The following is a 72,089-nucleotide window of genomic DNA, read 5'->3' as shown; positions in this document are numbered from 1 at the left end:
TAATTGGAGTCCTTTTCAGGACTAGGTTACATGAGTTCCTATCAGTTTTTGCCAGGCAGGTCTGTGCCAGTGCTGTGCAAGTTTTTTTCACAGCATTTGGCTGAATCTAGCAAAGCTAATCCTTTTTGGCCTATTGCAGAGTGTGTTAGTCAGTGGAGTAGCCTATCTGTGTTGCAAGATATAACACCTGTGTATAGAATACCAATTTTTTTACTGCTCCTAGTGAAGTAAAATCTTTTGGGCATAGCATCATTCTATTAGTCCATCTATACTGACCTCCATCAGGTTGCAAACTGAATATAATTTTTTTCTGCATCTAGCTCTGAAAAAATATTTGGGCTTCCAGCAGTGTGTGGGACTTGGTCTATTAGTCCATCTATACTGACCTCCATCAGGTTGCAAATTAAAAATAATTTTTTTCTTCATTTAGCTCTGAAAAAATATTTGGGCTTCTAGCAGTGTGTGGGACTTGTTCTATTAGTCCTTCTATACTGACCTCCAGCAGGTTGCAAATTGAATATAAATTTTTTCTGCATCTAGCTCTGAAAAAATAGTTGGGCTTCTAGCGGTGTGTGGGACTTGGTCTATTAGTCCATCTATACTGACCTCCATCAGGTTGCAAATTAAAAATAATTTTTTTCTGCATCTAGCTCGGAAAAAATATTTGGGCTTCTAGCAGTGTGTGGGACTTGGTCTATTAGTCCATCTATACTGACCTCCATCAGGTTGCAAATTAAAAATAATTTTTTTCTGCATCTAGCTCTGAAAAAATATTTGGGCTTCTAGCGGTGTGTGGGACTTGGTCTACTTGTCCATCTATACTGACCTCCATCAGGTTGCAAATTAAAAATATTTTTTTTCTGCATCTAGCTCTGAAAAAATATTTGGGCTTCTAGCAGTGTGTGGGACTTGGTCTATTAGTCCATCTATACTGACCTCCATCAGGTTGCAAATTAAAAATATTTTTTTTCTGCATCTAGCTCTGAAAAAATATTTGGGCTTCTAGCAGTGTGTGGGACTTGGTCTATTAGTCCATCTATACTGACCTCCATCAGGTTGCAAATTAAAAATAATTTTTTTCTTCATTTAGCTCTGAAAAAATATTTGGGCTTCTAGCAGTGTGTGGGACTTGTTCTATTAGTCCTTCTATACTGACCTCCAGCAGGTTGCAAATTGAATATAATTTTTTTCTGCATCTAGCTCTGAAAAAATAGTTGGGCTTCTAGCGGTGTGTGGGACTTGGTCTATTAGTCCATCTATACTGACCTCCATCAGGTTGCAAATTAAAAATAATTTTTTTCTGCATCTAGCTCTGAAAAAATATTTGGGCTTCTAGCAGTGTGTGGGACTTGGTCTATTAGTCCATCTATACTGACCTCCATCAGGTTGCAAATTAAAAATAATTTTTTTCTGCATCTAGCTCTGAAAAAATATTTGGGCTTCTAGCAGTGTGTGGGACTTGGTCTATTAGTCCATCTATACTGACCTCCATCAGGTTGCAAATTAAAAATAATTTTTTTCTTCATTTAGCTCTGAAAAAATATTTGGGCTTCTAGCGGTGTGTGGGACTTGGTCTATTAGTCCATCTATACTGACCTCCATCAGGTTGCAAATTAAAAATATTTTTTTTCTGCATCTAGCTCTGAAAAAATATTTGGGCTTCTAGCAGTGTGTGGGACTTGGTCTATTAGTCCATCTATACTGACCTCCATCAGGTTGCAAATTAAAAATAATTTTTTTCTGCATCTAGCTCTGAAAAAATATTTGGGCTTCTAGCGGTGTGTGGGACTTGGTCTATAAGTCCATCTATACTGACCTCCATCAGGTTGCAAATTAAAAATAATTTTTTTCTGCATCTAGCTCTGAAAAAATATTTGGGCTTCTAGCAGTGTGTGGGACTTGGTCTATTAGTCCATCTATACTGACCTCCATCAGGTTGCAAATTAAAAATAATTTTTTTCTTCATTTAGCTCTGAAAAAATATTTGGGCTTCTAGCAGTGTGTGGGACTTGTTCTATTAGTCCTTCTATACTGACCTCCAGCAGGGTGCAAATTGAATATAATTTTTTTCTGCATCTAGCTCTGAAAAAATAGTTGGGCTTCTAGCGGTGTGTGGGACTTGGTCTATTAGTCCATCTATACTGACCTCCATCAGGTTGCAAATTAAAAATAATTTTTTTCTGCATCTAGCTCTGAAAAAATATTTGGGCTTCTAGCAGTGTGTGGGACTTGGTCTATTAGTCCATCTATACTGACCTCCATCAGGTTGCAAATTAAAAATAATTTTTTTCTGCATCTAGCTCTGAAAAAATATTTGGGCTTCTAGTGGTGTGTGGGACTTGGTCTATTAGTCCATCTATACTGACCTCCATCAGGTTGCAAATTAAAAATAATTTTTTTCTGCATCTAGCTCTGAAAAAATATTTGGGCTTCTAGCAGTGTGTGGGACTTGGTCTATTAGTCCATCTATACTGACCTCCATCACCTTGCAATTTAAAAATAATTTTTTTTGCATCTAGCTCTGAAAAAATATTTGGGCTTCTAGCAGTGTGTGGGACTTGGTCTATTAGTCCATCTATACTGACCTCCATCAGGTTGCAAATTAAAAATAATTTTTTTCTTCATTTAGCTCTGAAAAAATATTTGGGCTTCTAGCAGTGTGTGGGACTTGTTCTATTAGTCCTTCTATACTGACCTCCAGCAGGGTGCAAATTGAATATAATTTTTTTCTGCATCTAGCTCTGAAAAAATAGTTGGGCTTCTAGCGGTGTGTGGGACTTGGTCTATTAGTCCATCTATACTGACCTCCATCAGGTTGCAAATTAAAAATAATTTTTTTCTGCATCTAGCTCTGAAAAAATATTTGGGCTTCTAGCAGTGTGTGGGACTTGGTCTATTAGTCCATCTATACTGACCTCCATCAGGTTGCAAATTAAAAATAATTTTTTTCTGCATCTAGCTCTGAAAAAATATTTGGGCTTCTAGCGGTGTGTGGGACTTGGTCTATTAGTCCATCTATACTGACCTCCATCAGGTTGCAAATTAAAAATAATTTTTTTCTGCATCTAGCTCTGAAAAAATATTTGGGCTTCTAGCAGTGTGTGGGACTTGTTCTATTAGTCCTTCTATACTGACCTCCATCAGGTTGCAAATTAAAAATAATTTTTTTCTTCATTTAGCTCTGAAAAAATATTTGGGCTTCTAGCAGTGTGTGGGACTTGTTCTATTAGTCCTTCTATACTGACCTCCAGCAGGTTGCAAATTGAATATAATTTTTTTCTGCATCTAGCTCTGAAAAAATAGTTGGGCTTCTAGCGGTGTGTGGGACTTGGTCTATTAGTCCATCTATACTGACCTCCATCAGGTTGCAAATTAAAAATAATTTTTTTCTGCATCTAGCTCTGAAAAAATAGTTGGGCTTCTAGCAGTGTGTGGGACTTGGTCTATTAGTACATCTATACTGACCTCCATCAGGTTGCAAATTAAAAATAATTTTTTTCTGCATCTAGCTCTGAAAAAATATTTGGGCTTCTAGCGGTGTGTGGGACTTGGTCTATTAGTCCATCTATACTGACCTCCATCAGGTTGCAAATTAAAAATAATTTTTTTCTGCATCTAGCTCTGAAAAAATATTTGGGCTTCTAGCGGTGTGTGGGACTTGGTCTATTAGTCCATCTATACTGACCTCCATCAGGTTGCAAATTAAAAATAATTTTTTTCTGCATCTAGCTCTGAAAAAATATTTGGGCTTCTAGCAGTGTGTGGGACTTGGTCTATTAGTCCATCTATACTGACCTCCATCAGGTTGCAAATTAAAAATAATTTTTTTCTGCATCTAGCTCTGAAAAAATATTTGGGCTTCTAGCGGTGTGTGGGACTTGGTCTATTAGTCCATCTATACTGACCTCCATCAGGTTGCAAATTAAAAATATTTTTTTTCTGCATCTAGCTCTGAAAAATTATTTGGGCTTCTAGCAGTGTGTGGGACTTGGTCTATTAGTCCATCTATACTGACCTCCATCAGGTTGCAAATTAAAAATAATTTTTTTCTTCATTTAGCTCTGAAAAAATATTTGGGCTTCTAGCAGTGTGTGGGACTTGTTCTATTAGTCCTTCTATACTGACCTCCAGCAGGTTGCAAATTGAATATCATTTTTTCTGCATCTAGCTCTGAAAAAATAGTTGGGCTTCTAGCGGTGTGTGGGACTTGGTCTATTAGTCCATCTATACTGACCTCCATCAGGTTGCAAATTAAAAATAATTTTTTTCTGCATCTAGCTCTGAAAAAATATTTGGGCTTCTAGCAGTGTGTGGGACTTGGTCTATTAGTCCATCTATACTGACCTCCATCAGGTTGCAAATTAAAAATAATTTTTATCTGCATCTACAGTACCTCTGAAAAAATATTTGGGCTTCTAGCAGTGTGTGCGACTATTTGTATTAGTCCATCTATACTGACCTCCATCAGGTTGCAAATTCAAAATAATTTTTTTCTGCATCTAACCCAGCCAATAGTTTTGGCCTAATACCACAGTTTGGCCACTCAGCTCTGCTCGGTTACCATCCATTGTTTTTTTGTGCAAACAACTCCAGAGTTGTGAATTAGTTAACCACCAAAATGAGTGGAAAAAGGCCTGCTGCTGGTGGAAAGGGGAATAGGCGTGTTGGGAAGGGGAAAAAAGGTTGTGTCCGTGGGGTAGGTGTTAAAGCAACAGTAACATCTGCAGAAGAAAGACCATCTTCCAGCCAAACTAAAATGTCTACTTCTTTTAGCGGACAATGTGATAAGATCACTTTCTTACGGCCACGCCAATCGCTACAAATTCCAGATGAGGCACAAAAACAGCAGGTGCTTCAACGGATATCAAGTGCTCCTTTAAGTGGGCTCTCCTCCACATAAACTTCAACATCACAAATACTCCAGTCCTCAAAGGTGTCACCCAAATCGCACTTGCTTCCTCACAGCTCCCAAATCTCCAGCTGCCCGTCTGAGTATGAGGTAGAACAGATGGTTGAGTCTGCAGAGCTGTTTACTCATACTATAGCCTGGGAATCAGAGGTCGACTCCAGCGCTTCTGTGAATCCAGACGAGGAAATGATCTGCACTGATGCCCAGAATCTTTATGAGTCGGATCCAGGATCAGACGCAGAAGGTTCTGACCATAATGTAGACCCTCATTCACAAACTGTAACTCCTGTTGGTGGAGACAATGAGGAAGACGATGATAAGACTCAAATACCTGATTGGAGCGACAACTTTAGTTTTTTGTCAGGGCAGGAACAGGTTGGCTCTGAGGACGACGGGTGTGATAAAGCACAGGGTGATGATGATGAGGTCGGAGATCCCACTTACTGTCAACCCACAGTCAGCCAAGAGATGAGGTCAGCAGAGGAGGTGGAGGAAGATGCTAGTGACGACGAGGTCAGGTTGCGCCTTCCTGGACAGAGACGTAGTACTGGAAGCACGTCAACAACTGCATCCTCAAACACAACTCTGCCTCTCACCACAAGTCATGGTGGCTCTTCAGGTCGCATGGGTGCTAAGCCTTGCATAGCCTGGGCATTTTTTCAGATCGATAAAGATGACCCAACTTGTGTTATCTGTAACATTTGTCAGCAAAAGCTAAGTAGAGGCCAAAAAATACATAGTTTGAGTACTTCATGCATGAACCGGCACATGGACATGAAGCATAAGTTGCAGTGGGAAGCTCAGTGTGCTACAATGCGGCCTAGCCGGCCGGGCCAATCACCGTCTGCCATATCTTGTGCATCCGCGGCCTCTTCATCCTCTGTGACTGGGGGGACAGCAGTCACACCTGTTTTGGGGCGCAGACCTGCCACCTCTTTACCCGCAACAGCCAGCGTGATTGGCAGGTCATCATTTTCTTTGGAGGTGGTAACACCAGCTGGTGTTGAGCGCTGTCCGACATCGATAGCACCACCTTTGGATCAAGGCAACCTAACATGTCCGCCTGCATCTTCCTCACAGACCGGCAGTTTGCCGGGGACACCCTTATCAACCCCGTCTAAGCACAATAGCCAGCCCTCGGTCCCTCAGATGTGGACAAGTAAAAGACCATTTCCTCCTAGCCATGAGAAAGCTAAGAGGTTGAATTTCACCATCTGCAAGCTCTTGGCTACAGAAATGCTGTCTTTCCGCCTGGTGGACACAGAGGATTTTCGAGACCTTATGTCCGTCGCAGTGCCCCAGTACCAGATGCCCAGTCGGCACTACTTCTCAAAGAAAGGTGTGCCTGCGCTCCACCAGCATGTCGCACACAACATCACCGCTTCTTTGAGAAACTCTGTGTGTGACAGGGTGCATTTCACCACAGACACTTGGACGAGTAGGCATGGACAGGGGCGTTACATGTCGCTGACTGGGCACTGGGTAACTATGGTGACAGCAGGACAAGGGGCTGCTGTCCAAGTCTTGCCGTCCCCACGAGTTGTGCGTCAATCCTCTTTATGTCAAAGTTCCTCCACTGCTTCTGCCTCCTCAACCTCCTCTCGGTCTTCCACCTGCACCCAAAGCCTGTCTGGTCATGCCACAAGCTTTCTAACTGCGCAGAAGGGATCCTGCACACCTCCTTACTATGCTGGCAGTAGGGCTCAACGTCATCAGGCGGTTTTTACATTGAAATGTCTGGGAAATGTGAGTCACACAGCTGAGGAGTTGTGGTCAGCTCTGGAGAACCAATTTCATGAATGGTTGTCTCCACTGGACCTGAAACCAGGGAAGGCCGTGTGCGACAATGCTGCAAACCTGGGTGCGGCCCTTCGCCGGGGCAATGTCACACACGTGCCTTGTATGGCTCACGTGTTGAACCTGGTTGTCCAGCAATTTTTAGCCCACTATCCCAGACTAGATGGCCTTCTGCAGAGGGCACGGTCGCTGTGTGCTCACTTCCGCCGTTCGCATCCCGCAGCTCAGCGACTTACATCTCTACAGAAGTCGTTGGGCCTGCCACTTCACCGGCTAAAATGCGATGTGCCTACCCGGTGGAATTCAACTCTGCACATGTTGCAGCGACTGTGGCAGCACCGACAAGCCCTGGTGCAATACGTTCGGACGTATAGCCTGGGCCAACGAGATTCAGAGGTGGGGCAAATCACGCTGGAGGAGTGGTCTCAGATCAGGGACCTATGCACCCTTCTGCACAGTTTTGAAATGGCGACGAAGATGTTTAGTGCTGACGATGCCATTATCAGCATGACTATTCCGGTGATTTACATGCTGGAGCACATGTTAAACAGAATTCGGAGTCAGGTGGTGGCACAAGAGGAGGTGGAGGAAGTAGAGGAGGAGGAGTTGTATGCGGAAGGGCTAACATCTGCAAGGTCCAGACGGTCGGCAGCACCAAGGCGGCAGGCATGTGAGGGTGGGGGAGATGGTTTTACCAGGGCGCATGGTAGCAGCCAAACTAGTGAGGAAGGTGCAGGAGCCCAGGAAGAAGTGGAGGACGAACTGATGGAAGACTCATCAGATGAGGGAGACCTTGATCACATTTCTGTTGTGCGAGGTTGGGGGGAGAGGACAGAGGAAGGAAGCATGATTGTTACCTCGCCACCAACACAACAGGGACTTGGTGCTCCTGGATGCGCAACACACATGAGTGCCTTCTTGCTGCACTACCTGCAACATGACCCTCGAATTGTGAGAATTAGAAATAATCCTGACTACTGGGTTGCCACACTGTTAGATCCCCGGTACAAAAGTAAATTTGCAGAAATTATTCCTGCCATAGAAAGGGATGCACGCATGCAGGAGTATCAGCAGAGACTGTTGCAGAATCTTACATGTGCTTTTCCACAAAATACCAGTGGTGCACGTAGTGAATCTCACAGTTCCAACTTGCCAACCGTGGGACCGTCAAGTGTTCAGCACTCAAACCGTAACAGAACCACAGTATCTGCTGGTAACATCAATTTTGCGGAATCATTTCACCACTTTTTTAGCCCATCCTTTGCAAGGCCACAGGAGACAAGAAGTCTGACACATAGTCAACGCCTAGAGACGATGGTACAGGAGTATCTCCAAGTAAACATTGAAGCCATGACTGTGTCACTGGACCCTTGCTCTTTTTGGGCTTCCAATCTGGATAAATGGCCGGAGCTAGCCACTTACGCCTTGGAGATCTTGTCATGCCCCGCAGCCAGCGTTCTGTCTGAACGTGTGTTCAGCGCTGCTGGTGGTGTGCTGACAGATAAGCGCACGCGGCTCTCCACTGATAATGTAGACAGACTCACGTTCATAAAGATGAACAAATCATGGATCCGAAACGACTTTTCTACCCCTGTGTCATCCTGGGGAGAGTAAAAGCTTGATGATTGGTTAAAATCACCCTACCAACCGTTTTAAGCTTTCAAATTACTAATCATGTTTATCTGTATCTTGACTGGAAAATAATTTGGGCTTTGTAGCAGTGTGCAGCACTGATCCTATTAGGCCATCTATACTAAAGCTTCACCAGATTTAAAATGAAAAATAATTTTTAGCTGCATCTAGCCCGGAAAATAATTTTGGGGCTCCGAGATGCGCAAGGCACATAAGTGCCTTCTTGCTGCACTACCTGCAGCATGACCCTCATATTGTCAGAATTCGAAGTAATCATGACTACTGGGTTGCCACACTCTTAGATCCCCCAAACATTTCGATCAACCTTTACTTTTAATAAAGACCAAAAAAATGGTCATTTTTGAAATTATAAGCATTAGCAGGTTGTTAGAAACTGAAATCAAACAGTTTTCAACTCAAAACTTTATTCTAGGTGATGTTACATTTTCACATAGGACCCCTTGTTCGAAAGGAGCTTCTGAACTCTCTCGTCCATTGAATTTGTCAGGTTTTGGGTGGTTTCTGCTTCAATTGTTTTGCATGAGGACAGAATACCCTCCCAGAGCTGTTGCTTAGATGTGAACTGCCTCCCGCCATCATAGACACTCCTTTTAATGATGCTCCAAAGGTTCTGAATGGGGTAGAGGTCAGGGGAGCATGGGGGTCACACCATAAGTTTGTCCCCTTTTATGCCCATATCAGCCAGAGATGCAGATGTTTTATGTGCAGCATGAGATGGTGCATTATCATGCAGAAAAATGATCTTGCTGTGAAATACACGGTTCTTCTTCTTGAACCATGGCAGGAAGTGCTGTTTGAGAAAATCCACATACATTATGGAGTTCATCTTTAGCGCCTTCAGGGATCCTAAAGGGGCCGACAATCTCTCTCCCCATGATTCCAGCCCAAAACATTACTCCACCTCCTCCTTTTTGGCGCTGTAGCCGTGTTTGCGTGGGGTGTCCATCAACCAGCCATCCTCCACTCCATCCATCTGGACCATCGAGCGCTGCACGGCACTCATCCGTGAACAAAACAGTTTTGAAATCAGTCTTCATGTAATGTTTGGCCCACTGGAGCCGTTTCTGCTTGTGTGAAGTGGATAGAGGAGGTCGACAGGATGGCGCATGCACAGCTGCAAACCTCTGAAGGACCCTGCATCTTGTTGTTCGGGGGACGTTGGAGGCACAAGCAGCTTCAAAAACTTGTCTGCTGCTATGACAAGGCTTTTTTGCCGCTGCTCTTTCAACCTGACGTAATTGCCTGTAGGAAAGAGTCCTCAATTTTCCCTTATCAGCACGCACACGTGTGTACTGTGAATCAGCTACATACTTCTTGATTGCCAAGACACTTCATCCTGATCATTGCACAATGTTGATTGTAGTCATGCCTTGACCTAAACACTCCACAATTTGTTGCTTCTCAGCAGCCGACACATCCTTTTTCTTTCCTATTTTGGCAGAAAATGTAGGCTGCTTAATAATGTGAGAGAGCCTTCTTAAGTAGTCTTGCCTTTCATTGGACACACCTGCCAAACTAATTAGCACAGGTGTCTGCAATTGCTTACAGTGATATAAAGAGCCCTGACACACATCACCATCAATGAGTTTAACTGACAAACAAACAAATTCTTCCCTTATCACTCCTAAACACTTTTTGTATAATAATTTGGAACGCAGTGTACATGTGCTTTTCCACAAAACACCAGTGGTTCACGTAGTGAATCTTACAGTTCTAACTTGCCAACCGTGGTCTGTATGGAGTTGTTCAATAAAGGGCCCAAAATTAAGATAACATAGATGGGAGAGGTCTCTATGAATAGGAATTCCTAAGTATTTGATACCCTGTGAGGGCCAGGCAAAGGGAAAGTTGGACTGGATGGAATCCTATATGGATTTGGGGAGGAAGACATTCATTCCTCGTTCCTGGAGCTTTCTCCGCTCCTCTTCCTTCCTTCTCCCTCTTCCAGGCCTGGGCCTCTGTTACTAGGCCCGCCTCCGGAGCAGAGCTCATGCAGAGCCCCTGCTCCCTGCCACTTCTGCTCAGACTTCTCTGCACTGAACTAAGATGGTGCCCACCTTTTATACTCCCTTCTCAATGCACCCAGGAACTGCTTCCTCCCTGCTCCTGCATTACAGGGTTCCCCTTCCTCAGTGTTCCCTCCCCCCACTCCAGCCAGGGACAGGGACTGTCGTGCCCATCTCAGGGGCATATTGGTCGCCCTGCCCCACGGCAATGTGGTGTAATGCATGCAGGTGTCGGGTCCTGATCCACACTCCATCCTTACCTGAGAGTGAGATATCACACCTCTGGGTGAGGTGCAATACGTCTGTAGCAACCAAGCCCTCAGGGTGCTACAGTTCCATTTATCTTCAGCCTAGGTGACGTATTGCGATACAGGGCCGTGATTTTGGCTATAAAAGGGTCCCCTAGACCCCTACCCCAAGCTTTTAAAGAGAATCATATATGGTGTGCCAGGAGACTCTATGGAATGCTTTCTCAGCATCCAACGAGAGTATCTAATTACAAATTTTTAACTGCATCTAGCCCAGGAAATACTTTGTGCCTAGTAGCAGTGTCTGCTAGTGAGCGGATTATCCCGGCTGTTAAGCAAGCTGCACCACCTGTAGTTTAGACACTTAATTTTTTCAAAGGAAATGCTTCGGGACCATGGGATACTTAGTGAAGAGCATCAGGAGGCACCCCAAGGCATAGGGGCTGGGACTGGCAGTAGGATGCTTTGCGGTGGACAGCCGAGCTCGATCCTTATAAAAGCTTTTTAACTGCAGCAGCTTTAGTGGACGCTACTGGAGCTGGAATTACCGCGGCTGCTGGCATGAGACTTGCCCTCCAATAGATCCTTGTAAATGGATTTAAAGTGTATTCATTCAAATTAGAGAGACAATTTAAATTAAAAAGCTTAGAGCTGCCTCCACCACAGGGGGGCTCGCTCGACCCACCAGCGGACAGGCACCAGTATTGGGAGAGGGGGGCTGGCCGTCAGGGTTCACCGCGGCTCTGGCACAAACCCGGCGACACGGAGGTGGCACGGGCAGGAGCGGACTGGCCGTGTCGGCTTCTCACTTTTTGGATTTTAGAAGGGCATGACATGCCTATATCTGTGTCTCCCCCTCCTTTTACTCCTCCACCTCTTTTATTTTCGCATGACTATATGTACTTGTCACTTTTCCATGTGTTAGTTATGTCTTCTGAGCAGTTTGTCAGCTTTTGGACACCTTTGAAGGTGTTTTCTATGTGTTTCTATGTGTTTTTGTTTGCCTGCCATTGGTTTTAACGGTGTTCGAAGGTGTTCGACGAACAGTTCGACGAACAGTTCGGCGAACACACGGGTGTTCGACGAACCGAACCGAACTCGAACACTACGGGGGTGGCTCAACACTAGTTCCCCAGCCACCACTATTTCTCCCGGTATCGTCTCCCCCTTCCACAAGCATGGGTCCCACAACATTACCCGGGCCCTCCCCAGTGCACTTACTGGGAAGGACCGCCTAACCACAAACACGTGGACAGGTGAATGTGGCCAGGGACGGTACGGAGCCAGTCCACAGCTTTTTTGCTGAGAGTTGCATTTCACCACAGCAATATTCTTTAGCTCAATGAAAGGACTGGCATAGAGGGAAACTGTATCTACTCTGGTTGTCATTTCTCCCAGGAAGTCCTCTAATGCAGTTTGTTGCAGAAGCAATGGCAGCCCGTCCAACATCAACTCGCACTTGTCGGTGGTGCTTTGACACACAAACATCTTTCTTTAATTTAATTTCATGACTACAGATTTGGGCAATGGCCTGATCTGCAATGCGGTTTGAGAAATAACATGCATATGATCCACATTAACAAAGCAGCCATAGAGTGTCCGGGATCCTTCCCCCACACTATTCTTAGCCAGGGTTGCTTCTCGGCAGGGATGGACGGACCCACCAGAAAACCGGAGACTACTCCGGTGGGCCCTGGCTTCTCCTTCAGAAGACTTCATAGTGCCAAGGTGAGGCCATGATGATGATAGAGACCACCATCTGCTTAGTTTTCTTTTACTTGGAATGCAAGCGCAAGTATGCAGCCAGCCACCCACCCACAGGCCGCAATACTAAACTGCCAGATTTCTGGCAGCTGCTTGCACTTGAAATGTTGCCTTTTAGGCTCGTGAAGCCGGAAGCTTTTCACAACCTCATGCCTCGTGTCCATATTCAGTCCCCAGCCGTCACTATTTCTCCCGGTGTTGTCTCCGCATTCTACAAGCACGAGTCCCTGAACATTACTGCTGGTACTTTTCTGTGGGAACTTACTTGCCTCCTACCAGCCTGGAATATTTCCAGTAAACTATGGTGCAACGCCATGGTATTAGCACTGCCCCCAGTACCAGTAGCTAAGCCATCCCCAATTTCCTTCTCAGGAATTTTATTTGGTAGACTGAGTGGCTGCCCAAGTACATTAGTTGGGAGCTGAAGATAGAGTGGCAGTAGGTGGCAGTAGGTGCCAGTTTCTCCAGCCTGTTAGATAGCAGAGGGTGAACAGCAACACATTGGTTCAGTGGTTAGCTCTGAAGCCTTGCAGCGCTGGGATCCTGGGTTCAAATCCCAGCAAGGACAACATCTGCAAGGACTTTGTATGTTCTTCCCGTATTTGCGTGGGTTTCCACCTCAGTAAAAAAGCAGCCACAGAGTGTCCGGGAACCTTCCCACACACTTTTCTTAACCAGGACTGCTTCTCGGCAGGGTTGGACGGTCCCACCAGAGAATCCTCTGGTGTGCCCTGGCTTCTATCTCAGGAGAATTCATGATAGCGCTAACTTTGCTGCTGCTTTGCGGCTCTTGAGCAGGGGAGAAAGGTGAGCCCTCAGAATCAAATCCTCTGGTGGGCACAATGTTTTTCAATCTGAAACAACTTCTCAGTGGGAGCTGTATTTCACCACAGCCATATTCTTTAGCTCGGTGAAAGGACTGGCATAGAGGGAACCGTATCTACTCCGGCTGTCATTTCTACAACACCAGGTTCCGCCCATTGTCACAAACGACCATTCCTGGCTGTATGTTCAGCGGTCAGAGCCACAGATCAGGCTGCTGTCTTACAGATTTCAACATCTCTGCAGCGCTGGGCGGTTTGTAACCTAAGCATTAAGCATGTTATCTTCATCACAGCCTGTTGCCGCTTGGCCAAGGCAGTGCTGCAGTGCTGTCAGCTTGTGACTGATGTCGTCATTTCGGAGATGGAGGAGGAGGTGCAGGAGCTGAACAATGTGATTACATTGAGGTTACATTGGTGACGCTGTTTTTTATACCAAAGAAAGATCCTATTGTTTTATTTTTTTTTACTTTATTTTTTAAGACAAATGCATTCACCGGGAAATGTCATTTTAACATTTTACAACTTTATCTGGCAATGTGGTGTGTGACACCTCATGAGACACATCCTGTTTCATTTATGATGGAGGGACTCTGAAAGTCATAAAGCCTATTTTTATAGGGCCTTCAGGCGGCCCTTACTATTCTTAAAAGGCCAGCAGTCGGCCCTCGCTATTATTGAAGAGCCATCTGCCAGCTATGCTTTGTTGTTCCCATTATTAACAAGTGGGTCTCCTATACTGTGATTGCGTATGTGTAGCACCCTGAGGATTCGGCTGCTACAGGGGTATTGCACCTCAACCCAGAGGTGTGATATTCCACTCCCGGGTAAGGATGGAGTGTGGAACTGAGCTCGGTAGGCTGCATGCACTACATACATCCCATTTCCGAGGAACAGGCCGACGGTACTCCCACTTAGAAATGTGCAGGTACGACCGAGTCTGTTCCTGGCTGGAGTGGGAGGGGGGTGGTACATCCCAAGTAGTGTAGGGGCAGATAGGGGGAGCAGCCTGGGTAAAGATAGGAGCTCATTGGGTGCTGGTCACCTGAGCTCACACATAGAGGGTGTATATAAGGTGGGCACCATCAAAGAACAGGGTCAGTCAGTCTGTCAGAGTAAGAAGCAGAGGAGCAGAGCAGCCCCAGAGAGAGAGAGAGGAGAAAGCAAGAGAGACCCAGAGGGGGAAACAGAAGAGAGGACTCTGAGACCCCAAATCCAATCCACGGGTGAAGAGTCGGCATCAGGGTACCGGAACCCAAGCTGGTGGGGGCAAAAACACACCCCAGCCAGAGACCGGAGGCCGTGGGCAGCGTCTGCCACGGCCACCCACCACATCCACCCCGAAGGCATACCACGTGGAGGGTCAGGGAACCCAAGGCCAAGGGTCTCCCAACAGAAGGCCCGAGGGAGCTGGACCTGGGTGGATCACTAGTGGGGACGGCCAGAGAAAGGACAGAAGGAGAGCTCAGGGTCACGCTCCGGACTCGCTTGGGGGTTGGCTGGATCCAGGACCTGGTGGATGCAGCACGGCTCGGGAGGTCACTTGAAGCTGGAGTGACCGGAACATCAGCAGTGAGTAAATATCCTTAACTGCATAACCCGACTCTGTCTTCCTTTAACATCTATGCTGCACCACCACAACCCCCATCCTCTGCACCTGACCCCCTGAGGCTATACCCCACCCGTTGGGGGTTATACCATCAAAAGCTGCACCTACACCATCAGCCTCAGCGGACCCTGCTGCAGCGGCGGCCATAGTGACCGCAATACAACGGGTGGCGTAGTCGACATTAAGAACTTATTAACATCTGTAGGACTGCCACATACAACTGAGTTTGACACCCTGGGCACGGACCGGGTCACAGCCACTCGGAAGACTACAACTCCCATCTGATCCGGCTCCGGATATTCCCCCTAAAGAATATGGCCCAGGGGGCGCTTCAACTTTGGCGTAGTCGGCAGGATTACGTGCCCGCAACAACCGGGTACTGCGTGCCTGAAGAAAAGAACGAGTTTACCTCAAAAAGAAGTCTCCTGCCGGTTCCGGAGGGTCCCCGCCATCGGACCCCATCACCAGTCGATTCCAGCCGGTTGTCCGCCATTAACCGCGTTTTCCCGCCATCTGCAGAGTTTCCCGCCACTGGGAAGCGATTCCCGCCATTTCCAAAGGTTTCCCGCCTTGGAAGAGCGGACGCCATTATGGGCGTGCCAGAGGGTGGCGAGAGGCCACCTCCCATCGTGGGCCAGGACCGAAAATGGCGCCAAAAGTGGAAACCGCCCCCACCAACAGAGACTGTGATGCTAGAGGTGTCTGTCAGCGTGAAAGAACTGCCCTTGGAGCTGACAGTCACCACGTGGCCCCGGGACCGCCCTCGAAGTGGGAGGAGACGAAAGGAGAGAACAAAGATGGGTGCCGCCTGGAGCAGTCTAGAGCGAGCGCACCCGGAGGCAAGAAGCCTGGAGAAGAATATCGGAGGAGCTTACCCGGAGATGGCGAGAAAGCAGAGCAGCACCGGCTCGCTGGCCAGGAGCCTGCTGGAGACGACTGTAGGAGAGCAGAGCAGCACCGACCCGTTGGTCAGGAGCCTGCTGGAAACAACGACCCCACTAGGCCTAGTGGAGGTCCTAGCACAGCTCCCCCGAGACCGGGAGTGTGCACAGACCGCTCTGGAGGGCCTCGCAAGGAGGATGGCCCGGGTGCAGCGAGAGACGTTGGCGGAGTGGAGCCGTGAGATGGCCCAGCAGACCGAGACCTGTCAGCGGAGCACGCCACCCAAGACGAGGAGACAGACCGCCTCTGAGGATGGCGCGGGAGGACTGAAGGCCGGAGACGGCGCCGAGAAGGGAGCCGAACGAGTGGAGGCAGGTAAAGGGGACGTCTATACCCCAAACCGGGAAACCGCGTACCTGCCCCAGCTCCCCGTCGCAGAGCCCGAAGTCTATCCTGCCGTGCCCGTAATCGCCACGTCACCGCCACAGACTAGGCCTCAACCGGAAGCCGCAGTCGCGACCCCTGTGACGTCACACGCCTCGACCCCGAGCGTGACCAAGCAGGAAGTACCACCAGCCTGGTCGCAAGGCCTAGTACCCCCGGGCGCCGCAATACCAACAGCGCTGCCTACCTCCGCGGAGCCCCCGGCCTGGTCGCAGGGCCAAGTAGCCCAGGGCGCCGCCGTCCTTACGGTGCCCTTTACATTCCAGATACCCCAGGCCTGGCCGCAAGGCCCGGGCAACCCGGGCGCCACCACCACCGCGCCCATAAGACCAAGAGTGCCGCATCTGGGAGAGGACCTGTACGCCCAGCATACGTGCCCGGATGGGCAGCCATTTATATGGCCACCGGAGTTTCACCATCCCCGACTCCGGAGAGAGAGACCCCTGGATGAACCCCTGATCCCGGCTCCAAAGCCCGTAAAGAGGATCTCGCCCCCGCTAGCGGAAGCACAGTTTGAGTGGGACCCCACCGGAGAAGATCTTATGGGGTTCACTCAAGAGACTCGGGCAGCTGCAGCGGAGCGTGCTGAGTGCTGCCGCCAACAGCTTGAGGACTTCGAGAGGGAGCGGAGAGAGAGGCGGGTCCGGGAACAGCAAGCTCAAGTAAAGAGCGCGGAGCAGAAGAGCCGGGCCAGGAGAGACCCCCGTGCAGCGCATAGTCCCCGCACCACCGGGACTGTGATAAAGTTTAACCTGCAGCATGGGTGGGGCTTCATCCGAGACCACCACACCCTAGGCGACGTCTTCGTAACCAGGAGAGACGTTGAGTCCCACCTACTGGAGGGACACAGAGGTCGTGACCTTTACATCGGGGACGAGGTCACCTTCACCTGGCACAAGTGTGCCAAAGGTCCCTACGCCCTCCATGTGCATCGCCTGACGGAGGAAGAGCTGCGGTGTGAGGAGGAAGAGCAAGAGGACCCGGACGGGTCTGAAGCCAAAGGTAACCATAAAGCAAGAGCAGGAGGACGCCGTCGCTAAGGACAGCGAAGCAGAAGCTGTATATAGTTGCCCGTCGGGGCACCGTGAACTGAAACCGTGAACTGGAACTGAAACTGAAACTGAAACTGAAACTGTTGCTGTTGCTAATATAGTCCCCGTTGGGACCAGCATGTGTGAACTGTTACCCGTATTTCCCTTAATCCCACTGACCGAGGACTGAGAGCGGTCATTCCTCCCTAATTCCTGGCCGAGGACTGAGAGCGGCCATATCCTTGTATATAGTTGCGCGTCCTAAAGCGCCCCCTACCGGTTTTATAGGAAAACCAGTTTTCCAGAGAGACTGTCGCACTTTACCCGGTCACACGTTGCACAGTGACCGGAGGAGGAGCCAGAGGCGACGAGAATGTTTTATATTGATATATATATATATAATGTTTTATATGTTTTATATGTTTATGCAAAAATTTGTATGTTTTGGTGTTATGTCTTACAGCCCGAGGACGTGCTGTGATTTACCAGGGGGGAATGTAGCACCCTGAGGATTCGGCTGCTACAGGGGTATTGCACCTCAACCCAGAGGTGTGATATTCCACTCCCGGGTAAGGATGGAGTGTGGAACTGAGCTCGGTAGGCTGCATGCACTACATACATCCCATTTCCGAGGAACAGGCCGACGGTACTCCCACTTAGAAATGTGCAGGTACGACCGAGTCTGTTCCTGGCTGGAGTGGGAGGGGGGTGGTACATCCCAAGTAGTGTAGGGGCAGATAGGGGGAGCAGCCTGGGTAAAGATAGGAGCTCATTGGGTGCTGGTCACCTGAGCTCACACATAGAGGGTGTATATAAGGTGGGCACCATCAAAGAACAGGGTCAGTCAGTCTGTCAGAGTAAGAAGCAGAGGAGCAGAGCAGCCCCAGAGAGAGAGAGAGGAGAAAGCAAGAGAGACCCAGAGGGGGAAACAGAAGAGAGGACTCTGAGACCCCAAATCCAATCCACGGGTGAAGAGTCGGCATCAGGGTACCGGAACCCAAGCTGGTGGGGGCAAAAACACACCCCAGCCAGAGACCGGAGGCCGTGGGCAGCGTCTGCCACGGCCACCCACCACATCCACCCCGAAGGCATACCACGTGGAGGGTCAGGGAACCCAAGGCCAAGGGTCTCCCAACAGAAGGCCCGAGGGAGCTGGACCTGGGTGGATCACTAGTGGGGACGGCCAGAGAAAGGACAGAAGGAGAGCTCAGGGTCACGCTCCGGACTCGCTTGGGGGTTGGCTGGATCCAGGACCTGGTGGATGCAGCACGGCTCGGGAGGTCACTTGAAGCTGGAGTGACCGGAACATCAGCAGTGAGTAAATATCCTTAACTGCATAACCCGACTCTGTCTTCCTTTAACATCTATGCTGCACCACCACAACCCCCATCCTCTGCACCTGACCCCCTGAGGCTATACCCCACCCGTTGGGGGTTATACCATCAAAAGCTGCACCTACACCATCAGCCTCAGCGGACCCTGCTGCAGCGACGGCCATAGTGACCGCAATACAACGGGTGGCGTAGTCGACATTAAGAACTTATTAACATCTGTAGGACTGCCACATACAACTGAGTTTGACACCCTGGGCACGGACCGGGTCACAGCCACTCGGAAGACTACAACTCCCATCTGATCCGGCTCCGGATATTCCCCCTAAAGAATATGGCCCAGGGGGCGCGTCATATGCAGTGACTGCAAGGGCTGCCAAAAATTCGGACGCAACCCAATACCCCTTTGAAGAGACATAGAGGAGGGTATCAGTAAAAAAATTGTTCCCATTGTAAAGGAGCGGGTCTCCTATACTGGTAATGCCCATGCTGTGACTGCAAGGTCTGCCAAAATTTGGGACAAACCACACTAACAATTTAAAGACACATAAAGCAGGGCCACAGTAATGAGTACGACATGTTCCTATTAGAAAGGAGAGGGTCTGCTATACAGTTATAGGGTATGCAGTGAGTTCAACGGCTGACCAATTTTAAGAAAAACGTCACTAAGAATTTAAAGACACATAGATGAGGGCCACAATAACAAGTACAACATGTTCCCATTAGAAAGGAGAGGGTCTGCTAAACAGTTATAGGGTATGCAGTGAGTACAACGACTGACCAATTTTAGGAAAAAACCCACTAGGAATTTAAAGACACATAGAGCAGGACCACAGTAACAAATATGACATGTTCCCATTAGAAAGGAGAATCATAGAATCATAGAATGGTAGAGTTGGAGGGGACCTCCTGGGTCATCTGGTCCAACACCCTGCTCAAAGCAGGATTCAAAGAGGGTCTGCTATACACTTATAGGGTACGCAGTGAGTCCAACGGCTGATCAAATTTAAGAAAAATCCCACTAAGAATTTAAAGACACATAGAGCAGATCCACAGTAATGACAAATTCTCTTTACAAAGGAGAGGGTCTCCCATAGTGCTGGCCTATGCAGTGAATGCAACGGCTGCCAAAAATTTGGAGGCACTTCAATGCCCCTTGGAAGAGACGTGGAGGAGGGCCTCATAAAAAAATGTTACTATTAGAAAGGAGCGGGCCTCCTATACTTGTAATGCCCATGCACTAAGTGTATGGGCTGACAAACATTTACCCCTGGGGGGTATACATAAACATACTGAATAATTTTTTTTTTACGGGCATCATAAACACCTTTTAAAAAAATTATGTGGATGTTGCATCACGGACCACGGTCACCCTGGTGATAAGGTGGTGGAGGATGAGGATGAGGAGAAGGCGGAGGACAAGAGCAAATAGCCAAAATCAGGAAGCGTATACCCATGTGTGGGTGTGAAAAGGTGCATGGGAAGACACCTCCCAAAAAAAGGGTGGTGTTGAGAAGTCTGGCCCAATACAGCCCTTGTTCATTTTTATAAGAGTCAGCCTGTCAGCATTTTCAGTTGACAGGCGGATGCACTTGTCAGTTATAATTCCACCAGCGGCACTAAAAACCCGCTCTGATAAAACGCTAGCGGCAAGGCAGCCCAGGACCTCCAAGGTGTAGAGAGCCAGTTCATTCCACTTGGATACCCAATAATTCAAAGGCACAGAGGAATCACGTAGGACATTGGTGCGGTCGGCAAGGTACTGTCTCAGCATCTTCCCAAAATTTTGCCTCCTTGTGAGAGTACCCCGCATCTCAGGGCCTGTGTGATGGGAGGGTCTGAGAAAACTGTCCCAGAACTTTGACAGTGTTCCCCTGCCTCTGCTGGATTGCATTTGTGTCTCTTTCGTCTGTACTCCTTGGTTGTTCAATGAACTGTGACCTCTGCCGCCAGCGTTTTCCGATGGGAATTTTTTTAAAAATTGCGCAACAAGGGCCTTCAGGTACTGCCCCATTTTTGTAGACCTGTCCGCCTCTGGAATAAGAGATATAAAGTTCTCCTTGTAGCGTGGGTCTAGAAGTGTCACCAACCAGTAATGACTGTCACCCAAAATTTTGAGAACGCGAGGATGATGGAAAAGGCAGCGTAACATAAACTCAGTTATGCGTGCCAGACTGCTAACAGGCAAGACTTCTGTGTCCTCACCAAGAGGATGACTGACCATACTCTCCTCCTCCTCCCTGTCCTCTGGCCATCCACGCTGAACAGACTGTATGACAGTTGTGCAGGTGGTACCGTCTTTAGCGCATGAAACTAGCTCCTGTTCTTCCTCCTCCTCTTCCTCATTGTCACCCAATCCACGTTGGGATGAGTTGAGGCTGGGCTGTGTGTAATCACGCTGCATGGTTCCTTGCTTCATCTCATCGTGCTCCACCTGCAATGCATCCTCTTTGATTGTGAGCAGAGAGCTTTTCAGAATACAGAGAAGCGGGATGGTGATGCTAATTATGGCGTCATCGCCGCTCACCATCTTGGTGGAGTCCTCAAAGTATTGGAGGATGGTACATATGTCTGACATCCATGTCCACTCCTGAGGTCTTATGTGTGGAGTCTGAACTGAATACCGACGGCCGTGCTGATGCTGGTACTCAACAACTGCCTTCTTCTGCTTACAAATCCTTCCCAACATCTGCAGTGTAGATTTCCAACGCGTGGGGACATCGCACAACAGTCTGTGAGCCGGAAGCTGCAAAACACTGCTGATACATGGCAAGGGTGGCGGAATCTGTAGGTGACTTTCTAAAATGGGCACACAGGCGGTGTACTTTAACAAGCAGATCCGGCAGCTCTGGGTAGGATTTGAGAAACCGCTGAACCACGAGGTTAAGCACATAGGCCAGGCATGGTACGTGTGTGAGCTTGCCTCACCTCAGAACCACCACCAGGTACCGGCCATTGTCACACATGACCAAGCCTGGCAGTAGGTTCAGCGATGTGAGCCACAGATCTGTCTGCTCTTTTAGAGCTGTCCACAACTCTTCAGCAGTGTGCAGTTTGTCACCTGAGCATATTAGCTTCAGCACAGCCTGTTGCCGCTTGGCTGAGGCAGTGCTGCAGTGCTTTAATCTTGTGACTGATGTGGTCATTTCGGAGATGGAGGCTGAAGAGGAGGAGGAGGCTGAGGAGGATGAGGTGCAGCAGCTGTAGACTGTGGGGGCAACCCTGATTGACCTAGGGCCCACAATCCTTGGCGTTGGGAGGACGTGTTCCGTCCCAAGGTCCGACAGGGTCCCGGCATCCACTATGTTAACCCAGTGTGCCATCAGAGAGATGTACCGTCCCTGCCCACAAGCACTTGTTCACGTGTCCGTGGTTAGGTGGACTTTCCCGGTAACTGCGTTGTTGATGGCACGGCTAATGTTTTGGGACACGTGCTTGTGTAATGCGGGGATGGCACACCGGGAGAAATAGTTGCGGCTGGGGACCGAGTACCAAGGGACGGCCGCCGCCATCAGGTTGCAGAATGCTTCCGTCTCAAAGAGCCTAAAAGGCAACATTTCAAGCACAAGCAGTCGTGAAATGTGGGAATTTAGTAGTGTGGCCTGTGGGGCATTGGCTGCATATTTGTGCTTGCGTTCCAAGGACTGGGGTATGGACAACTGAACGCTGCGCTGGGACAAGGACGTGGACGTGCTTCCTGATGCTGCTACTTGAGAGTGTGCAACGACAGGTGCAGGGCAGGAGGCATCTTCGCATGCACCATGGACAGGGAATTGGCTAGCATGCACAACAGTGGAAAAAGCAATGGTGCCACCCGTAGACACTGTTCCTGGACCCTGGGGTTCGGCCCACAAAGTCGAGTGCTTTGCTGCCATGTGCCTGAGTATGCTGGTGGTGGTCAGGCTGGTAGTTTTGCCACCCCTGCTGATGCTGGCCTGGCAGGTGTTGCAAATTGCCTTTTTGGGGTTATTGGCAGAGTCTTTAAAAAGCAACCAGACTCGGAAAGACCTAACAGTTGTACTGGCAACTTCCTTCGTGTTGGTGTTACAGGGAACGGCTGCCTCCTTCTTTCTGCGGCCAACACACTGCTTCTTCCTGCCTGTTGGGGTGCTCTGCCTCCCTCCCCCTGTGTGCTGCTGTCCTCGCTGTGCATATCCTCCTGCCAGGTTGGGTCAGTTACTATATCATCCACCACCTCGTCTTCCAGTTCCGCATTCTGGTCCTCCTCCTGACTTTCTGGCAATTGTGTCTCATCATCATCCACCTCTTGTGACATTTTCCTACTGTCGCCTTCGTGTGACCTTTGCTGCTCAAATATTTGGGCATCACTACATGCGATCTCCTCTTGCCCCGCTTCAAGTAGACCGGGCGAGAGGCCCGAATCTATAAATGGGAAAGTGAACAGCTCTTCGGAGTGTCCAAGTGTTGGATCAGTTGTCTCTGGGCACTTGGCATGGTGGGAGTAAGGAGGTTCAGAGTTAGGAATATGCGGTCCAGACTCACAGCTACCGAGACTTGACCGTATGGAAGACAAGGTGGTGGTGTTGGCTAAGTGACTGGAAGCATTATCTGCTATCCAATCAATAACGTTTTCACACTGCTCTGTGTTCAATAGTGGTGTTCAGCGGTCCCCTATTAATTGAGACAGGAAGGTCAAGCGAGAAGATGTGGGTGTTTTTGTTGTGGCACAATTATGCTTGCCCACGGCCTCGGCCTCTGCATGCACCATCATCTCCATCACGTCCAGTTCCCCGTGATCCGTGTGACGGAGAAAACACAATTTTAAATACCTGGCCTGTAGGTAACTATTTTGAACAGCAATCTGGTGTCAATTGCTTCTCTGACACACTGAAATTTTTTTTAATGGAGGCCAGAAATGGCAGTACTTTCTGAAAAAGTATATGTGATCCGTGTGATGGTGAAAACACAGTTTTAAATACCTGGCCTGTAGGTAACTATTTTGAACAGCAATTTGGTGTCAATTGCTTCACTGACACACTGAAAAAAAAATTTAATGGAGGCCAGAAATGGCAGTATTTTCTGAAAACTTATACGTGATCCGTGTGACGGAGAAAACACAGTTTTTAATACCTGGCCTGTAGGTAACTATTTTGAACAGCAAACCAGAGTCAAAAACTTTGCTGACACACTGAAAAAAAAAGTTAATGGAGGCCAGAAATGGCAGCATTTTCTGTAAATCCATATGTGATCCGTGTGACGGAGAAAGCACAGTTTTAAATACCTGGCCTGTAGGTAACTATTTTGAACAGCAAACCGGTGTCAAAAACTTTGCTGACACACTGAAAATTTTTTTTAATGGAGGCCAGAAATAGCAGCATTTTCTGTAAACGTATATGTGAGCTGTGTGATGGAGAAAACACAGTTTTAAGTACCTGGCCTGTAGGTAACTATTTTGAACAGCAATCTGGTGTCAATTGCTTCACTGACACACTGCAACAATCTTTTAATGAAGGTCAGAAATGGCAGTATTACCTGAAAACGTACATGTGATCCGTGTGACGGAGAAAACACAGTTTTAAATACCTGGCCTGTAGGTAATTATTTTGAACAGCAATCTGGTGTCAATTGCTTGACTGACACACTGAAAAAAAAATGTAATGAAGGTCAGACATGGCAGTATTTTCTGAAAACGTAGATGTGATCCGTGTGACAGAGAAAACATGGTTTTAAATAGCTGGATTATTAGAGCTGTAATATGGAAAAGACCTGGCTGTATTCTGCAGTGCCAACAAGCAAATGTCGCAGAAAAACTGTGTTCTCTGGATTGCTTTTTAAGCAAATAATGAGGATTAAGATCCAAAAAAATGATTCCTAGCCCCTGAGACCTGGGCCTATTTCTAGAAATATCACAGCAGCAGCAGGCAGAACTGGAATGGAGCCTCTTGTGCTATATGCACTGCAGTCTGCTATATACACTGCCTGCCTGCCTATATACACTGCCTGCCTGATATCTCTGCAGATGGATTAGTTCTCAGAAGGACTGTTTGTTGAGATGGATATGTGTCTCTAATATACAGTTAGGTCCATATACAGTATTTTGGACAGAGACAACATTTTTCTAATTTTGGTTCTAGACGTTACCACAATGAATTTTAAACAAAACAATTCAGATGCAGCTGAAGTTCAGACTTTCAGCTTTCATTTGAGGGTATCCACATTAAAATTGGATGAAGGGTTTAGGAGTTTCAGCTCCTTAACATGTGCCACCCTGTTTTTAAAGGGACCAAAAGTAATTGGACAGATTAAATAATTGTAAATAAAATGTTAATTTCTAGTACTTGGTTGAAAACCATTTGTTGGCAATGACTGTCTGAAGTCTTGAACTCATGGACATCACCAGACACTGTGTTTCCTCCTTTTTGATACTCAGCCAGGCCTTCACTGCAGTGGTTTTCAGTTGCTGTTTGTTTGTGGGCCTTTCTGTCTGAAGTTTAGTCTTTAACAAGTGAAATGCATGCTCAATTGGGTTGAGATCAGGTGACTGACTTTGCCATTCAAGAATATTCCACTTCTTTGCTTTAATAAACTTCTGGGTTACTTTGGCTTTATGTTTTGGGTCATTGTCCATCTGTAGTATGAAATGATGACCAATCAGTTTGGCTGCATTTGGCTGGATCTGAGCACACAGCATGGCTCTGAATATATCAGAATTCATTCGGCTGCTTCTGTCCTGTGTCACATCATCAATAAACACTAGTGACCCAGTGCCACTGGCAGCCATGCATGCCCAAGCCATCACACTGCCTCCGCCATGTTTTACAGATGATGTGGTATACTTTGGATCATGTGTAGAGATGAGCGGTGTTCGACTAGAACTGTTCGCCAATCTCAAATTCGAGCTGTTTTGGGCGGTGTTCGAGTTGTTCGACGAACCCGAACGATTTGCAAAAAATTCGGCTGTTCGAGGTTATGTTCGATAACTGTTCGTGCACCAAAAGCGTGTCCTGCATGTCTGGCGCTATTTAGAGCACCAATCATGCAGGGATTGTCTGCCACTCACTGTAATGCCACAGCCATGGTGGTTGTGGCATTACAGTGATTGCCCAAATCGATGGGAACAGTGCCAACAGTGAAACATGAAAAGCCGGCAATTCAGCAGCGGCATACACCGGTACCCGACAATTTAGAACAGAAAGAATAGAGCTTCACATATAGATTAGATAGATTTAAACATGTCAGCCACATATATACGAAGTACAGTGAAAGTGCTGCTTACTGTACTTGTCATTTAGCGTAAAGGATTTATCAAAAAAAAGAATAGTGTTTTCATGCACCGTCTCTTTAAAAAAGCCGGCCGGCAATTCAGCAGCGGTACCCGACAATTTATAACAGACAGAATAGAGCTTCACACATAGATTAGATAGATAGAAACATGTCAGTCACATATATATGAAGTACAGTGATAGTGTTGGTTACTGTACTTGTCATTTAGAATTAAAATAAAGGATTTATTATTAAAAAAATTGGCGTGGGGTTCCCCTTAATTTTAGGCTCTAGCGGAGGTTAAGCAGACGGCTGGGGCAGATGTTTGAAGCCTGGGAAGGGGGTAATACCCACGGAGCTTCCCAGGCTACTAATATCAGCCCCCAGCTGAATACATAGCCTTTACTAGCTATTAAAATGGGGGACCCCCCCAAAAAAATGACGTAGGGTCCCCCCTAATTTAATAGCTAGCAAAGGCTAGGCAGACAGCTGGGGGCTGATATTAATAGCCCAGGAAGGGTGCCATGAATATTGGCCCCCTCCCAGGCTAGAAACACCAGCCGTCAGCCGCCCCAGAAATGGCGCATTCATAGGATGCGCCAATTCTGGCACTTAGCCTCGCTCTTCCACGCTGCCCTGGTGCGGTGGCAGGGGGTAATAGGGTTGGGGTTGATGTCAGCTTATAATGCCAGCTGACATCAAGCCCAGGTTAGTAATGGAGAGGAGTCTATAAGACACCCCCATTACTAACCCCATAGTCAAAGTTAAAAAAAACACAAACACCCAGAATAAAGTCCTTTAATTGAAATAAAGACACAATCCTTTATTGTTCTAAATTAAACCATACTTACCGTCACGCCCATTCCAGCTGAAGCCAACGATCTCCTGCAATAAAAGAAAAATAATAAAGCAACCTCATCCTTACCTTTCCATGGTTCCCACGACAGCTTCAGCTCTGCTACATCGAGATGACAGGCTGGACCGCAGCAGAACGCTGCCATCCAGCCTCTCATCCCGCAGACACTGAGAAGCGCAGGCTTGCTTGCGCTGCTCAGCGTCTCTCTGTGACGACATCCAGATGAGCCGAGTTCATGTCCAATGAACTCGGCTCACCTCATGCACGTCACTGACAGCGTGGGAAAATTCTCACGCTGAAGCGGTGAGTGCAGGAGAATTCTCCCACGCTGTCAGTGATGTGCATGAGGTGAGCTCATGTCCAATGAACTCAGCTCACCTCCTGCACGTCACTGACAGCGTGGGAAAATTCTCCTGCAATCAGCGCTTCAGCGTGAGAATTTTCCCACGCTGTCAGTGACGTGCATGAGGTGAGCCGAGTTCATTGGACATGAACTCGGCTCATCTGGATGTCGTCACAGAGAGACGCTGAGCAGCGCAAGCAAGCCTGCGCTTCTCAGTGTCTGCGGGATGACAGGCTGGATGGCAGCGTTCTGCTGCGGTCCAGCCTGCCATCTCGATGTAGCAGAGCTGAAGCTGTCGTGGGAACCATGGAAAGGTAAGGATGAGGTTGCTTTATTATTTTTCTTTTATTGCAGGAGATCGTTGGCTTCAGCTGGAATGGGCGTGATGGTAAGTATGGTTTAATTTAGAACAATAAAGGATTGTGTCTTTATTTCAATTAAAGGACTTTATTCTGGGTGTTTGTGTTTTTTTTAACTTTGACTATGGGGTTAGTAATGGGGGTGTCTTATAGACGCCTCTCCATTACTAACCTGGGCTTGATGTCAGCTGGCATTATAAGCTGACATCAACCCCAACCCTATTACCCCCTGCCACCGCACCAGGGCAGCGTGGAAGAGCGAGGCTAAGTGCCAGAATTGGCGCATCCTATGAATGCGCCATTTCTGGGGCGGCTGACGGCTGGTGTTTCTAGCCTGGGAGGGGGCCAATATTCATGGCTCCCTTCCTGGGCTATTAATATCAGCCCCCAGCTGTCTGCCTAGCCTTTGCTAGCTATTAAATTAGGGGGGACCCCACGTCATTTTTTTGGGGGGTTCCCCCATTTTAATAGCTAGTAAAGGCTATGTATTCAGCTGGGGGCTGATAAATAGCCTGGGAAGCTCCGTGGGTATTACCCCCTTCCCAGGCTTCAAACATCTGCCCCAGCTGTCTGCTTAACCTCCGCTAGAGCCTAAAATTAAGGGGAACCCCACGCCAATTTTTTTAATAATAAATCCTTTATTTTATTACTAAATGACAAGTACAGTAACCAACACTATCACTGTACTTCATATATATGTGACTGACATGTTTCTATCTATCTAATCTATGTGTGATGCTCTATCTTTCTGTTATAAATTGTCGGGTACCGCTGCTGAATTGCCGGCCGGCTTTTTTAAAGAGACAGTGCATGAAAACACTATTATTTTTTTAAATAAATCCTTTACACTAAATGACAAGTACAGTAAGCAACACTATAACTGTACTTATTATATATGTGACTGACATGTTTCTATCTATCTAATCTATGTGTGAAGCTCTATTCTTTCTGTTCTAAATTGTCGGGTACAGATGCTGAATTGCCGGCCGGCTTTTTTAAAGAGACGGTGCATGAAAACACTAATATTTTTTTTAATAAATCCTTTACACTAAATGACAAGTGCAGTAACCAACACTGTCACTGTGCTTCTTATATGTGTGACTGACATGTTTCTATCTATCTAATCTATGTGTGATGCTCTATTCCTTCTTGTCTAAATTGTCGGGTACCGGTGTATGCCGCTGCTGAATTTGCCGGCCGGCTTTTTTAAAGAGAGTGTCTTCTGAGCAGTTTGTCAGCTTTTGGACACCTTTGCAGGTGTTTTCTATGTGTTTCTATGTGTTTTTGTTTGCCTGCCATTGGTTTTAACGGTGTTCGACGGTGTTCTAAGGTGTTCGACGAACAGTTCGACGAACAGTTCCTCGAACATCCCGGTGTTCGACGAACCGAACCCGAACACTACGGGGATGGCTCAACACTAATCATGAGCTGTACCACACCTTCTCCATACTTTTCTCTTTCCATCATTCTGGTAGAGGTTGATCTTGGTTTAATCTGTCCAAAGAATGTTCTTCCAGAACTGTGCTGGCTTTTTTAGATTTTTTTAGCAAAGTCCAGTCCAGCCTTTTTATTCTTGATGCTTATGAGTGGCTTGCTCCGTGCAGTGAACCCTCTGTATTTACTTTCATGCAGTCTTCTCTTTATTGTAGATTTGGATATTGATACGCCTACCTCCTGGAGAGTGTTGTTCACTTGGTTGGCTGTTGTGAAGGGGTTTCTCTTCACCATGGAGATTATTCTGCGATCATCCACCACTGTTGTCTTCCGTGGGCGCCCAGGTCTTTTTGCATTGATGAGTTTACCAGTGCTTTCTTTCTTTCTCAGGATGTACCAAACTGTAGATTTTGCCACTCCTAATATTGCAGCAATTTCTTGGATGGGTTTTTTCTGTTTTTGCAGCTTAAGGATGGCTTGTTTCACCTGCATGGAGAGCTCCTTTGACCACATGTTTACTTCACAGCAAAACCTTCCAAATGCAAGCTCCATATCTCAAATCAACTCCAGGCCTTTTATCTGCTTAATTGAGAATGACATAACGAAGGGATTGCCCACACCTATCCATGAAATAGCCTTGGAGTCAATTGTCCAATTACTTTTGGTCCCTTTAAAAACAGGGTGGCACATGTTAAGGAGCTGAAACTCCTAAACCCTTCATCCAATTTTAATGTGGATACCCTCAAATGAAAGCTGAAAGTCTGAAATTCAACTGCATCTGAATTGTTTTGTTTAAAATTCATTGTGGTAATGTCTAGAACCAAAATTAGAAAAATGTTGTCTCTGTTCAAATATATATGGACCTAACTGTAGTTTGGTACACCCACACTAATTAGAAACAAGCAAATCTCTCCCTAGCTCAGCAGCAGCTCTCCCTACACTGTCTGATTCCGGAGTGACTGTGTCGAGCATGGCGGCGCCAGGTCTGATACAGACCTGATGACGCTGTGCGGCTAGCAAATCACTGTAATGCCACAATCAACATGGCTACGGCATTACAGTGATTGGCAGGCAATTCTTGCATGTTCATTGGCACTCTAAAGAGCGCCAAACATGCAAGGAAGAGACCCGAGCTCCCGCCGAGCAACCCCGGAAATACTCGGCGAGTGCCGAGCATGTTGAGCAGTGAGATGCTCGGGCGAGCACCGAGCAGTAGTGAACTTGCTCTCTCATCACTAATGGTGGTCTCTATCATCATCATGGCCTCACCTCGGCTCTATGAACTCTCCTGAAGGAGAAGCCAGGTCCCACCGGAGGAGTCTCCGGTTTTCTGATGGGTTCGTCCATCCCTGCCGAGAGGCAGCCCTGGCTAAGAAAAGTGTGGGGGAAGGTTCCGGGACACCCTGGCTGCTTTTTTAATGTGGATCGGACATGCTTATGCATGTTATTTCTCAAACCGCATTGCAGATCAGGCCAATGCCCAACTCTGTAGTCATGAAATTAAATGCGCAAAGAAAGATATTTGTGTGTCAAAGCACCACCGACAAGTGCGAGTTGATGTTGGACGGGCTGCCATTGCTTCTGCAACAAGCTGCATTAGAGGACTTCCTGGGAGAAATGACAACCAGAGTAGATACAGTTTCCCTCTATGCCAGTCCTTTCACCGAGCTATATACAACTCAGCAAAAAAAGCTGTGGACTGGCTCCGTACCGTCCCTGGCCACATTCACCTGCCCAGGTGTTTGAGGTTAGGCGGTCCTTCCCAGTAAGTGCACTGGGGAGGGCACGGGTAATGTTGTGGGACCCGTGCTTGTGGAAGGCGGAGGCGATACAGGGAAATATAGCGGCGGCTGGGGACCAAATATGGACATAAGATTGTGGACAGCTTCCACCCCAACGAGCCTAAAAGGCCACATTTCAAGTGCAAGCAGCTGCCAAAAATTTGGAAGTATATTATTGCAGCCTGTGGGAGGGTGGGTGGCTGGTTGCATACTTGCGCTTGCATTCCAAGGAATGGGGTAGGGACAACTGAATGCTGCACTGGGACAAGGACGTGGACAGTGATTGTAGCAAATCTGCATTGACAGGTGCATGGCAGGAGGCATCTTCGCATGCGCCAAGGATCACTTGTGATGGGCACACTTTTAGGCAGTGACCTGGGAGTTAGAAATGCTTCCATAGGTCTTCCCCATGCTGTTCCCATGTCTTTTCAGTGCTGTATGCATGTGTATGATGATGTGTCACACAGCACATGGCCAGATAAGGTTGTAAAATGTTAAAATGACATTTCCCAGTGAATGCATTTGTCTTGGTTGAAAGCAACGCAAAATGCAAAAACGCATCAAAAACACTACGTGTGAACATAGCCCAAAGTGTGGAGGAGTATTTTTGGTTTTGGTTATTTATTTTTCCTTATATACAAGTCATTACCTTGGAAAGTTTGTTCCTTAACATATTTCCCAGGAAAATCCATTTTGGTTACATATTTGTATGTTTTATTGTGAGTCCGTAAAAGTGGCGTAATACCTCTGACAACGTTGTTGACAGCAGTGACCTGGGAGTCATAAATGCTTCCAGGGGTCTTCCCCATACTGTTCCTGTGTCATTTGAGCACTGTTCCCATCTATTTGGGCAATTTTTACGCCCTCTGCAGACTGCCGGGGGGAGCTGCCTGAAAAATATTCGAGTTTCCCATAGACTTACATTGGGCTCATTGCTCAGGTCGAGCACCCGAGTATTCCAATTTTCTTGACCCGAGCAACGAGTACCCGAGCATTTTAGTGCTCGCTCATCACTAATGGAGATATATCGTCCTTAGTGAAGAGAGCTGCTTTTATCTTGGGTGCAATGATAGCTGATCTGGAAACCATGTGGGTAATGGCAAGAAGAGGCCTTCAAGATGGAATATTAAAGTGTCTCAGGAGAAATTTTTCAACATGACATCACCAGGCCACATGTTACTTGTGCAACTGAGAGCATCCTGTAGGTCTTAAATGTCCAACCAAGGCCTGCAGCATACTCAGTCTTACAGTAGGTAAAAGGTGTGGCGTCCACATAATCAGTGGGCGAGGTGCTGGTAGAATGGGGTATGGTACCCCCAGACCAATAAAATAGAAATTCATTACACACTCTGGGCTTGGGTGATGAACAGTTTATTAATTCTCCGTTACAATCAAAAAATCAAAGGTGCAAAGACATATTGTGCTTGAATGTGATCAGATTAGACAATGTTTCGATCCTTGTGGGTCTTTTTCAAAGCATCATTGTTGGTAGGATAGAGAGAAGGATTCAATTGAACAGTGTCCAAAGGTGAGAAATTTTGAAAATGGCTGGTCTTAGATGCAGATCAAGGAGACTGAAGGTTGCTTGAAATCACGATGTCATTGTGCTCCCATGCCCTGTTGCTCTTTGTCCACGTGGACAAAGAGCAACACCTCTTTCTCACCTTTGGACACTGTTCCATTGAATCCTTCTCTCTACTCTACCAACAATGATGCTTTGAAAAAGACCCACAAGGGTCGAAACATTGTCTAATCTGGTCCCATTCAAGCACAATATGTCTTTGCACCTTTGAATTTTTCCTTATCACGGAGAATTAATAAACTGTTCATCACCCAAGCCCAGAGTGTGTGGTGAATTTCTATTTTATTGCATACTCAGTCTTGACGCCCATCGAGCTCATCTGTTATATCATTGCAATTTCAAAGAGAGCTACCATCAGTAGATGTCAATAATTTGCTTGCCCAATTGCATTCAATGTGGCAGAGAATTCCCCAAACAAACATTAGAAACCTCATTGATATCATTCCAAGAAATGTATGTGCATCTCTGTGTGTGGCATTCATGCTCAATACTGAATAAATCAAGATTTTTTTTTTAAATCTTGTTTCCATGTTTTAATCATTTGCATATCATTAACATGCTATATATCTTGTGATTTTCATAATTCCACAACTTTACCTTTTTGGTGTTGCAATTTTATCTTTGAGGAGTATAGAATAAAAAAATCTAAACTATAAAATAAAAAATGTTGAAAAAAAATCACTACTTGGTCTTAAACATTCCCTTAATAGCTTCAACTTAATAAAAGCAGTATCCCTTATATTTCAAAATGTTATTGTTTTGTACGAATGGAAATTACAAAATAAACAATCTTCATAACACAACAAGAAATGTGGGAGACTGCTGGGAAATCTTACCTGCTGTTCCAAGAATAATGTTGTACAATATTATTGTTAAAGAGTAGTGTTGAGCGAGCACTAAAATGCTCGGGTGCTCAAAGCTCGGGCCGAGCTCACCGTGATACTCGGGTGCTCGACCCGAGCAACGAGCCCAATGTTAGTCTATGGGAGACTCGAGCATTTTTGCGGTGGCACCCCCGGCAGTCTTTTAAAAGCCTAACAAGTGCCCAAAACGATAGTGACAGTGCTCAAATGTCATGGGGATCACCCCAGGAAGCATTTCTGACCCCCAGGTCACTGCTGTCAACAACGTGGTCAGAGGTATTAAGCCACTTTTACAGGCTCACAATAAAAAGTTCAAAAACGAAAGTGAAACTTTTTTCCTGTGAAATATGTTAAGGAACATCCTTTCCAGGGTAAAGACTTGTGTATAAGTTAAAATAAATGACCAAAAACAAAAATACTCCTCCACACCTTTGGCTATATTCACAAGTAGCATTTTTTATGCGTTTTTGCACTTTTGTATTGCTTTCAACAATGACAAATGCATTCACCGTGAAATGTCATTTTAACATTTTACAACCTTATCTGGCCATGTGCTGTGTGACACATGCATAAAGTGCTGAAAAGACAAGGGAACAGCATGGGGAAGACCCCTGGAAGCATCTCTGACTCCAAGGTTACTGTCTAAAAGTGTGCCCTTCATAAGTGATCCTTACCGCATCAGAAGATGCAGACTTGCAACTATCCCCATGCAAGTTCTAGTCCCAGGGCAGTGTTCAATTGTACCTCCCCCATTCCTTGCAATACAAGCTCAAGTATGCAGCCTGCCACCCACCCACCCCCAAGCTGCAATACCATACTGCTTGCTAGCTTGCACTTGAAATTGGGCCTTTTAGGCATGTGGAGGCGGAATCTGGCCACCACATCATGGCTGTGTTGGCGGCCTGGAATCCATACTCGGTCCCCAGCCGCCTGGTGGCCGGGTGTCCCCGCTTGCTCCCCAGCCTCCAGGGGGTGGCCGGGTGTCCATACTCGGTCCCCAGCCACCCCTATTTGTCCCGGTAACCTTTCCCACACTTTTCTTAGCCTGGCCTGCTTTAGGGCAGCATTGGCCGAGCCCACCGGACTATCAGACTCCTCCGGTGGGCCCTGGCTTCTCCATCAGGGGAGTTGAGAGTGCCAAGGTGAGCAGCATGATGAGGATGATAGAAGTTAGCATCTGCTTTGTTTTGTTGTAATGCAAGCGCATGTATGTAGTAGCGGCTAGGCCTGAGGTGGTCAGCGTTTTGGCACATATCCTACCTCCTCTGAGGATTGCTGGATGTTTTCCTGCTACTATCCAAGTTCTATGACTCCCATTAAAACAAAGCTTCAGGTGATAAATGATGGATGAGGTAGTGGCAAAGGAGAAAGAGCAGGAGGAACAGGGACCATTCACATCCATATCAGGCCAGTCAACCAGATATGTCTTGTAAGATATGTTTCTGTAACAAAAGGAGCGGTTCGGCTACACAGTTATAGGGCATACAGTGAGTGCAATGCCTACCAAAAATTTCGAGCCAGTTCAACGCCCCTTGGAAATGACATGCAGGTCAGAGGGCGTTAACTAAACCTTTTTTTTCCATTTATAGCAATTGGGTCTCCCGTGCACTGTTGGCCTAAGCAGTGAATGGAAGGCTTTCCAAAAATTATGAGGAACTGCAATGCCCCTTACAAGAGCCATGTGTGGCACCCCAGAGGTCTGGTCACCACAGTAATAGAGATATTACGTCGGAGAGCAAGTGGGAGGTATCCTGGTCAGGATCCCTTAAACATGCAACATCCTCCTGTCCCAATCCTGGGAGGGGAGAATTCTGCCCTTATAAACTGGATCTGGGGCGGGGTTGAGTGAGTCAGAGAACAGTCAGAGTCAGAGTGAGAGCAAGGGAAAGTAACAGCAAGGAGCTCTGTAGGAGCTAGGAGCTAAAGATCAGGGGCTGGAAGCTGAGCAGAGCTCACCCTGGCAGAATACAATAGGAACCGGACACAGGAGTCCAAAGCTGTGAGCACTTATATATCCAGCAGCAGAAACCAGCCGGCAGGGGATTTCAGGTCCTCTAGCCATAGAAGCCCAGAGGCTCAGTCACAAGCAAGGGACCAGCACCGCCGTCGTGGAGCGGAGGCTAACAGAAGGCCCCAAGTCACCAGCCATACGGGTGAGCACTACACGGTACACTCAGGGACGTGGGCTACTTCTACCCGCTTACAGCAAGGTAGCCAGGAAGAGTGTAGTCAGACGGGGAGGCCTACAACTCCACCTGGCCAGGGGAACTCCTGCTTGCTCACAGACTGACCAGGCCTCTTATGCTAGCCAGTACTCCCGGGAGGGTCTACCTTATAATCATCAGTAAAGACCCTGAACTGCACTGCAAAGACTCTGAGTCATTCCTGCTGCGCTCGTGCACCATCACCCCCATCATCCACACTCACTGCCCTGAGGCTATATTCCTGCCGAGGGGAGTTATCCCATTCTATGCTGCGCACACAACACCAGCCTCAGCGGTCTGCCTCGCAGCGGTGGTACTCCCTGACCGCAATCCACGGGTGGTGCAGTCGGACAATTAACCTCAAAACCTAACAAAAACTGCCACTGGTTTGACCAGCCTGAGCCACGGGACCTGGTCACAACCACGGAGACTACAGACCCCAGAGACCCGGCACCGGGTATCCCACACACGTTTACACACGGCCCAGGGTGCGCGTCACATGCAGTACAGCATATTACAAACATAAGTCCCATTATTGGGGAGTGGGTGTCCCATATTATTTGCTTATGCTTTCCAAGCAAAAGCTGCCAAAAATTAGGACGGAGCAACTTGCAATGCCCCTTACAAGAGCCATGCAGTACAGCATATTACAAACATAAGTCCCATTATTGGGGAGTGGGTGTCCCATAGTATTTGCTTATGCTTTCCCAGCAAAAGCTGCCAAAAATTAGGACGGAGCAACTTGCAATGCCCCTTACAAGAGCCATGCAGTACAGCATATTACAAACATAAGTTCCATTATTGGGCAGTTGGTGTCCCATAGTATTTGCTTATGCTTTCCCAGCAAAAGCTGCCAAAAATTAGGACGGAGCAACTTGCAATGCCCCTTACAAGAGCCATGCAGTACAGCATATTACAAACATAAGTCCCATTATTGGAGAGTGGGTGTCCCATAGTATTTGCTTATGCTTTCCCAGCAAAAGCTGCCAAAAATTAGGACGGAGCAACTTGCAATGCCCCTTACAAGAGCCATGCAGTACAGCATATTACAAACATAAGTCCCATTATTGGGGAGTGGGTGTCCCGTAGTATTTGCTTATGCTTTCCAAGCAAAAGCTGCCAAAAATTAGGACGGAGCAACTTGCAATGCCCCTTACAAGAGCCATGCAGTACAGCATATTACAAACATAAGTCCCATTATTGGGGAGTGGGTGTCCCATAGTATTTGCTTATGCTTTCCCAGCAAAAGCTGCCAAAAATTAGGACGGAGCAACTTGCAATGCCCCTTACAAGAGCCATGCAGTACAGCATATTACAAACATAAGTCCCATTATTGGGGAGTGGGTGTCCCATAGTATTTGCTTATGCCTTGCAAGCAAAAGCTGCCAAAAATAAGGACGGAGGAACTTGCAATGCTGGCACCCTGGTGGTATAGTGGTGGTGGAGGCTGAGGATAAGGAGAAGAAGATTAAACAGCCGAAACGAGGAAGCGTATACCCATGTGTGGGTGTGAAGCGGTGCATGTGAATACACCTCCCGAAATAACACAGTGGATTTGACTTTATGTTACTCTGCTGTCATTTGGTGGTGATGAGAAGTCTGGCCCAATCCAGCCCTTGTTCATTTTGATAAGGGTCAGCTTGTCAGCATTGTCAGTTGACAGGCGAGTGTGCTTATCAGTTATAATTCCCCCAGCGGCACTAAAAACACGCTCCGATAACACGCTAGCGGCAGGGCAGGCCAGGACCTCCAAGGCGTACAGAGCGAGTTCATTCCAAGTGTCCAGCTTGGATACCCAATAATTAAAAGGCAGAGAGGAATCACGGAGGACGCTGGTACGATCGGCAAGGTACTCCCTCACCATCTTTTGAAACTTTCCACTCCTTGTGAGAGTACCCCGCGCCTCAGGGCCTGTAAGCTGGGCGGGTGTCAGAAAACTGTCCCAGAACATTGACAGTGTTCCCCTGCCTCTGCTGGATTGGAGTTGCATCTCTCTCGCCTGTACGCCTTGGTTGGGCAACGAACTGTGACCTCTGCCGCTAGTGTGTTCAGATGGTAATTTTTTTAAGAGTTCTGCAGCAAGGGCCTTCTGGTATTGCCCCATTTTTTTAGACCTCTCCACCTCAGGAATAAGAGAGTGAAAGTTCTCCTTGTTGCGGGGGTCTACAAGTGTCACCAACCAGTAATGACAGTCACCCAACATTTTGACAACGCGAGGGTCACGGTTAAGGCAGCGTAACATAAAGTCAGCCATGCATGCCAGACTGGTAACGGGCAAGATTTCCATGTCCTCACCAAGATGACGACTGACCATGCTCTCCTCCTCCTCTTCCTCCTCCCCCCTGTCCTCAGTCCACCCACGCTGAACCGACGGTATGACACTTGTACAGGTACTACCGTCTACAACGCATGATAGCAGCTCCTGTTCTTTCTCCTCCTCCTCCTCCTCCTCCTCCTCTCCCTCATTGACCCCCAATGCACATTGGGATGAGATGAGGCTGGGCTGTGTGTAATCGCCGGCTAAGGCTTCTTGATCCATCTCATCATACTCTGGCTGCAATGCCTCCTCTTTAATTCTCTGCAGAGAGCGTTGCAAAAGACAGACAAGTAAGATGCTGACACTAATGATGGCGTCATCGCCACTCACCATCTTGGTGGCCTCCTCAAAGTTTGTCAGGATGGTACATATGTCAGACATCCAGGTCCACTCCTGAGGTCTTATGTGTGGAGTCTGACCTGAATATCGACGGCCTTGTTGCAGCTGGTACTCCACAACTGTTCTCTTCTGCTCACAAATCCTTTGCAGCATGTGGAGGGTAGAGATCCAACGTGTGGGGACATCACACACCAGTCGGTGTGCTGGAAGCTGCAAACGCTGCTGCAACACAGCAAGGGCGGCGGAAGCTGTAGCCGACTTGCGAAAATGAGCTGACAGGCGGCGTACTTTCACGAGCAGATCTGGCAACTCGGGGTACGATTTAAGAAACCGCTGAACCACGAGGTTAAGCACATGAGCCAGGCATGGTACGTGTGTGATCTCATCTCGCCTCAGAGCCGCCACCAGGTTACGGCCATTGTCACACACGACCATGCCGGGATGTAGGTTCAGCGGTCTCAGCCACAGATCTGCCTGCTCTTTCACAGCTGTCCACAACTCAAAAGCAGTGTGAGGTTTATCACCTAAGCTTATGAGTTTCAGCACAGCCTGTTGCGGCTTGGCGGAGGCAGTACTGCAAAGCTTCCAGCTTGTAACTGATGTGGTGATATCTGAGATGGAGGCTGAACATGAGGAGGAGGAGGAGGAGGATGCACAGGAGCTGTACACTGTGGGGGCAACTCTGACTGACATAGGGCCCGCAATCCTCGGTGTGGGGAGGATGTGTTCCGTCCCAAGGTCCGACTGGGTCCCAGCTTCCACTATGTTTACCCAGTATGCCGTCAGAGAGATGTACCGTCCCTTGCCACAAGCACTTGTCCACGTGTCCTTTTTCAGGTGGACTCTCCCAGTAACTGCGTTGTTGAGGGCACGACAGATGCTTTGGGACACGTGCTTGTGTTGTGCGGGGATGGCACACCGGGCAAAATAGTGTCGGCTGGGGACCGAGTACCGAGGGACGGCCACCGCCATAAGATTGCGGAAGGATTCCGCCTCCACCAGCCTAAAAGGCAGCATTTCCAATGCAAGCAGTCGTGAAATGTGCGAATTTAGGACTGTGGCCTGTGGGGCGTTAGCTGCGAATTTCCGCTTTCGTTCAAAGGTCTGGGATATGGACAATTGAACGCTGCGGTGGGACGTGGACGTGGACGTTGATGCTGTTTCTTGAGAAACTGCCATAACAAGTGAAGACTGAGAGGAGGGGGCATCTTTACATGCAGGATGGACAGGGGATTGCCTTGCACACACAACAGGGGGTTCTATTGCACGCACAACAGTGGAAGAAGCAGTGGTGACACCCGCTGACACTGGTCGTAGACCCTCGGTTTCGCCCCACAAAGTCGGGTGCTTTGCTGCCATGTGCCTGATCATGCTGGTGGTGGTCAGGCTGGTAGTTTTGTCACCCCTGCTGATGATGGCATGGCAGGTGGAACATATGGCCTTTTTGGGGTTATCAGCAGAGTCTTTAAAAAAATTCCAGACTCTGGAAGACCTACTGCTTGTACTGGCAACGTCCCTCGTGTTGGTGTTATGGGGAACGGTTGCCTGCCTTCTGTCTGCGGCCACCACACTGCTTCTTCCTGCCTGTTGGGGTACTCTGCCTCCCTCCCCCTGTGTGCTGCTGGCCTCACTCTGCATGTCCTCCTGCCACGTTGGGTCAGTTACTAGATCATCCACCACCTCCTCCTCTTCCACTTGCGCACCACGATCCTCCTCCTCACTTCCTGGCAATTGTGTCTCGTCATCGTCCACCTCTTTTGACAGATTGCCAACGTCGACTTCCTGTGGCCGTGGCTGTTAAAATATTTGGGCTCTCCTCTTCCACCACTTCAAGCGTATTAGGCGAGGGGCCCAAATATGGAAATGGACCAGTGAACAGCTCTTCAGAGTGTCCAAGTGTGGGATCACTTGCTGTCTGATGACACTCGGCATGGTGGGAGGAAGGAGCATCAGGGTGAGGAGGAGTATGCGGTCGAGACTCACGGCTACTAAGAGTTGACCATGTGGAAGACAGACCGGAGGTGGTGGTGCCCAGGTAACTGGAAGAATTATCTGCTATCCAATTAATAACCTGTTCACACTGATCAGTTCTCAATACTGGTGTTGTTCTGTGCTTCCCTAGTAATTCGGTCAAGAAGTGGGAGCGAGAAGATGTGGCTGTTGATTGTGGCACATTTTCACCTTGGCCACGGCCCCGTCCTCTGCACGAACCATCACCAGAACGTCCACTTCCACGTCCCTTGCCACACGCCTTGCCCATTGTAAATGAAGTAAAATAGCTTACACTTGCACTATCAATGGAAAAAGGGTAATAAAGAGTAGATTAGAATCGTGGAAGAGGAAAACCACAGTGAGCGACATGCTCAAACTGCTTTTTTTTTAGATACCAAAGGCCCAAAACTGGATAGTACAGCGATTTGACCCGTGGAACTGCGAAACCACACTGGGATGTCGGGCCTACACAAGACTATTTTCAACAGATATATTTTTGTGTCACAACAGTCAGGAGACACTACTGTTTTTCTTTACGGAAAAAACTACCAAAACCTGAATAATAGAGATTTTTTACTGTGGGATGGCAAAACCACAGTTATTGTTTACTGGGGTATACCACACTTTTTTAACTAGAGATATTTGCGGCTGAACAGTGAGCGACACACTCAAACTGCTTTTTTTTTAGATACCAAAGGCCCAAAACTGGATAGTACAGCAATTTGACCCGTGGAACTGCGAAACCACACTGGGATGTTGGGCCTACACAAGAATATTTTCAACACATATATTTTTGTGTCACAACAGTCAGGAGACACTACTGTTTTTCTTTACGGAAAAAACTACCAAAAGCTGAATAATAGAGATTTTTTACCGTGGGATGGCAAAACCACAGTTATTGTTTACTGGGGTATACCACACTTTTTTAAATAGAGATATTTGCGGCTGAACAGTGAGCGACACACTCAAACTGCTTTTTTTTTAGATACCAAAGGCCCAAAACTGGATAGTACAGCGATTTGACCCGTGGAACTGCGAAGCCACACTGGGATGTCGGGCCTACACAAGACTATTTTCAACAGATATATTTTTGTGTCACAACAGTCAGGAGACACTACTGTTTTTCTTTACGGAGAAAACTACCAAAAGCTGAATAATAGAGATTTTTTACCGTGGGATGGCAAAACCACAGTTATTGTTTACTGGGGTATACCACACTTTTTTAAATAGAGATATTTGCGGCTGAACAGTGAGCGACACACTCAAACTGCTTTTTTTTTAGATACCAAAGGCCCAAAACTGGATAGTACAGCGATTTGACCCGTGGAACTGCGAAGCCACACTGGGATGTCGGGCCTACACAAGACTATTTTCAACAGATATATTTTTGTGTCACAACAGTCAGGAGACACTACTGTTTTTCTTTACGGAGAAAACTACCAAAAGCTGAATAATAGAGATTTTTTACCGTGGGATGGCAAAACCACAGTTATTATTTACTGGGGTATACCACACTTTTTTAAATAGAGATATTTGCGGCTGAACAGTGAGCGACACACTCAAACTTTTTTTTTTTTTAGATACAAATGGCCCAAAATGGATAATACAGAGGTTTGAACCATGGAAGTGCAAAACAACACTTCTGTTTCTCTAGCCTACACCAGACTATTTTCAACAGTTATATTTGTGTCTGAAAAATCAGAGACACGCTTTTTTGTTTGGGGGGGGGGACACACCAAAAGGTTAATAAGACGGGTATTTGTACAGTGTGAAGGAGGAAAAAAAAAGGAGGATTTAGATGAAAAAAAAAGGGTTTTTCCTGGCCCCCGACACCTGGTGCTAAGTCCAGCAATTTCAGCAACAGGAGCACACAGGACTGTAATGCAGCGTTTGCTGGTATAACCACTGTGTCTCCTATACAGCCTGCCTGCCTGGTATCTGGGATGGATATTAGTTCTGAAAAGGACTGTTTGTTTGTTCTGGCAGCCTTTACAGAGCCTACACTAACTATTTCGCAGTTTATATCACTCCCTAAATCAGCAGCGCTGTCCCTACACTGTCTAATCCGGAGCGACTGTGTCCAAGATGGCAGCGCCCCGTTTTAAATACTCGAGGTGACGCTGTGCGGCCAGCCAATCACTGTAATGCCCACAACCAACATGGCTGCAGCATTACAGTGACTGGCTGGCAATCCCTGCATGTTCATTGGCTCTGTAAAGAGCGCCAAACATGCAGGGCGGAGACCCGAGCTCCCGCTCGAGTAACCCGGAAATGCTCGGTGCTCGCCGAACATCCCGAGTAGCGTGATGCTCGGGCGAGTACCGAGCAGTATCGAGCATGTTCGCTCAACACTATTAAAGATATGAGAATCAAAAACTTAAAAATAACTTGAAATAAATGAAAATTTATTGGGAGAATATACAAATGAAAAGATGGATAGAACAGAGGAAGGAAAGAAGATAGAAACAGAAGAAGAAAAAAAGGGACGTGAGAGAGGAAGGTAAATTTTTAAGTCATTTTTAAAATGAACATCCAATAGTCTGGTTCACAGATTCACAAGTCACATATATGCATATCAAACAATACGAAATAGTACATTAAAGCACACTGGGGGGCATGAAAGTTGATTGAATCGATTCAGAGCAAATTGAATTTCTAACATTTTGTGATTCAATTCAAACATAGCGGCAAAAAAACAACTACCTTTTTCCATATTGCAGAAAATTGCATTAATCACAAAAGGCTCCTATGACCTTAGGTGCAACAACGCAGGTTTCCCATATTGCCTTGAAGCTACTACATTATATGGTATAGCATAGCTTATCAGGAAGTTTGCAGAAAATTGCACTTTTGGAATTCAAATAAGTTGTTTTGAAATTTTTAAGCAATTTGGCCCTTTCTGATAGTGTTTTCCTTTAGATTTGCTCTATGCAGGTGTCTCTGCAAGAAACGCATAATGGTCACCTGGTCATACATGCTGTTGGCAACCGTCCACTGTACAGAAGCTTAACCATTAAGTGAACTCATATTCCCTTGGAAATACCAAATTTCCTCACCCCTTAGGAATTTTTGGAAAAAAATTATAATTTTTTTTTCAGATTGACATAAAATTTCGTTTATGAAATTCAAAGAATTTTGGAGTAATTTTTTAAAACAAAGACATTTGGTTTGATAATTTTCAATAATTTTTCCCTTTCTAGCAAATTTTCCCTTTCTCTCTTATGTGCCCTCCACAGTTGCTGCGACAAACATGGAAGGTTGGGTGCACCAGAATAAGATATCATATATAAAAGCTATCATAATATGAATACGGATGCTACACCCTACATTGAATGGGCAAACAACAATATGAATGAAAAAGAATTAATGCAAGTAGGATGTGCACATCTGATAAACAAATAAATGCACATATTTATTGATGCAAAAGAACACACACAAACATATATAAAATAATTAAAAAACATGCAATAAAAGTACAAGGCATTGCCCCTGTCTTGAACAACGCATAAGCAATGGAATGTAAGAGGTATACATACATATATACAGTACATACCTCTTACATTGCATTGCTTATGCATTGCTGCACACATGTTTTTAAATTATTTTATGTTTGTGTGTGTTCTTTTGGAACAATAAAAAAATCCATTTATTTGTTTATCAGGTGTGCACATCCTACTTGCATTGATTCTTTTTCTTTTGTATTGTTCTTCACAGTTGCTGCACACATGTGGAAGTGTTGACTTTGAAGGAAGTGAAAATAATTCTGGACGGCAACCATTCGCTGTGCAAAATTTAGGAACACCAATTTAGGAACACAGATTTTCCTACTAACCAGCCATTTCTACCACCCCAAACATTTTTGAGCAATTTTGGAGAAAAGTGAAATACATTTTTCTGTGGGACCAGAAAATCTGAGTAGAATCCTAGACCATTAGCAAGCAGGTGCACCTGGCCGCTGTATTAAACACTTGTGGTTATAGAGCACCTATCACCAATAATTGGATACACTGCTCAAAAAAATACAGGGAACACTTAAACAACAGAATATAACTCCAAATTAATCAAACTTCTGTGAAATCAAACTGTCCACTTAGGAAGCAACACTGATTGACAATCAATTTCACATACTGTTGTGCAAATGGAATAGACAATAGATGGAAATGATTGGCAATTATCAAGACACACTCAATAAAGGAGTGGCTCTGCAGGTGAGGACCACAGACCACATCGCAGTACCAATGCTTTCTGGCTGATGTTTTGGTCACTTTTTTTAATGTTGGTTGTGCTTTCACACTCGTGGTAGCATGATACGGACTCTACAACCCACAGAAGTTGCTCAGGTAGTGCAGCTCATCCAGGATGGCACATCAATGCGAGCTGTGGCAAGAAGATTTGCTGTGTCTGTCAGCGTAGTGTCCAGAGGCTGGAGGCGCTACCAGGAGACAGGCCAGTTCACCAGGAGATGTGGAGGGGGCCATAGGAGGGCAACAACCCAGAAGCAGGACCGCTACCTCCGCCTTTGTGCAAGGAGGATCAGGAGGAGCACTGCCAAAGCCCTGCAAAATGACCTCCAGCAGGCCACAAATGTGCATGTAAACCTACAAGCTGGCCATAAAAAATATATATATGGTCAGTAATCCTTAGAAAACTGAAGAAACTGATAGATAGCCTATTTTGGGGAAAAAGGGGTGGTTATGTGGGAGAAAATGATCGCCCTAGTAGTCTATATCCCAATCCATATGTTAGTGGACCCCAGAAGGACAAAAGAGGGATTTAATTCCAAGAATATCAATTTTATTAGAAATTGTAAAAATTACATCATAATTCACAATATAAGAGAAGGGAAGAAAAAGAGGTGGTAGGTAGACCATAGGGGCAGGTTTTAAGGAATAAAATCCTGCCGGGAGACTAACATCCCTAAACCAGCATGGAAAGTAAGCCAGGTACGCATACTAGCTGCTATTTAAAAGATAATGGAAGGGTCATATCAATCTATGTCCACACTACTAATAGCAATGAGGTATAAAGCATGGTATACAAGATAATAATATTGATATGTGGACATATGGCAGCATATATCAGATCATATAGCAGTAATATATGGGTAAGAGCATTAAACAAATAACATTAGATAGGTAGCATAAAACATGTACACCGGTGATACATAAGTGTTAATAGATCGATAGTGCTATTGATATAGTATTACTGTCTAGTCTGGAGCTGTTTAGTCTGGAGCTGCAGCTCTATAGAAAGTCAATTACCTTGTGCCATATAAGAAGTGATTTAGCAGCGTGTCCTGGAGAGCTGGGGGGGATGTGGTACAGCCTCGACGCGCGTTTCGCCCTGGGAGTGGCTTCGTCAGGAGGCGTGGCTGTCGTGAGGTAGAGGGACATCCTTTATATGAGAACTGGCCAATCAAAATCGCTTGCGTCATAGAAGCCCCGCCCCCAGTGATGACGCGGCCAGGCACGCACGCTATACACAGCTGGTGAGAGGAATCATTTCTGTTGCTGCGGCGACGCGTCCTGCCTTGAACATCACTGGGGCGGAAGTTCATGTCAGAGCGGTGAGTGGTAATACCAGGGAGTATGTTGAGGGATAGACCATATACAGATCCAAGCTATTATGCATGATGCAGCGCTGCATGGACTCACGAAGTGGCCACCTCACTGTGCCATGAAGCGCTGCAGATACAAAAGCAGGGAGACATGAAAAAAGGGGGGTGATTAATAGAGCGTAGGAGTATAAAGTAAATAAGAAAGGGAAAATAGATGGGTATATATTATTACACGAGGTGTAGAGGTATACATTTTACATGGATAATACCTATATAGATTATAAGTGTCATACATCAAGAACACTCCTGAATACGTCCAGCCTTATATATACACAGGTATCTATAATAGACAGAATTACTTTGATAGTACATCCATCAATGTATATATAAAAACAAACACAAAAACACAGGATCACAAACACACACAAAGACACAATTTTACAAAAACAAACACATGCAACAAAAGACACAAAACAAAAAACAACAAAAAACAAAAATAACAAAAAGGGGCCACAGGAAAGGTGGCCAAAAATAGAAGAGGAGGAGAAGAGAAAAAGGGAAAAATAGGGAGGGGAGAGAAAGGGAGAGAGGAAAGAAGAAGGGGGGGGAGGGGGGAAAAGGGGGGGAGAGGGGAAAGAAAGGAAAAGAAAGAAAAAAGAAGAAAAAGGAGAAAGAGAGAAGATGGAAAGAAGAAAAGAAATAAGGAGAGAATGAAAGAAAAAGATAATTATTTGAACTGAGAAGAAGAAGAAAAAGTGAAGAACAGTAGTCTTATATAATAAATAAAGCAAGTGTACAAAAACAAAATCAATATTAATATTTTTACATTAGGACACTTGCAATAAATCAGGAAGAGGCAGATCAAAGTACATCAAAGTAAATTCTCCTTCAAGTCCAGGGGTTCAATAAGATATCCCAGAATGTGGAACGTCATCCATAAGACTCAACGTGTTCTGTGTTTGTTCATAAGGAGGGAATAGGTAGTAATATTTGTTCATGGTGGATTCTCCCCAGATCATGGATCCCGTAGAATAGACAGGCCTTCGCATCGCCATGCAATAGCAACAAGGCGGATCTGGATAGCATAAACAGTCAAAAAAGAAAAAATAAGAAAATGCTAAAAGACTAAGGAATGAACCGAACGACGGGGATATTAAAAAGAGAGAGAAGGATGTCCCATTAAAAACAGCGCAGTATTTTACAAGAAAGACTTGAAACTGACCATATCATTCAATCCTTTGGGGGAGCTAGTATCCAAAATAACGATCCACCGAGTCTCTCTCTGAAGTAGTTTCTTTTTGACATTACCTCCCCTAATGCCCATATGTATATGGTCAATACCTCGAACAATTAGGCCTTGAGGTTTGCCTTTATGTTTTTCCAAGAAGTGTCTAGGTATTGTTTTAAGGGATGTTGGATCAGTGCATACCAGGGCATTATTAATGTCTCTGATATGTTCTTGAATCCGTGTTTTGAGGGCTCTTGTAGTCATACCTACATAAATCAACCCGCAAGGGCAGGTAAGGTGATAGACAACCACTTCAGTATTACATGTAATATGGTGGACGATACGAAAAGACTTATCTCCGCTAGAGTCAAGAAAATGTGATGCTTTAGGAACAAATTTACATATAGAGCATCTACCACATGAAAAACTACCCCATGGAGGACCTTTTTGTCCAGTCCAATGGGGAGTCTTTGGTGGTATGTAGTGACTATTAGTTAATAGGTCACCTAGCGTGTTGGATTTCCGCCACGTCACAGCTGGACGGGTGGGAAGCTGACTTTTTAGGTCTTTATCGGTTAATAATATTGGCCAATGTTTGGTAAGTATGTTCTTAATGTCAATCCAGTTGTTATTAAACGTACTGATAAATCTGGGAATCGTATTTACTAATGATTTACTTGTCTTGTTGGGATCCCCGGTCAAAAGACTCTGTCTGTTTGAATTTTTTGCTCTCATGTATGCCTTGTTAATGTCGTTAGTTTTATAACCTCTGTTGAGAAATCTTTTAGAGAGATCTCGTGCCTGAAGATCAAAGCAATCTTCGCTCGAGCAAATACGACGAGCTCTTAGATATTGTCCGATGGGAATAGAACTTTTAATTTTTGGGGGGTGATATGATGTAAAATGCAGTAAAGAATTTGTGGAGGTCTTTTTACGAAAAACATCTTTGCCTATTCTGCCACTCTCTGTTCTGACAATAGATAAGTCCAGGAAGTCAATATGAGACTGGCTATATTTGTAGGTTAATTTGATGTTGAATTTCTTATCATTAAGATAATGGAGGAATTTGTCAAGTTGCGACGTGGAGCCCTGCCAAATGAACAAAACATCATCTATATAACGTGACCAAAAGATGACTGATTCGTGACCAGGTGTTTCAAGGACCGTATCCCTTTCCCACAGCCCCAGGAAGAGATTAGCGTATGAGGGCGCACAAGACGCCCCCATCGCTGTCCCCTGAAGCTGTAGGTAGGGGCGGTCCTTGAACACAAAAAAATTATGTGTTAGAATGAATTCTAGAAGTCCCAGGATGAAGTGCTGGCTCAAAATTGGTCATTTCCAGAAAAAACCTAGCGGCTGCGATTCCGTCAGAATGTTGTATAGAAGTATACCGGGACTCCACGTCGCAAGTTACAAACCACATATCAGCATCTAACGTAATCCCATCTAGCTTCCTAAGGACGTCAGTAGTATCTTGTATGAATGATGGAATAGTTTCAACACATTGTTTAAGAAAAAAGTCGACAAACTGGCAAATAGGTTCACAAAGACTCCCCATGCCGGAGACAATGGGTCTCCCCGGTGGGCAGAGGGGGTCTTTGTGAACCTTAGGGAGCAAATAAAAAGTGGGGATCACTGGGAATTCGGGTAACAAATCCCCCTTCATTTTTTCAGATATAACTGTTGACTCTACTCCATCATCAAGTAGATTGGTTAATTCTCTCTGAAAAAAATTTTCGTAAAAAGACCTCCTTCGTATTTGCTCGAGCGAAGATTGCTTTGATCTTCAGGCACGAGATCTCTCTAAAAGATTTCTCAACAGAGGTTATAAAACTAACGACATTAACAAGGCATACATGAGAGCAAAAAATCAAACAGACAGTCTTTTGACCGGGAATCCCAACAAGGCAAGAAAATCATTAGTAAATACGATTCCCAGATTTATCAGTATGTTTAATAACAACTGGATTGACATTAAGAACATACTTACCAAACATTGGCCAATATTATTGACCGATAAAGACCTAAAAAGTCAGCTTCCCACCCGTCCAGCTGTGACGTGGCGGAAATCCAACACGCTAGGTGACCTATTAACTAATAGTCACTACATACCACCAAAGACTCCCCTTTGGATTGGACAAAAAGGTCCTCCATGGGGTAGTTCTTCATGTGGTAGATGCTCTATATGTAAATTTGTTCCTAAAGCATCACATTTTCTTGACTCTAGCGGAGATAAGTCTTTTCGTATCGTCCACCATATTACATGTAATACTGAAGTGGTTGTCTATAACCTTACCTGCCCTTGCGGGTTGATTTATGTAGGTATGACTACAAGAGCCCTCAAAACACGGATTCAGGAACATATCAGAGACATTAATAATGCCCTGGTATGCACTGATCCAACATCCCTTAAAACAATACCTAGACACTTCTTGGAAAAACATAAAGGCAAACCTCAAGGCCTAATTGTTCGAGGTATTGACCATATACATATGGGTATTAGGGGAGGTAATGTCAAAAAGAAACTACTTCAGAGAGAGACTCGGTGGATCGTTATTTTGGATACTAGCTCCCCCAAAGGATTGAATGATATGGTCAGTTTCAAGTCTTTCTTGTAAAATACTGCTCTGTTTTTAATGGGACATCCTTCTCTCTCTTTTTAATATCCCCGTCGTTTGGTTCATTCCTTAGTCTTTTAGCATTTTCTTATTTTTTCTTCTTTGACTGTTTATGCTATCCAGATCCGCCTTGTTGCTATTGCATGGCGATGCGAAGGCCTGTCTATTCTACGGGATCCATGATCTGGGGAGAATCCACCATGAACAAATATTACTACCTATTCCCTTCTTATAAACAAACAAAGAACACGTTGAGTCTTATGGATGACGTTCCACATTCTGGGATATCTTATTGAACCCCTGGACTTGAAGGAGAATTTACTTTGATGTACTTTGATCTGCCTCTTCCTGATTTATTGCAAGTGTCCTAATGTAAAAATATTAATATTGATTTTGTTTTTGTACACTTGCTTTATTTATTATATAAGACTACTGTTCTTCACTTTTTCTTCTTCTTCTCAGTTCAAATAATTATCTTTTTCTTTCATTCTCTCCTTATTTCTTTTCTTCTTTCCATCTTCTCTCTTTCTCCTTTTTCGTCTTTTTTTCTTTCTTTTCCTTTCTTTCCCCCCTCTCCCCCTCCCCCCCTTTTCCCGCCCCCCCCCCCCTTCTTCTTTCCTCTCTCCCTTTCTCTCCCCTCCCTATTTTTCCCTTTTTCTCTTCTCCTCCTCTTCTATTTTTGGCCACTTTTCCTGTGGCCCCCTTTTGTTATTTTTGTTTTTTGTTGCTTTTTGTTTTGTGTCTTTTGTTGCATGTGTTTGTTTTTGTAAAATTGTGTCTTTGTGTGTGTTTGTGATCCTGTGTTTTTGTGTTTGTTTTTATATATGCATTGATGGATGTACTATCAAAGTAATTCTGTCTATTATAGATACCTGTGTATATATAAGGCTGGACGTATTCAGGAGTGTTCTTGATGTATGACACTTATAATCTATATAGGTATTATCCATGTAAAATGTATACCTCTACACCTCGTGTAATAATATATACCCATCTATTTTCCCTTTCTTATTTACTTTATACTCCTACGCTCTATTAATCACCCCCCTTTTTTCATGTCTCCCTGCTTTTGTATCTGCAGCGCTTCATGGCACAGTGAGGTGGCCACTCCGTGTGTCCATGCAGCGCTGAATCATGCATAATAGCTTGGATCTGTATATGGTCTATCCCTCAACATACTCCCTGGTATTACCACTCACCGCTCTGACATGAACTTCCGCCCCAGTGATGTTCAAGGCAGGACGCGTCGCCGCAGCAACAGAAAGGATTCCTCTCACCAGTTGTGTATAGCGTGCGTGCCTGGCCGCGTCATCACTGGGGGCGGGGCTTCTATGACGCGAGCGATTTTGATTGGCCAGTTCTCATATAAAGGATGTCCCTCTACCTCACGACAGCCACGCCTCCTGACGAAGCCACTCCCAGGGCGAAACGCGCGTCGAGGCTGTACCACATCCCCCCCAGCTCTCCAGGACACGCTGCTAAATCACTTCTTATATGGCACAAGGTAATTGACTTTCTATAGAGCTGCAGCTCCAGACTAAACAGCTCCAGACTAGACAGTAATACTATATCAATAGCACTATCGATCTATTAACACTTATGTATCACCGGTGTACATGTTTTATGCTACCTATCTAATGCTATTTGTTTAATGCTCTTACCCATATATTACTGCTATATGATCTGAAATATGCTGCCATATGTCCACATATCAATATTATTATCTTGTATACCATGCTTTATACCTCATTGCTATTACTAGTGTGGACTTAGATTGATATGACCCTTCCATTATCTTTTAAATAGCAGCTAGTACGCGTACCTGGCTTACTTTCCATGCTGGTTTAGGGATGTTAGTCTCCTGGCAGGATTTTATTCCTTAAAACCTGCCCCTATGGTCTACCTACCACCTCTTTTTCTTCCCTTCTCTTATATTGTGAATTATGATGTAATTTTTACAATTTCTAATAAAATTGATATTCTTGGAATTAAATCCCTCTTTTGTCCTTCTGGGGTCCACTAACATATGGATTGGGATATAGACTACTAGGGCGATCATTTTCTCCCACATAACCACCCCTTTTTCCCCAAAATAGGCTATCTATCAGTTTTCACAAATGTGCATGCGTCTGCACAAACGGTTAGAAACCGACTCCATGAGGGTGGTATGAGGGCCAGACATCCACAGATGGGGGTTGTGCTCACAGCCCAACACCATGCAGGACGCTTGGCATTTGCCACAGAACACCTGGATTGACAAAGTCTCCACTGGCACCCTGTGATCTTCACAGATGAAAGCAGATTCAAGCTGAGCACATGTGACAGACGTGACAGAGTCAGGAGACACTATGGAGAGTGATCTGCTGCCTGCAACATCCTTCAGCATGACCAGTTTGGCAGTGGGTCAGTAATGGTGTGGGGTGGCATTTCTTTGGAGGGCCACACAGCCCTCCCTGTGCTCTTCAGAGGTAACCCGACTGCCATTAGGTACCGAGATGAGATTCTCAGACCCCTTGTGAGACCATATGCTGGTGCGGTTGGCCCTGGGTTCCTCCTAATGCAGGACAATGCCAGACCTCATGTGGCTGGAGTGTGTCAGCAGTTCCTGCAATATGAAGGCATTGAAGCTATGGACTGGCCCGCCCGTTCCCCAGACCTGAATCCGATTGAGCACATCTGGGACATCATGTCTCGCTCCATCCACCAATGTCACGTTGCACCACAGACTGTCCAGTAGTTGGCGGATGCTTTAGTCCAGGTATGGGAGGAGATCCCACAGGAGACCATCCGCAACCTCATCAGGAGCATGCCCAGGCGTTGTAGGGAGGTCATACAGGCACGTGTAGGCCACACACAATACTGAGCCTCATTTTGACTTGTTTTAAGTGACGCGCCCCCTGGGGCCATGGGGTACTCGGTAGCCGGGCCGGTCCTTTTCAGGGTAGTCACGGTGGCAGTGACTCAGTCCGTGGCCCCAGCATGTCAAATAAAGAAAAGAGAAAGTCAATTTTGGGGATAATATTCATGACGCCACCCGTGGTATATGGGGCCGCCGCTGCGGTGCAGATTCACTGGAGCTGATGGTGACACAGCAGAGTTGGTTCAGCTCTCCACAGGCAGAGCTAAGCTCCAGGGCGGTTAATGATGAGTTGTGGAGGTAGATGTTGTTGGTGCGTTGTAGTGAAGGGCTGAGGGAGCAGATAATGACCAGTCAACAAATTAAGGGCAGTTTCCTCTACCTTTACTTGCGGTTTGTCAGAGCAGACTGGGGCACTGGGGTGGAGGTCCGGGCGGCCTAGAAGCAAGTCGGGAATCCACCTCGCCAGGTGGAGTTGAAGGCCTTCCCTCTGCGCTATCCTCTTTGGCCCTGCTGCTTAAAGCTATCCTCTGGCCCTCATTCCTAAACAAAACGTCTATTTCTCACCTGTATGGCAGGCAGCTCGAGCCTTCTTCAGGTGTCGCTCCTTCTTGGCGGCCCCGGGCCCTAGGATGCTGCTGAGTCGCCGGGCTTCTTGTGGGGCCAGGAGACCTGCAGTCTCCTGCCCTCTGGATTTAACTGCTGGGCCTTCAGTGCCCGCACAACCACAGACTCCGGTGTCCGATTCCTTGCGCTTTTTCCTCTGTGGCGAGCTTGATCACAGCTCCCCTCCCCAGGTCCTTCCTCGTCGCTCTGTTGTCTCTAACTCCCTTTTCTCACTGCAACTGACTTTTTTAAACCCCGCCTCCAGGTTCCAATTTAAAGGGGAGGAGCTCCCCCTTCTGGTCTGGAGCCAGGAAAGTGTTGGATGCTGGTATACCTGATCAGGGGACCCCTCCTTGCTTCTAGGCATGGCATCACCCCCTGTGAGGGAGGCAATGCCAATGTGGTAACTGGACTCCTGGGGTGCCACATAAGGACATTACATCAAAGTTGTATCAGCCTGTAGTGTGTTTTTCCACTTTAATTTTGGGGATGACTCCAAATCCAGGCCTCCATTGGCTAATACATTTGATTTTCATTGATGATTTTTGTGTGATTTTGTTGTCAGCACATTCAACTTTGTACAGAACAAAGTATTCAATGAGAATACTTCATTCATTCAGATCTAGGATGTGTTATTTGAGTGTTCCCTTTATTTTTTGAGCAGTGTATATTACTGCATTCTGCTGTGATCTGTGTGTGTGTGAACATGCCAATCAGAGCAAAGAGCAGTGTGTCAGTGATAGACACAGGAGCAGTGCACAGAGACAGGGAACACACATCTAATAAAATAAAAATGAAATAACACAAAAAATGGTGTTTCAAAATACAGGAATAGCACTTTCTTTTTCAAACAGAAACAAGCCTTGAATTCAAAATTTGAATTTAGTTGCAAAATCTGCAATCAGTAGTTTGACACTACTCTTGCTTGCTAGCATTGTGTTTATGAAAAGCATTTATTAAGGTGCTTTTGCTGCAGTATGTCACAGATATATTAATTCACAGTCACAGACTAGGGTAACATGACCGATTTTCTCTCATCCGAGGAAATTATTCCGATTATGCAAATTACACTTTGATCAGAGTTTGATCAGAAGTTGATGAGGGTGTGATATGATTTTCTCGGATATGGAGAATTAAAAAAAATCACCATCTTCTCCATTCTGCAAGTCCTTGAAAGTAGGATTGCACTTGGACCCATTTTCTCCACGGACCCCCATCAGATTGCACATATCTCCAAGTGCGATCTGATGCAACTTGTGTATGCTGGCTGTGATCTTTTTCCTCAAGCCAATTCAGTCTGAGAAAAAAATCGAACATGTGAACAGCCCCATAGAATAAAATTGCAGTGAGTTTTATCATTCAAACTGCAGGATAGTACTTGTACGAATTTTACAGTCATGTGCACACGCCCACACGCTGAGTGGTGATGATTAGTATTGAGCGAATTTGTTCAGCGAATGTTCGAAAGTTTCCAATTCGGCACGAATATGGCACATTCGTATTTGTGAATGCAAGGGCGAGCAAATTTTCTTAAAATCGGAAACGTTCGACGAATTTGCGGGGCACCGCGAATACAGGACAATCACGGCATTTTGAACAGTTTTGTTAGCCTAGTGCAAATGTATGATGAGCGATGACATGTGCTAGGTGAGTGTGGGGACTGTGTAGAGCTTAGAACAGGTCAGATCAGGTGCGCACTGTTTTTTTTTTTCTGAGGGCGGTAACTTTAACTGAGGAAAGCACGGCCAGCCAATCATAGCGCAGGAAGCATCTACACTGTCCAGACATAATGGCTTCTGCAATTGCCTGCAGAAATCACATGTCCTCTCTATATAAAAAGCAGCCATGTTCCCTCAGCGCCATTATATCCATGTCACTGCTGGAGACAGACGCAGCTCAGTGCTCTCCTGTGTAATGAGAGATATTAGCTAGATAGATGAGCGCTTGTGTGGTAGTCAGATAGTGTAGATAATTCCTGGCCTGTGTACCTCTGCAACCGCTGGTGCAGCACATTTTTGGTGTTCTTGTACAAGTACTGAGATACTGACAAAAACAGAGGGTCCATGCCATACAATAGTGCTGTGCACCGCTGGTTTAGAGCTCCATGTCTCAGTATACCTTGAATCTTTTTTTGCACTTGCTAATGTGATCAAGCAAGCACAGTGCACCTTTTCATTTAGTGGGGTTGAAATTGTGCTCTGCACAGTCTGCAGAGCTTCTTATTGCAGAGCACAAAATCTGTTTTTTTTTCTGTTGCTATTGTGATATTGAAAGCTGTGTGCACTAAAGTTTTTTTTAGTGTCAGAGAGTATTTTAGTGGAGTTGAACTTCAGGTGGTTTCAGAGTAAAAAAATATATATTTTTTCTTACTAGGCCCAGTCCAAAAAATATTTTTTCCTGTGCCAAAAGTCATAGAGTGCTATAAGCCAGCTACTACGTCAATGGTGGTCAAATTCAGCTTGTACGCACAGTCAAACCTATATATATTTTTGGTTCGCAGGCAGAGTCCACCAAAGGTTTTTTACTGTGGCAAAGTTGATCCAGTCTGCTAAAAGGCAGATCCTATTTTAGTGGCGTTGAACTTGTCCTGGTTTCACAGTAAAAAAAAACTTCTCTTACTAGGCCCAGTCCAAAAATATTTTTTCCTGTGCCAAAAGTCATACAGTGCTATAAGCCAGCTACTACATCAGTTACGGTCAAATTCAGCTTGTACGCACAGTCAAACCTATATACAGGGTGGTCCAAAAGTAGGTGGACAGAAAATAATAACATTTATTTTGATTTATATATAAAATTATATTTACTAACACAAGCATAACATTGACAATTAAATTTTATTCTGAACAATAATACAAAAGCCCTTAAATTTTATCAACGCAGGTGCTCAAACTGTTTTCCATTACAATTTGCACAGCTTTGAAGTCTGCCTCTTACTCTTCAACAAACTTTTTTTGCACAAGTCTCTTTGGGTATTAATTTCTTGAAATGCATCTCTTATGTAATTTTTCAAATCACTGACACTTTTTGATTTTCGACTATAAACTTTGTCCTTGAGTACTCCCCAAAAGAAAAAATCCATTGGGGTCAAGTCTGGTGAACATGCCGGACAATCAAGTGGGCCTCTTCGGCCAATCTATTTATTAGGAAATGTTTCATCAAGATACTCTTGAATAATGTGGAGGGGCCCCATCTTGTTGGAAATAAAGGTAATTTGAATTAGGCTGTTGCTGTAACTGGGGAACAACTTGATTCATTAGAATTTCGAGATACTTATCTCCTGTGAATGTTCCAGCAAAATATATTGCTCCTAAAACACCAAAACTTGAAATACCACCCCAAACATTGACACCAGGCTCATTTAGTTGTTGCTCTAATGTTAAATGCATGTTCTCATTATACCAGTAAATTCAATTTTGTCTGTTAATATGGCTGGATAATTTGAAAGGATCTTCATCACTCCACATAATGTTATCTAAAATTACTGGATTTTCTTCAATTTCGTTAAGCATAATCTCACTAAATTGCAGCCACCTGTCTGGATCATCCTCCAATAACCATGAATTAGATGTGGACGATAGCTTTCCCCCCAATAGATTTCAGGATTCGCAAGATAGAAGCTCGTGAAATTCCCAATTCCAAAAAGGCTCTTTTGCGGACTTTTTTGGACTCTGAACAAATGTTTCAGCAGCAAGTTGTTTATTATCTTCTGTACAGACTGTTTTGGCTCGACCAGTTTTTGGAGCATTAACGATTTAGCCAGTGGCATTGAATTTGTCACGAATGCTGTAAATGGTTTGTCTCTTTGGGGCTTGAGTACCAAATGTTTCAACCCAATTTGCTCTAACGGTTTCAGCATTTTGAGATTTCCAATACTCTGTTAAAAATCATTTTCTTTGATCTGTATTTAAATTATTTGCTATTATGTGTTATCTGAATTATCTGAAAAGAAAACAGATTTGGGGGAGATCTATCTGTGAAAACTAGATCTGTAAAACTGGCTCAGTTGTCCTTAGCAACCAATCAGATTCCACCTTTCATTTTCTAAAGAGTCTGTGAGGAATGAAAAGTGGAATCTGATTGGTTGCTAAGGGCAACTGAGCCAGTTTCACTTTACACCATGTTTGATAACTCTCCCCCTTCATAACCTTATTACACTTTCTGTCTACCTACTTTTGGACCACCCTGCATATTTTTGGTTGGCAGGCAGAGTCCACCAAAGGTTTTTTATTGTGGCAAAGTTGATCCAGTCTGCTAAAAGGCAGATCCTATTTTAGTGGCATTGAACTTTTCCTGGTTTCACAGTAACAAAAAAAAGACTTCTCTTACTAGGCCCAGTCCAAAAAATATTTTTTCCTGTGCCAAAAGTCATACAGTGCTATAAGCCAGCTACTATGTCACTGGCAGTCAAATTCAGCTTGTGCGCACAGTCAAACCTATATACACTAGTGGCCAAAATTGAGGCAACACCCTCAAGATTTATGAATTTTTAGCATTTTGCCAGTACTGTACACTCTAGCAAGCACTCCTCTCCAGGTCATCGTCAAACATAGCGGACACCGTCGCTTCCAAAGATGGATATGCGTGTCTCATCGCTCCATAAAACATTTCTTCATTGTTCAGTGGTCCATTTAGAGTGTTCTTTGGCCCACTGCAGACGTTTCTGACACTGTGAGGCATTAAAAAAAGGCTTTTTACGTGGTATTCTGGCTCTTAACCCCGCTTTTACCAACCGTCATCGAACTGTCACTCCAGTGTTAACAAGCTCCTTGTTGATGTCAACAACAGTTGATTTCCAGTTATTTAGGGCGATTCTAACAATTCTTCTATCAGTCTGAGGAATTGTAGCCTTCTTCCTTCCTCTACCTGGTTTATTCTTTATCGAACCAGTCTCTTGAAACCGCTTACACACTTTGAGAACGCTGGCCGGTGAGATCCCTTTTCCAATTCGTGTTGCAATTTCCCGGTAACAGTACCCTTCTTCTCTTAAAGTAACAGCTTAGGCTCTCTTCTTAGGTGACCACTCCTGTCTAATACTGCTGGCACAATATCGGTCTTAAATCACACCCAGGTCACTATAAACAAACATAGAATACATATCACAGAAGAGGGTGTGTGTTCAAGTAAGTATGTTAGTGAAAACTTTCATTAAATATTGGTGATGGTGAAAAACTGCAGGTGTTGCCTCAATTTTGGCCACAAGTGTACATTTTTGGTTGGCAGGCAGAGTCCACCATTTTTACTGTGGCAAAGTTGATCCAGTCTGCTAAAAGGCAGATCCTATTTTAGCGGCGTTGAACTTGTCCTGGTTTCACAGTAAAAAAAAACAAAACTTCTCTTACTAGGCCCAGTCCAAAAAATATTTTTTTCTGTGCCAAAAGTCATACAGTGCTATAAGCCAGCTACTACGTCAGTGGCTGTCAAAGTCAGCTGGACTCAGAGCTTATGCAGAGTAACCCAAAAATATTTTTTGCTCTGAGTAAAGTGACACAGCTGGCTAGAACTGAGTTTGAAATATTTTGGAGCATATATTCTATGTCATACTGGCCTCATCTACATTAAAAAAAATATATATTCTGTTCCTAAACTAATACAACAGAGGACATCTCAGTTTGAAATTGTTTGGAGAATATCTCGTATGCTTTATCGGCCTCATGCACACTAACAAATTTCTTTTGTCTGTTAGTAACATTATACGGCAGGCCATATCTTACCTTGTCATTTAGTGTCGCTGAAATTCAGGTGTGTGCTGAGCTATTGCACGGGAAAAAAACATATTTTTCCTTAGTTAATTGCGTGCTCCTACCACTGTATCTGACCAACATGAGTGGGAAAAAGAGATTGCGTGGTGGAAGGGGGAATAAGCTTGGTGTTCAAGGTGTACGTGAGGTACATGGTAATGGTAGTGAACGCACTAGTGAAGCAACGCAAACAGGACCTATCCAATGACAACTGACGACCTATGTTAGTGGACGGCCTACTGCACTCCCTTCCTTTGGCAGCCGCACAGCGATGCGCCTTGTTGATAAAGCCCAGAAAGAGCAGGTGCTCCAGTGGATGGCAAGCTCTGCTTCCAGTGCCCTCTCCTCTTCTTCCTCCACCTCAACATCACACGCAGTACAGTCCACAGAGGTGGCACCCCAATTATCCATGCTTCCCCCCCGCGTCACATCTGGCCAACTGCCCAACTGACTGTAGCGAACCACAGATGGGCGAGTCTGTAGAACTCTTCACCAATTCTACACCATAGGAATCAGAAATGTACTCCAAACATTCACTGAGTCAAGGAGAGGAAAGCATCTGCACCGATGCCCAAAATTTTTTTTAGCTTGGATTCGGGGCAGGACGAAGTAGAGTCCGAGCAGGTTCCTGACCCTCGTCACCAGATTTTAACTGCAGGGGAGGGAGGTGATCCCGATGAGACTCAGATACCTGAGGCTCATAAAGACTGTACTGTGCTGTCAGGGCAACAAGAAGAGTGGGGTCACTTTGAGGACGAGGAATGGGATAACACATTGGATGATGACGAGGTTGAAGATCCTACTTGGTGTGAACCCAGAGTCACGCAGCCGAGTAGCTAATCTGAGGAGGTGGAGGAGGAAGACAAGGAGGTTGCATTTCATGGAATGATGCAAACACGAGGAGCACTGCATCCTTAGCCACAACCGTGGCTGTGGCCAGCAGCGGTCACGGGTCTGCAGCTCGCAGGGGCAGCAAGGGTTGCCTAGCATGGGCCTCTTTTGTCACTGCAAAGGATGAGCAAACTCACATTATCTGCAAACTTTGCAATAAAAAATTCAATAGAGGGAAAAACTGCAATAATTTGACTACTACATGCATGAACGTTCACATGCTCAAACATTCTTTACGCTAGGAATCTCACCGCGCTGAAATGCGGACCAGCGCACCTCAACAACCATCAGCTGCCCCATCAAACACATCCACTGCTTCTTCCTCCATCTCTGTTATCAAGTATTATCACACTGGTCTCCCATCGCAGAAACTCCGGTTCTTTACCATCTCCAGTTATGCTGAGTGACAGCTTGTCAGCTGTAACAGAAGCAGACACGTCTGCTGTGTTTGTTTCACCGAGCACACTGAATGTTTTTCAATCCAACGTAACATCTGCACCTCACTCTTGCGCCACCAGTTTTTCCGGTTCACCATACTCTGCCCTCTCGAAGCACCTTAGCCAGCCCTCGGTCCCGTAGTTGTGGTCTCGTAAAAGATTGTTTCATCCTATGCATGACAAAGCTAAGAGGTTGAACTCCACCGTCCCCAATCTGTTGGCCATGGAAATGCTTCCTTTCTGCCTGGTAGATATAGACAGTTTCCGAAAACTGATGGCGGTCGCAGTCCCCCAGTACCAGTTGCCCAGTCGCCATTACTTCTCTAAGAAAGCTGTGCCTGAGCTACACCAGATACACTACGCAGAGAACATCAGCCATTCCTTGTCTAAATCTACGTGTGCCAGGGTGCATTTCACCACAGACACCTGGATGAGTAAGCATGGCCAAGGGCGTTACATCTCACTGACTGGGCACTGGGTGACTCTGGTGGCTGTGGGGGCTGACGGGGAAGGGGCTGCTCCACAAATCTTGGAATCTCCAAGGCTTGCAGAAGAAACCTCTGTATTTCCCACCTTCTCCTCTGCTTCTGCGTCCTCCAACTCCTCTTATGCCTCCACTTGCGCACTCAACCTCTGCCTTAACGAGACACGCGTTCTAAGGGTGGGGAGCGAATGCACACCACCTCCGTACTGCACAGTCAGGGATCACCGTAATCAGCCATTCTTCAAATTAATATGCCTTGGAGATCGCAGTCATACAGGTGAAGAGTTGTGGGCAGCTCTCCAGGCTCATTTTGTGCAATGACTGTCTCCGCTGAACCAAGAGCCAGGGAAGGCCGTGTGTGATAACGGTGCAAACCTGTTAGTGGCCCTAGGCCGAGGCATGCTGACACACGTGCCTTGCATGGCTCACGTCCTCAACCTGGCGATTTCTCCACCACTATCCAGGCCTGGATGATCTGCTTCACAAAGTACAGAAGCTGTGTGCTCACTTCCGCCATTCGCACCCCTCATGTCATCGACTTGTATCGATACAAAGGTCTTTGTCCATGCCAGTTAAAAGGTTAACAGGTTGATCTGCGATGTGCCGACGCAGTTGAATTCCACTCTGCACATGTTGCAGCGACTGTGCCAGCAGCAACGAGCTCTGACGCAGTATGTCATGACGTATAGCCTGGGGCAATGCAGTACGGACTTGGCGCATATCACATTTGCGGAGTGGGAACAAATTAAGGACCTCTGCACCCTTCTGCGCGGTTTTGAAATGGCTACTAAACTGGTTAACGTTGACGATGCTGTCATCAGCATCAGTATTCCGGTCATATACAGTACATGCTGGAGCAAACTTTGAATAACCTGCAGCAGGAGGTGGTGGCCCCAGAAGAAGAAGAGGAGGATTGGGAAGGGATACCAAAGTCTCAAATTTCCAGACTCTCGTCACACAGGTGGATGCCAAGGGACAGTGGATTACAGCGATCGAGGGAGTTTGATGATACCAGACATACTGTGTGCATCGCAGCTGTAGTCTTTCAACCTCCGGCACGTCAGTTCGTCAACGCCAAAACATTAGCAGCAGCAGAGTAAGTGGCAGAAGCAATTTCTGTGTGTCCTTTCACACATTTTATGCACCAGCTCATGCACCAGCACAACAGAGTTCAAGTCTGACACGTGGTGAACGACTTGAGAGGATGGTGCAGAAGTATCTAGAGTTCAAAATCAATACCATCAGGCAGCGTTTGGACCCTTTTTTTGGTTTTCAAAATGGCCTCAGCTCGCCTCTCACACCTTGGAGGTTTTATCAAGGTTTTCTCTCTGAACGTGTCTTCAGCGCTGCTGGTAATGTCTTGATGGATAAGTGCACCCGGCTGTCCCTTGAAAGTGTAAGCCGCCTAACTTTTATCAAGATAAAAAAGTCATGGATCTCCAAGGACTTTTTCACCCCAATTGCTGACTGTACAGAGTAGGCGATGTGGTCATTTTGATTGTGCTGCATTGATCTCTTGAAATTGCAGTCTGTGATATGGCTTCTGTGCCTGCTCTTGCTGCTGCTGCAGGTTTTAGACCATAATTTTGGGAAATGTGGAGAATTCTGATTGTGTCTCCATCAATTGGGTTGGCAGTAGTGGGACAGGTTTGGGTCTGCATTAAACTACTTGTAGTCTGATGACATTGATGCCATTCTGGTGGTGTTAGTCCCTCATTTAGGGCAACGTGAACACTCCTGGTTAGGTCTCTATCTCCTGGGTTGGCTGTACTGGAAGAGGTGTGGGTCTTATTTATACTATTTCTACAAGAGTGAAATTGATGCCACTTTGCTTGCGTCTGCCACAATTTTTTTAAATGTTGGGAATCCTGATTGGGTCTCCATCTATTGGGTTGGCTGTAGTGGAACTGGTTTAGGACTCCTTTGCAATACTTATACTCTAGTGAAATTTATGCCACTTCAGTGGTGTTAGGCCCTCATTTAGGGCAATGTGGATACCCTTGGTTAGGTCTCTATCTCCTGGGTTGGCTGTACTGGAACAGGTGTGGGTCTTATTTACACTAATTCTACTGTAGTGAAATTGATTATACATTGCTAGTGTCTGCCACTAATTTTTTGAAATGTGGAGAATTATGATTGGGTCTCCATCTATTGGGTTGGCTGTAGAGGAACTGGTTTTGGCCTCCTTTGCAATACTTATACTCTAGTGAAATTGATGCCACTTCGGTGGTGTTTGTTAGGCCCTCATTTAGGGCAATGTAAACACTCCTGGTTAAGTCTCCATCTCTTAGGTTGTCTGTAGTGTAAAAGATGAGGGTCTCATTTACACTATTTCTACTGTAGTGAAATTGATTACACTTTGCTGGCATCTGCCGCTAATTTTTGGAAATGTGGGGAATCCTGAATGAGTCTCCATCAATTGCGTTGATTGTAAGGGAAGAGTTTTTGTCTCCATGCATTTCTATAGTTATACTGTAGGGAAATTGAGCATTTGGTGCAGATATTATTCTCCCCAAATGGGTACACAAACATGATAAACTCTAAATTGATTTTCAATAAACAACCATCAGCCTCTCCATCAAACACCTCTGCTGCTTCTTCCTCCTCCTCTGTTACCGTGCCAAGTTGTGTCACGCAGGTGTCCGACAGAACCAGCTGTAAACCCGCTGCAGTTAGGCTGAATGACAGCCCGTCAGCTGTAAGTGAAGCGGACATGCCTGCTGTGTTTGTTTCCCTGAGCACACCACATGTTTCTCAATCAACCGTAACATCTCCGCCTGCACCTCCCTCACGACCTATCGGTTTGTCCGTTTCACCGTACCCTGCCCTCTCTCAGCACTGCAGCCAGCCCTTACTCCCGGTGTTGTGGTCACATAAAAGATTGTTTCATCCTACACATGACAAAGCTAGGAGGTTGAACTCCACCATCTCCAATCTGTTGGCCGCGGAAATGGTGGTCTTAGGCCCTATTTTTTTAAATGCAAACACTTTCTATTGAGACTGCATCTACTGGGTTGGCTGTAGTGGGACAGGTATGGGTCTGCGTTAAACTACTTGTAGTCTGATCACATTGATAATAATTCGGTGGTGTTGGGCCCTCATTTAGGGCAATGTGAGCACTCCTGGTTAGGACTCCATCTCCTGGGTTGGCTGTACTGGAAGAGGTGTGGGTCTTATTTACACAATTTCTACAGTAGTGAAATTGATGCCACTTTGCTGGCGTCTGCCACAAAATTTTTGTGGGGAATCCTGATTGGGTCTCCATCTATTGAGTTGGCTCTAGTGGAACTTTCCTGTTCTGCAGTCTAAGTTGTGTAAGGTTGCGTACCAGTCTTTGCTGCACTCCTGATACAGACTCTGCCTGCTGCACTCCTGTTACTGACTCTGCCTGCTGCACTCCTGATACAGACTCTGCCTGCTGCACTGGACGCACCTCCTGGGCCGTGGGGTACTTGGCAGCTGGGCCTATGGATGCTGGTGGGGGATATCACTGTGGCTTGACCGGTCCGTGACCCAGGGCTCTCAATAAAAAGGGGTGGTTTTCTATTTATAGGGGATTTATAAAGTTCGTGACGCCACCTGTGGAATGCAGCCAAATGGAGCCGCCACTGCAGAGCAGACCTCTGAAGCTGATGTTACTGCAGCAGGGATGGTGTGGCTCTCCACAGGAAGAGCTAGCTCCAGGGCAGTGTAGATATTGTTGTTTGTGCTGGGCGTTGTAGTGCAGGGGGAAAGATGGCGCAGCTGAAATAATGGACGGAGGCAGTGCGATGCAGTCATCCGAGTCTTTACTCACAGTTCTCATGTACGTTCCACTGATACACTGCGCGGGTGCCAGCCTCCCACGTCGCTCTGCGTTCACCAGACCAGGGTCAGCTCTTCCTCAGGTAGGTTAGGAGCACCTGACGGAACCCCGCTTTCTTATGTTCCTCTCTAGACCGACTTCACGCTCGGTCTTCTCCCTCCTGCCCTGCGCTTCCCCACTCACAGTCCCGTTCTGGTGCTCTGAAGTCCCTCTGGGCAACTTGGAGTTCCCGGATCTGCTTGACCCTCATGGAGACTAAGATGAGGCTGTGGCAACTGAATTATAAAAGCCAGAAGCCTCCGGTTTTTCCAGCCGAGACCTGAAGTAACACGGCTGGTCCAGGGGCCGGTCCCCTTCTTGCGGCCTGATCTCTCTGACTTCTGACAGATTCGGGGCGTATGGGTGCCGTCCTGCACTCGCCGTACCCTCTGGGATCCCTTCGATAGAACAGAGCCTTCCTCCTCTGCTCCCCTCCTGGGCCTCTAGCACTAGGCCCCACTTGTGAGGTAGAGCTCCTAAGGAGACTCTTCTCCCAGATTGTCTTCACTGACTGCTCTGTCCTACTGACCGATCTGCCACCCTAAGATGGCTTCCCTTTATATACCTCCTACTATGGTGCTCCCCTACCCTACTTCCTCCACCCACACCCACTACTGGTTCCCCCTACTTTTGGTTCCCCCCTCTCCAGCCAGGGACAGGGCTCAGCACTGTGCACATGCATCTTGCCCTTCCAGCCGGCCTGGAGCAGTGTAGTGTTGAATGTGTGTGTTGGAGTTCTGGGCAGCACTCCCACCTTACCTGAGAGAAGGAGACACCACACCTCTGGGTGAGGTGCAGTACCTCTGTGGCGACTGAACCCTCAGGGGCGCCACACTCCCCCCTGGTAAAACACAGCACGAACGCGGGCTGGAACTGAGCAAAAAACGGTATATTAGACATGCAGTTTTTAGAATGCATTCGCATATAAGATTAGAACAAAAGCATTTCTTCTCTTTATGGGAGGCACTTCTCTTTGAACGTTACAGGTCATCATTACTCTATAAAACACTTTTTATAACATTCTGTAACAGGTTACAGCACATTCTGTAACCGGTTGTCCATTCTCCTTTTTAAACAGCTGCAAAAGTAGCAGCATGAGGGACCCGTCCGCAAACCCTCAACGTAGGCCCTGGGCGTGGCTGCAGGGCATAAGAGATCCTGGTGCTGGACCACTTCTTCTGCCACGCCAAACAGGTTTTTGTTCTGAGGTCATGTGTTGCTAATATAATACCAATAGGGAGCACTTTAAGAAGTGCAAAATCTATATACCATATCAGTCTTTGAATGCTCACAGTCCTCAGCCTGAAGTCTGTATACCCTGACGGGTAATTATGAAGACACACTTAAATCGGACATTATTTTAACTCTTATACCCTTACGGATGACTATTTACACAATGTCCAGTCCCACTTACTGCACCTAGTAGTGGGGTCCTCGCCTGGGGTACTTTTGATTTTTGCTGGACCCAGCCGGGTCATCAGCCATGAAATGCAGGGGCGTATCCTCTCCTTCCTATATCACGCGGTACACTTGGAGCGCATACCACCCGCATTCCCCGTGGTGTCGAGTGTAGGTGACACGGTCACCGGGGTAAAAGTTCCGGTTGGGATGGCCCTGTTCCAGCTCGGGCTCAAAATCACGCCGGTACACGAAAATATCCCTGCTGAAATTGGGATCGCGGATAAAGCCCCACCCAGCCTTCAAGTCGAACTTTACCACTAGTCCTTCTTCATGGGGGCTGGGGTGGGCAGATTCCGTCTGCCTGGCTTGAGCTTTTGCAGCCTTGTTTCGGGCCTCTAACCGCTCACAATGCGCCCGCCGAGAGCGCTGCTCCTTCTCCAGCTGTTGGAGCTCCCGTCTGCAGAACTCCTTTCTCTGCAGGGCTTCAGCTTGGGTCTCCTGCGGGAGCCCCATCAGGTCCCCCCCCCCCCCGGTTGTCCCAACTAAATTCTTCTCAGCTGGGGCAGGCAACCGGGGGCGCTGGTGTCGGGAGTAGCGGGCAAGGCTGCTGGTCCTCAAACCCGGCGGACCAATCAAAAGATGGCGCGCCGTACACCCACTCTGGTGCCGGAGGTGGAGGTTCCGGGAGGGAACCGAGCAGGAGGTTTTTGGATACAGCGCCCGGGGGTGGAGGTTCCGGGAGGGAACCAAGCAGGAGGTCCTCAGGATCAGTGCCCGGGGGTGGAGGTTCCGGGCTGAGCAGCTGCTCCAGGGAGTACATGGTGAGGTACGGGGAGTGCTGGTGTAGGAGGCCCAGGAGCAGGTCAGCGCTTGCAGCTCCCGGGACTGGGGAACTCTTCCTACCTGCTCCTGTGCTGTACACGGCCTCCTGGTGCTCCTCTGGCTCCGCCGGGGCTGGGGTGCCGCTGCGGCTGGCATCCGGTGCTGGGAGCTGCCGAGCTGCTAACTTCTCCAGCAGCTCACTCTTCCACCTGGTGACCGCTGCTTGCTGGGCCCGTTCCACCTGCTGGCTCAGCTCCAGGATCTCTTGTTGGAGGAATTCAGTATCCTCCGGGGACAGTTTACTTGATTCCCCCTCCAGGTTGAGGGGGGTCGCTTCTTGCTGCAGGTCAGAGGCAGAGGCTGGATCCTTGCTTCCGTCCATGCTGGCTGCGGGGTGCGGTCTGTCTAGACTTGTTAAGGCCACACCCTGTCTCCATTCCTTCTCTCTTCCTCCCCTCCATTTTCGGGGGCAGTTCCATGGCAGCTTGCTGTCGGTCACTCCTTGTGACATCCTCCCTGCCTTGACGGACACATCTATGCGGACAGTCACTGTTGCAAGGGGCAGGGTGTGCTTTTGGCGCCATTCTGGGACCCGGTCCACGATGGGAGGTTCCATATTGTTGTTTTTGATCACGCACATAATGGCGCCCGTTCTTCTGGGGCGGGCGCCACATTCAGCAACATAACACAGTTCTTTAAGGCGCACAGTACCCGGTGGCAATGGGCACAGAATCCTGTTCATTGTAACGGGCACGAAATCCTGTTTGTGATGCCAAGGTTGATGCGCCCCCTGGACCGTGGGGTACTCGGCAGCCGGCCCTATGGATGCTGGTGGGGGATATCACGGTGGCTGGCCCGGTCCGTGACCCAGGGCGGTCAATAAAAAGGGGTGGTTTTATATTTATAGGGGATTTATAAAGTTTGTGACGCCACCTGTGGAATGCGGCCAAAGGGAGCTGCCGCTGTTAAGCAGTCCTCTGAAGCTGATGTTACTGCCGTAGGGATGGTGTGGCTCTCCACAGGAAGAGCTAGCTCCAGGGCAGTGTAGATATTGTTGGTTGTGCTGGACATTGTAGTGCAGGGGGAAAGATGGCGCAGCTGAAATAATGGACGGAGGCAGTGCGGTGCAGTCATCTGAGTCTTTACGCACAGTTCTCATGTACGTTCCACTGATACACTGCGCGGGTGCCAGCCTCTCACGTCGCGCTGCGTTCACCAGACCGGGAATTCAGCTCTTCCTCAGGTAGGTTAGGAGCACCTGCTGGAACCCTGCTTTCTTATGTTCCTCTCTAGACCGACTTCACGCTGGGTCTTCTCCCTCCTGCCTTGCGCTTCCCCACTCACAGTCCCGTTTGGGTGCTCTGAAGTCCCTCTGGGCAACTTGGAGTTCCCGGACCTGCTTGACCCTCACGGAGACTAAGATGAGGTTTGTGGCATCTGAATTATAAAAGCCAGAAGCCTCCGGTTTTTCCAGCCGAGACCTGAAGTAACACGGCTGGTCCAGGTCCCGATCCCCTTCTTGCGGCCTGATCCCTCTGTCTTCTGACAGATTCGGGGCGTACGGGTGCCGTCCTGCACTCGACGTACCCCCTGGGATCCCTTCAATAGAACGGAGCCTTCCTCCCCTGCTCCCCTCCTGGGCCTCTAGCACTAGGCCCCACTTGTGGGGCAGAGCTCCTAAGGAGACTCTGCTCCCAGACTGTCTTCACTGACTGCTCTGTCCTACTGACCAATCTGCCTCCTTAAAATGGCTTCCCTTTATATACCTCCTACTATGGTGCTCCCCTACCCTACTTCCTCCACCCACACCCACTACTGGTTCCCCCTACCTTTGGTTCCCCCCCTCCAGCCAGGGACAGGGCTCAGCACTGTGCACATGCATCTTGCCCTTCCAGCTGGCCTGGAGCAGTGTAGTGTTGAATGTGGGTGTTGGGGTTCTGGGCAGCACTCCCACCTTACCTAAGAGAAGGAGACACCACACCTCTGGGTGAGGTGCAGTACCTCTGTGGCAACTGAACCCTCAGGGGCGCCACACACTCCTGATACAGACTCTGCCTGCTGCACTCTGATACAGACTCTGCATGCTGCACTCTGATACAGACTCTGCCTGCTGCACTCTGATACAGACTCTGCCTGCTGCACTCTTATACAGACTCTGCCTGCTGCACCATCTAGTCTGTCCTACTGGGTCCAGCTGCTGGGCGTTCGTTGGTCTGTCCTGGAGTGTCACCTGGTTTTCATCGGGAGCCAAGTCTAACCTCACCATCAGACACTCTTGTGAACAGTGCGGTGCTCGCTTAGTCACGCCCCTCCAGGCTCTCCGTGGCACAGTGGTTCCACAAACCATGTCCGTGACAGTGCGCCCTCGAAGGCAGGGTCCTCTTTCCTGTTGTAACAGTCGGTGACCCCTTTTGACATGTAAAGCTCAACTGAATAAATGTCGCTGTCACAGTAATAATAGTTATAGTACTTGTACTCTGGGTCAATTGATGGCACTTCCCTTTTGTCTACACCTAATTTGATGTGTTTTGGCCCTTTTGGTCCCTTTTCTAGGTGTTGTATATGCATTTTTATGGTTCCCCAATTGACTTCTATGGGATTCGGAAATGTTCGACGAACACTCAGCGAGTAAATTCAGCGAATATCACTTTATTTTGTGAACTTTTCCAAAATCCCATGCAATGTTCGCCCATGCCTAGTGATGATGAAACTGCTACATCAGTTCACTGTATATTACTTGAATCCTGAATTCATATTCACGGACTGAGACAAACACTCCAATTTTCAATCTGATACATCAGCACTGAATTAGAATTGGTATACCAAAATCTTATTAGGTCTTTTTCAAACCCTATGCTGTGTGCTATGAGCCCTGCTATCTCTACACAGTACAGGAATAATGGTGTTCACTGGCTAGACCCTTTGTTCTATGCTGACTGTGATAGCCCCCCTAATTGGCTGTACTACACTATGTAATCGGATTGTTACAGGGCATGATGGAGAAGCTCGCACTAACGCATCTGATGCTATTCAAATATCAAAAAAGACTGACCATCACTTCCAAAACAGAAAACTGGTGTGTACAGGTGTTTACTAAGAGTAGTCATCTCCATATACAACTAACAAATAAAGTAGCACTCTGTAAAGCTAAGTATGCAAATATGAAATATGACATTTGAATAGCATTACTGCTCTAGAAAATAGAAATAATTGAGAAATCTTAGCGCATATATTGTCCAATTCATGTATACCCGGAAGCCACGGTAAGGCGTTTCTCGTTGCCAGGAACTTACCTAATTTGAATCCTCTGTTAGAAACTAAAGTCTGCATGTTTATGGGAAGGTAAGATCCTGCTGTAATTAGGTCTTTTTCAAACCCTATGCTGTGTGCTTTGAGCCCTGCTATCCTTACACAGTAGAGACATAAAATGGTATTCCCTGGCTAGACCCTAAGTTTTATGCTGCCTGTGATAGCTCCCCTGATTGGCTGTACTACACTATGAGATCGGATTGCTACAGGGCATTATGGAGAAGCTCGCACTGACGTGTCTGATGCTATTAGCCTGCTTACTGAGTGTGCAGTAAGTTCACTCCTTGTGAATCAAATAGCAGATTGCTCAAATTCATGTGGAACCATGGATTTAAGGAAATTCAACTTCAATTCAATCCTCTCCAGATCCATCCAGTAATCTCTACTGATAACCTTTTCCTACTGAAATAATACTTTGAGGCATATTTAGTTCACAGATCAATAGCTAAACACAACAATAGCAAAATCTCTGATAAAAGAAGCACTAAACACTATAAAGGGACAATTCTAAAGATGGGCAAATTTATTTTAGTGGAATTTAATTCTACTCATATTTTACACAGATCTGCATTTTGGAAAATATGTATTTTTTTGTAATTTGCTCCTTACGAATTCAGCAAAAAGGCCCTCTGCTGAGATCACCATCTTGCAGAATAGTACAACTCTAGTAAAGAATGGAAATTAAAAAAAACTCACCTTACTATTAATCTTTCCGGAATCAAGCAGGCCCCAGAATTCACTGTCTCGCCTAGAGTGAACCCATGAGCTTAGAGCATAATGTGGGACATTAAATTTTGAAAAATCCACGAGAGCATGTAAGTTAGAATTTTTTTCTGATCCGTTTATCACAGTTTATCACAGACTAGCATTTAATATGCTAGCATTAATGATGGATGTATATGAGTAAAATGCGCCTAATTCATTAAGAGGCATGTGTCATTTAATGAATTAGATACATCTTATCACCAGCGTGCACCTCTTTGCATCTCGCAAGAAATAAGACTGGAATACATTTCTGGCTTAAGTTATGCCACCAAACTTTTTAAGAACTTGCCCACTGAGCCATGTCACACACTGTCCTGTTCATGTTCTGCCTAGTGATGAGCAAACTTGCTCGCCACTGCTTGGTACTCGCCAGAGCATCTCACTGCTCGGTACTCGCCAGAGCATCTCACTGCTCGAAATGGTCGGCGCTCTGCTAGTATTTCCTGGTTGCTCGGACAGGAACTCGGGTCCCCACTCTGTTTGGCGCTCTTTAGAGAGCCAATGAACATACAGGGATTGCCTGCCACACACTGTAATGCCGTAGCCATGTTTGTTGTGGTATTACAGTGATTGGCTGGCAGCACGACGTTATCAGATCTATATAAGACCTGGCGCCGTCATGCTCGTCACAGTCTATCCGGGAATCAGACAGTGTAGGGAGAGGTGCTGCTGCGTCAGGGAGAGATTTGGTTGTTTATTAGTTAGTGTAGGTATACCACAACATCTATATATATCCATCTGAACTAACAGTCCTTCTGAGGACTAATCCAGCTGCATATTTTCAGTGGTGAAGACGATAGCAGGAGTTAGGCAGGCAGGCAATGTATGTGGCAGATTGCAGTTCATATAGCACAAGAGGCTCCATTCCAGTTCTGTCTGTCCCTGCTGAAACAGATTCAGACCAAAATCCAGCGAGTGAGGAGACTCCAGCGATGTGGTATAATTAAAATTTCCATTTATTTGGAGAATGATATTTCCATAAAAACATGCACTTACAAAAAGAGCCAATTCACACCATATGGGCAAACAGAGTAAAAAAAAACGCTACGCGTTTCGGCTTACATTTTCATTGTATAGCTGCTGATACAGATAGTTCTAGAAATAGCCCCAGGTATCAGGGGCCAAGGATAATTACTTTTTTTTATCTTAATCCTGATTATTTTTTTAAAAAGCAATCCAGAGAACACTGCTTTTCTGCTCCATTTGCTTGTTGCCACAGCAGAATACAGCACGATTCTTAACATATTACAGCGATAAAAATCCAGACATTTGTGGTGAACGTGGAAAATATTGACCTCCATTTCAATTTTGTTGCAGTGTGTCAGTGAAGTTATTGACACAAGGTCGCTGTGAAAAATAGTAACCTACAGGCCTGCTATTTAAAACTGTGGTTTTCTGTCACACGTATCACATATAAGTGTGCTACAAATTCAGGCATTTCAGGCCTCCAGTTCAATTTTGTTGCAGTGTGTCAGTGAAGTTATTGACACAAGGTTGCTGTGAAAAACAGTAACCTACAGGCCAGCTATTTAAAACTGTGGTTTTCCGTCACACGTATCACATATCACTGCAATTCAAATCCAGCCATTTGTAATGAACGTGGAAAATATTGTCCTCCATTTAAAATGGGCAAGGCGCGTGGTAAGGGATGGGGAACTGGACGTGATGGTGATGATGGTGCATGCAGAGGACGAGGCCGAGGCTGTGGGAAAGCTGAAATTGTGCCAGAACAAACACCCACAT

Source organism: Phyllobates terribilis, unplaced genomic scaffold, assembly GCF_046119375.1.
Source record: "Phyllobates terribilis strain yellow unplaced genomic scaffold, ASM4611937v1 Scaffold_3__8_contigs__length_932513732, whole genome shotgun sequence".
NCBI classification, from domain to species: domain Eukaryota; kingdom Metazoa; phylum Chordata; class Amphibia; order Anura; family Dendrobatidae; genus Phyllobates; species Phyllobates terribilis.
Note: the sequence above shows the minus strand (reverse complement) of the source record.